The sequence below is a fragment of the Pan paniscus genome, chromosome 22 (assembly GCF_029289425.2).
Source record: "Pan paniscus chromosome 22, NHGRI_mPanPan1-v2.0_pri, whole genome shotgun sequence".
NCBI lineage: Eukaryota > Metazoa > Chordata > Mammalia > Primates > Hominidae > Pan > Pan paniscus.
In genome coordinates, this window is record NC_073271.2 from 37,442,759 (window position 1) to 37,493,765 (window position 51,007).

Genomic DNA, 51,007 nt, shown 5'->3' on the forward strand with positions numbered 1-51,007 from the left:
CTTGGGCGCAGTAGTCACATTTCAGAGCCACGCAGGTGGTACTGGATGGCACTGTCAGGGCAGAACCTTCCAGTGACTGAGCCACTCTGAGCTGCCCCCATGCCAGCCTCCCCTGGAATCTGTTAGCAATGCTGATTCTCAGGCCCAGCCCAGACCTGACAGATCAGACTCTCTGGCGGGGGTCGGGGGACAGCCGCCCCGTCTCCACAGCTCTCCCAGGATTCGGATGCAGCTGGAGTTTGAGGACCACTCTGTGAGTCATCTGGAGAGCACGCTGATAACTCAGTTTCATTTCTGTGGCCAGATCAAGTAGTTTCATTTCTCTCCCTGTTTGTTGATGACGGAGCAGGGGAGGGAGTGGTTCACATGCCACATAAAAGTGAAGTGGAGGAAAGGGAAGAGATGATTTCTCCGTCCTGAACGTGCAGCGGTAAGAGCGGGGCCGGTGCAGGGAGGGCTGCGTTGTGTCTGATGCACAGCAGATACGTGTTTAAAAAATATTTCCTGAGTGACGTGACATCTGCTTGGTGAATGTGGCTTGTGCTGGGAGGCAGGAGCCATAAAGATAAGATTCTGGTGTGAGGAGCAGAAAGGGCCCATGTTGCCACCAGCCCACAGTAGCCTTGTGCACAGACAAAGAGGCTCTGGAGGGGAAGTGGCTGGCCCTGGGGACAGGGTGGCCTCCATCCTGATCTGGCCAAAAGTCGGGTGGACACAAAGGGGTGGTTTTTAGGACAGCTTTGCTCAGTGTCCTACAAAGTCTGGGGGTTGAGTAAGGAGCTTTGTGCCCCAAAAGCCGTCTCGGAGGGTTTCAAATGTTCCTTCTTTTGTGGTATTTGTGATGCTGTGACGTAACCTTGGTGACGGTGATATGCTGGGAAATTGGCTGTCATGGGGCGGGGCAGGGCAGAGGGTGGTGCCTGATTTCTAGCTTTTGCCGATTCTCTTCCGTTCTCATGGTGTGAATGCTCCCACCGTGGCCAGTTCCCAGCCAGTAGGGGCCAACTCCAGCACTCTGGACCACTGCACCCTGGATCACCTGCACTCTGGGGGCTGAAGTCCATTTTATAATTGATATAGAACGGAAAGGAGACATGGTGGTATTGATGACGCCGTTTTTTTTCTTTTTTTCTTTTCTTTTTTTGAGAGAAGTTTTCGTTCTGTTCCCCAGGCTGGAGTGCAGTGGCGTGATCATGGCTCACTGCAGTCTCAAGCTCAAGGGATCCTCCCACCTCAGCCTCCCAAGTAGCTGGGACTACAGGTGTGCACCACCACACCTGGTTAATTTTATTTCTTTTTGTAGAGACAGGGGCTCTCTATGTTGCCCAGGCTGGTCTCAAACTCACTGGCTCAAGAAGTCCTTACGCCTCAACCTCCCAAAGCACTGGGATTACAGGCGTAAGCCACCCCATTCGGCTTTGATGACACCTTTTGAACACTGTTCTTTCTCATTTTGTGTTTAGAATGTTGTCTCTAGCTGTTTAAAAAGATCAGGATTCCAAGCTATCTTTCCTCGCACCCTCTCCTCCGTTTACTCTGCTCTACTTCCCACCCCCGCCCCACCCCCTGAAGCACTTTTGACTCCCTTCGGATGTGCAATTTTTTTTCTTTTTCTTTTTTGAGACAGGGTCTTCCTGCTCTGTTTCCCAGGCTGGAGTGCAATGGTACCATCATAGCTCACTGCAGCCTTAAACTTCCGGGCTCAAGTGATCCTCCTGCCTCGGCCTCCCAACGCATTGGGATTACAGGTGTGAGTCCCTGCGTCTGGCCAGGATGTATGTGAGCTTTATTTAGGTTTCGCCCCTGCCCTAGAATGCAAGCTCCCCCAGGGATCTTTGTCTGCCTGACTCGATATGTATCTCAAGGACTTAGTGCTCAATATATATCTTTGAGTGGGTGAAAAACAAGCGGTCTTAAAAAGAAAGGAGGTGAACCCGGGGAGATAAGGTCGCATTCAGTGCCAGTGCTTGGTCAGCCATGACCCTGCACCATGCGAGTGACATTGGGACTGGAGCAAAGGGACACAGCAGAGTGGCCCCCGGTGCCCAGGACCCAGCAGAGCTCTCGGACTGGTTGCAAGCCAGCAATAGTGGCTATGCCCGTGTGGGAGACGCAGCTTGCCTTAGACTTCAGCGGGAACCACCATGTCCGGCACAGCCATTTCCATCCTTCCCAGGGGTGTTTACGTGATCCTGGCAGTCTCAGTCAAAATTCCAAACTCAGCAGGGAATGTGTGTGCTTGTCCTCCAATCTCAACACCCTGGGGTGCAGTGTCAGGTGCAGGTCAGAGACAGCAGTGGAGACCCGATTCCCAGCCCTGGGCTGGGGCCCCCACAAGGCCTCCAGCATCTCCCCATGGCCCAGTTTCCTCATCTGCAGGACAGGCTCTCTTGAGAATTTGGGGGGATGATAGACCCAAAAGCATTCTGGAGCCAGAGGCTTCTGCCTTCGTCAGGGGCATCAGGGAGTGTCAGTCATGAATTTACCACGACTTCTGACCACCTCTGCCTGGACTCCCTCACCTCAGCGCTGCCTAAGCTGGGTAACCACCAGCTTCCTGGGCCTTCACCCCCCAGGGCCTTCCTCTCCAGTGATGCGCCTGGAAAGAGGGATTTCTCTTTGCAAAGGTCTCTGGAATTGCCAAGTTATGGCTTTAAGCATATGTAGGGAAACTCCCTCCCCTTTGCACTTTTGGAGTTTTTTTCCAGCCCTCAATAGAAATCAATACAGTGACCAGGCTGCCCTTTTCACCACACTCCCAGGCTCCTGAGGACCCTGGTGGAAGATGGACTAAGCACATCCTGGGCATTGGGGACAGGCACCGGCTCCTCAAGCGTGGACCGGGACAGGGATAGGGTGGGGCAGCGCTGCAGGAAGTGGGGCCGTGGGCTGATTTTCTTGCTGTACTACTTTCAGTCACTACGTACCTGTTATGGGTTGAACTAGGCCCCCTGTATTAGTCAGAGTTCTCTAGAGGGACAGAACTAATGGAATATAAATAAATAAATATATACATATATATGGAAGTTTACTAAGTATGAATTTACAGGATCACAAGGTCCACAATAAGCAATCTGCAGCCTGAGAAGCAAGGGGAGCCAGTGTGAGTCCCAAAAACTGAAGAACTTGGAGTCCAATGTTCGAGGGCAGGAAGCATCCAGCACGGCAGAAAGATGTAGGCTGGGAGGCTAAACCAGTCTCTCTTTTCACATTTTTCGGCCTGCTTTATATTCTAGCTTTGCTGACAGCTGATTAGATGGTGCCCACCTAGATTGAAGGTGGATCTGCCTTTCCAAGCCACTGACTCAAATGATAATCTCCTTTGGCAACACCTCACAGACACACCCAGGATCAGTACTTTGCATCCTTCAACCCAATCAAGTTGACACTCAGTATTAACCATCACACCCCTCAAATGTATATGTTCAAATCCTAACCTCAGAACCTCTGAATGTGACCTTAGTTGGAAATAGGGTCTTTGCAGATGTAATTAAAGATGAGGTTGTTTTCCAGTAGGGTGGGCCCTAATCCAATATGACTGGTATCCTTATAAAAAAGGAAAATTTGTTTGTTTGTTTGTTTAACTTCTATTTTAGGTTCAGGGGTCCATGTGCAGGTTTGTTACATGGGTAAATTGTGTCATGGGAGTTTAGTGTACACATTATTTCATCACTCAGGTAATAAGCGTAGTAGCCAATGGATAGTTTTTTGCTCCTCTCCTTCCTCCCACCCTCTACCCTTGAGTAGGCCCAGGCGTCTCTTGTTCTCTTCTTTGTGACCGTGTGTGTTTAATGTTTAGCTCCCACTAATAATTGAGAACATGTGGTATTTGGTTTTCTGTTACTAGATTAGTTTGCTTAGGATCATGGCCTCCAGTTCCATCCATGTTCCTGCAAAGGACATGATCTCATTCTTTTTGATGGTTGCATAGTATTCCATAGTGTATATGTACCACGTTTTTTTATCCAGTCTACCATTGATGGCCATTTAAGTTGATTCCATGTCTTTGCTATTGTAACGGTGCTGCCATGAACATTCGTCTGCATGTGTCTTTACGGTAGAATGATTTCTATTCCTTTGGGTACATACGCAGTAATGGGATTGCTGGGTCGAATGGTAATTCTGTTTAAGTTCTTTGAGGAGTCACCAGACTGCTTTCCACATGGCTGAACTAATTTACACTCCCACCAGCAGTGCAGAAGTGTTCCCCAAAAGGGGACATTTGGACACAGACACGCAGAAGCCCACTCCTGCCTCCTCACTCAGCCTGGATTTGTCTCAGTCGCCCCCGCTCGCCTCTCACACGTGTGCACCCTCACACTGCTTCAGCATCTGCCGGTCCTCCGGCCTTTGCTCTTAGAGCAGAGATTCTCAACCTTTCTCCATTTGGGCTTCCCTGAGTGGTTCCGTAGTTCATTTATGGTGCCCGCCACCCAAAATAAGTTCCTGGCAGTTCTATTTACTAATTAGGTAGGTCCAAACAACTCAGTAATAGTAGGCTGGGTGGTGTCCAACAGCTGCCTTTGTGTATCACTGGGAAATCTTAAAGATCCCACAGTGGCCTGTGAGTTTGCTGAAATACCCCAGGTGCACAGTTTGGGGAACATAGTCTTATAGATTTGATGAATTCCCTTTTTGCACCTGTATATCACTCACGGGGCTGATCTATGACTGGTGTGCTAGTCCATTTGTGTCACGATAGAGGTAAACCTGAGACTGAGTAACTTACAAAGAAAAGAGGTTTAGCCAGGCACAGTGGCTCACGCCTGTAATCCTAACACTTTGGGAGGCCGAGTCGGGTGGATCACCTGAGGTCAGGAGTTGGAGACCAGCCTGACCAACATGGAGAAACCTCATCTCTACTAAAAATACAAAATTAGCTGGGCGTGGTGGTGCATGCTTGTAATCCCAGCTACTGGGGCAGGCAGAGGTCCTTCTCAGATGTTTTGGGTCCTGCCATTGAAAGGGAAGAAGAGAAGTCCCTTCCCTGGGAGAGCCTCAGTGATCCCTGCACAAGACCAGCCGTCTTCCTCAGCCCCGTATTGTTCAGCCCTGGCACCCTGTGTTGTGCGTGGAGTCCCTTGTTTTTCTCTATCTTATCAGGAACCAGTTCTAGGTTCCTAACCTGGTCTGACCCCGGCACCCTGTCCTGTTACACAAGAAACCCTGATGCTGATATATATATGTCCCAACATTGCCCTTCCAGAGCCTCTCCAGCTGTGGCTCACTGTTGACATGGCAACCCCCACCCCCTGGACTCCTCGCTCAACCCACAAAGACTATCTCTTGCGTACCCTGCTCTGAGGTGTTTTCAAAAGCGCCACCATAAAACTGTAACACAAGAATGAAACCCAACAAGAATCAGGGGACAGGAACCAAGGAACATGACATCACGTGAGAACTAAGGGCCGCTCTGATTGACCATAGCATTTGGCTCTCAGCCTCCCACGGCCAAGGCTAAGGGAGGATAGGACATTGTCTCTCTCACTCTTGAACAAGAGGGAGCACCTGGATTCACCGGGAGAGTGAATTTGACTAGCTTGGACTTCTGCAAGGTAATTTGTTGTGACTGCCTATTAAGGAGACTAATCTTAACATAATTTCTTCATATTAAGGAGATTAAATAAATCCATGGATATGTTCTTGAGTGAATTTTTTTTTTTTTTTAAAGCAGAGACCTTTTCCACGGGATCACATTTTCTTTTGACACTCCTGGGAGGCAGGCAGGACCACGTTAAGTGGCTGTTTTTCAGTGAATGATTCTACGGGGAAACCTGAATAAGATGGTAATGTTATAGGAAAGTGTCTGATGCAGAACCCGGCAATGGCTAAAACTGGAAGATGCAAAGCAGCCTGCTAGTGTGGGAGCTGCAATAAACCAAATCCCTTTTTTTTCTCAGTCAGAAGGAGGGACTTTCCAAGCTTGATCCTCTAAGAAAAAAGGATCCCCTCCTATTTTCTTACCGATTTTCAATTTATCCAGAATGCATGCTTCTTAGTCTTCAGACTCCTGGCCTGGTCACCCCTTGAAAATATTTGGCAGCCCCCTGGTTTAACAGCAGCCTCGAAGTTGACAGCAACTCCAAATCCTGCGGCTCAGCAGTACAGAGCCAGCTGGCCTCACCTCTCCTCTGGGTCCACTGCATCTTATCAAGGCCTTGCTGTCCTTCCTTGGATCCGTCACCCCCGACCTGGCCCTCAGTAGCTCCCTCCTGGATTCTGACCTCACCTTGTTCCTCATCTTTGTCTTAACTCTTAACTTGGCTGTCTGCTGCACCCTGACAGCCGCCTCGTCTTCTCTTTTCTCCTCTTCTCTCACCAGCTGTCTTCTTGGTTTTTCAGTTCCTCTCTCTCAAGACTTGCACTTTCTCTTCAAGTCAAGGTCCACGGCTCCCATGCTCTGCATTTATACTGGGCTGCGGAAGCTCCCACGTGGGGACCAAGCCCTGGAGAGGAACCCACAGTACAGTGGCTCCTGAAAGCAGAGGCCTGCACCCCTAAGCCTCTTAAGCCCCCCACTTTCATTCTCTCCTACCTGTGTGCATAGCCCAAGTCCCACCTGTCCATGTGTCACCCGGCTCTTCCGTGTTGTCTCCGTGAGCCTGCAGGGGCACCCAGCCAGCCGACAGGCTCCCGAGACAGTCCACTCACACAGACACACTGTAGCCATTTCTGAAGATTGTGTAGGGGAGACAGATGGTTCACCAGGCACACACCAGACAACCCGAAACCTACATTCCTTACTCAACAGGCCCGTGTCAGAAAATCCTCCCTAAACTGCAATGGGGAGGGGGACTGAGGGACTTCTCATCCCCTACATGTCACCCCACGGCTCACTCCTGCCTCCGACCTTCATACATGTTCACCCCTTTATTTTGCAGAGCAATCTGTGTCCAGCTCCTGTCCTCTCAAACTTAATAATCAGCTCATGATATGCTTAGCAAGACCTGCCCTTCATGAAAATGAGGGTGAGGGTGAGGGTGGCGACAGTTTTAAATATGTTTTAAAAGGAACATGAAATGAAGAATATTGGGCTTCACAAAAGGAACCCTCCTTTCCCTTGTTCTTTCTTCCCATGGAGATGAAGAAGTTGAGGCTGAGTTATCACCTCCCATCAGCACTCGGTTTTGTTCCTGGACCCCTGACTTCGTCACCAAGGGCAGCTGGCTCCAGCTCTCAGCCTTTGAAGGATATTGTGGCTAGGGGTTCAGAGTCCCAGGCTCCCTCCCAGACAGATGGGTGGAGTGAGGCCACCTGAGATCTCACTTGCTAGGGTGGGTGCCACCAGGCCCACCGAGCTGCTGGGTCCTGGCCAAGCCCTCCTGTACCCCCTGAGAAAGTCTCCATAGGGCTAGGAGCTGTTTGTGCCAACTTTAGATGGACTCATCTCTCAGTGATCCCATAAAATTGCTGCCTAGCCCTTCTGGTTTCAAGGATTTCACATCAGAAAACGTTTTACGAACCCAGGGCTAGTTCTGAAAACAGGAAGTGCTTTCAGCCCCCATGGGAGGAGGGGGGTGCAGGAGGCCTGTGGACCTGGACCTCTGGGAGCCAGGCTGGAGAACAGGAGCTGAAGGCTGAGCGGCGGCGGGGCCATTCACACAACCATGGTCTTTCCTCCCAGTGAGTAGGGACCCCAGGTGGGGCTGCTGAGCCCAGGAGCCGCTGGCTCTGCTGGAAGATCCGCCCCTCTGAGGCTGCGCGGGGAGGATGCAAGACTGGGCAAGAGCTCATTAGGACACGCTGAGACAGAGGGTCCGAGTGAAGATTCCACTGCAGAGAGGGCAGTCCAGGTCATCACAGGGTGACATCTGGGGATGAGGCTGGCCGGGGCATGGGGCAGGTTTTTGAGCCCAGCAGTGTAAGCAGTCTCTGTCCCAAGGGAGGAAAGCCGCTGAGAGCTGCTGGGCCAGCAGGTGGGAGTGCTGGGCTGGCCTCAGGGTTTCTGGAAGGGGTATTCCCGAGAAGTGAGGTGCTGCTCTGGGACTCTGGTGCCCCTGGGGCCTTCCTGCAGGGCGCTCTCAGCAGCCACCTTCGGTAGAAGCCAGGGCCACCCTGCATGGGGAATGATGCCGCATCCAGCACAGAGCCTTGCAATCAGTCACTCTCCTCCCTCCACAATAGCAGGGACCTCCCTGCCCGCCGCACCCCTGCCCCCCGCCCCCGCCCCCGCTCCCGCCCCGCCGTGGCTGTGCAGCAAGCAGGGGACAGTCCCATCAGCAAAGTCGGGGAACTTCCAGGAAGCCCGCGTCCCCCTCAGCCTGCCTTTAGCCAGAAAAGATTCCAAGCTCTGCTCTCTAATTTGGAAAGCCAGTGTTTGCATATGGAGATTGTTTTGCTAGACTCGACGAGGGTAGCAAAGCAACAGGAAGTGTTCCCCAGAGCTCCGCCCACGACTTGCGTGGCCCAGAGCTGGATGGTCGTCCGTCCCACCATGGCAGGTGGATAAAGGTTCTTTTCCTGGGCTGTGTCATTCCACCCAGAGCAAGGGATAAGCCTGTGATGGCCGTAAGTAAGTCAGGAACCACCACCACGGTTAAAGACCTTCAAGTTAATTGTTGGAACCTGCGGCTCTAACACTTCCAGCAAAGCTACTTCTGCGAAAGGGGTGAAGAGCAGAGGAAATGGGACAGGAGAGGAGCTGAATCCTGCGATTGTATCGCTAGGAGCCCCCGAAGTACGATGACGGTCCTCAGGCCAGCATGGGGGTGCATTGGCACCATGTAAGGAAAGGGGCCCTCCCATGGCACCGTTGGAGTGGGGCGGTGTGGGGTTGTTCGGAGAGAAGTGGGGTTGTTCGGAGAGAAAAGTTTCCCACGAGCTCTGTTTCAGCAAACGGCGATGACCACTTCTGTGGCAACTTAACAGTCTTGCCTTCCTGCACGTGGACATTTTTCTTCATGCATATTTCTCTTGCAAATGGTTCTATTGTTTGTATAATTGTATTTCGTGAGTGGAGAAGAGTTGGAAGCAAAAATCTGTTCATGGGAAATGTAAGTATGTGGTAACACTGCCTTTAGTGAAATTGAGAGATCTAAAGGGATGTGAAAAGCATCAGGGTGGCCATATAGGAGGCAGGGTCATTTCCCCCAGACCCCGGCCATGCGGGTTGTGTTTTATGGTAGGAGTGATTATGGCAGCCTATGTGTGTCTGGGCATAAGAATACTTATTCTATGGATCTTAAGGTAATTATGTGTTGGAATTATGTGTTGGAAAATGTATGGCGTGGAATTCAGTAGGGGAATGCTCACGATTTGTGTGGTTCCTGGAGTTGGAAATGGGTGGCAGATCCAGCAAGAGGCAAGATTTCCAAATGGACTGCTGAGTCATTCTTAGGGTGGGTTAGGAGAAAACGTGTTTTGGTCTGAAGGAGGGAGGAAGAAGACAAAAACAAGTAAATTAGAAAACGTGGTTGCAGGATTGAAATCTGATCCTGAAAAAGAGAGAATAGCCATGAGTATAATGTTTAAAAATACACACAAAGAAATCCACTGTGGTGGGGAGTCATAAGAAGTTCAATCATTATCTGGTCTCGTCATCTCGAGTGAAGCTGTCCACTCCCAAAGCCGACTGCTTGGTCCATAGCTCTTAGTTTTTGCATCTGGAGGCTTTTGTGGTTAGTCTTGGTTTGAGGTCATTTGAGCTGATCCATTGGTCTGGGTTTGTTGCCTGTTTCTACTGACTCTTGAGTACTTGGGTCAACACCTTGGATCTTGACTGCCCTGGCATTTGCTAGGAGGACCTGAAATGGCTCCTTCCAAAGAGGTCTGAAAAGTTTTTGCCTTGAGGTCTCTTCCAGCGGACCCACACCAGGCTGGAGGTCCGAAAAGTCTGACCGACATTTCCTCTGGCTGGCATTTCCTTTGGGCACGAGACTTGGTGTGTGAGGCTAATCCTTGACAATGCTTAACTGCGTACATGAAATGGAGCAGAGCCAGGCCTTGCTGGAGTTACTCCTGGTCATGTACAGCATCCGGTTATGATCTCATGGGGTGCTGGACTAAGTGAGCACTCAGAGACGGTCACGCCAATAGCCTATTATATCCTCGACCTAGGAGTTAAGGAGTAATCTTCTGCTTACTCCTTAAGCAGCTCCTTAAGGAGCTGAGGCAGATAAATTGGGTGTGGCAAGGGGGGTGTCTGCCAGGCCCAGGAGCCCCGGCTGTCACCAATGCATGATGTGACTTTGGGTGGGCCACATCTTCTGCTTACAGATAGAGGCCAAGACCGCACGGCCAGTAAAGCTGGTGGCAAAACTCAAAGCCCAGAGAGATGGAGGGTTTTTTATAGTTAGGGAATTGCAGCTTCAGTGTATGATTGATTTTGTATTTTGCGAACACTGAGGGTGATTCAGACAGTGAAGTGTCTGTGTTAGAAGAAGGACCCTCCAGGACAGTAAGTCTATAATCTTTTGATAGGAAGATAGGTATTGTCCATGCTGAGAATAGAAAGTCTAGCAAGAGGTACACTTGCAATCATGAACCCATGGCTCTGAATCCTGTCTCACCTTTACAGTCTTGCCTGGGTTATATTGGTTGCAGATGAGATATGACTCTACCACTTCCTGGGCCAATTCCAGAAAATTTCCTGACCAATATGCATTGCATGTAAAACTTAATTTACCTTTTCCATGATGCAAACAATTATGGAGTAATTTAGCTAGGAAGGCTCATGGCACTCACGGGCAGGTGTTCTGAGATGACCAGATTCCATCTTTATTAAGAAACTATTTTTGAGATTGCCAATATTACTTGTCAGAAGTTTGCATCGATTATTATGAGTCAATTATAAATGGATCCAATTTTCTTTCTGAAAGTTTGGTGGATAGATGTCAGTTACTATTTTAGAACTCTTAATAGAGTATTTAAAGCTATTTTTTTAACATGAAGTCAGTAAGGACATCGCCCTTGACTTCTGGCATGGCTTCTCAACTAAAAGCTTCTACTTTAGTATCTCATACCTCCTTTGGATATTGGGTAGCTTCTAATAAGTTACTGATCCCTTACTCATTTTTGATGTGGACAATCACAGGTATCATAAATCCTCTGTGCTTCCGTAGCATCCCCAAATCATAAGCAGCTCCAAATGCCCATCTTATCTATTCTTGGTATAAATGTTTACTGTTTTATCTCTTAAAATAATGTGACTTGAAGTCAGGACTACAGCTTAGCCACTGGGAAATAGCTCACATGAAGAGATAGAACATTTTGATGGGTGCATGACAGTTTCCTACGCAGGAAATGCTTTCGCCATTTTTATTGTTTTTTCCTCCACAGCCTTTAGTAAGCTCCTACTGTATGCCAGGTACTTTGGGCTGCAGGTACAGATGTGAAAAAAAAAAAACAGGTAAAAATCCCTGCCCCCCTGGGGCCTTATTGCAGCTGGGGAGACAGGAAACAGGCAGAATCCATCAGGAAAGATATCGTGCAGATGGTGGGAATGCAGCTTTTGACTGTTGCCTCCCCCATCAGATCCTTAGCACCAAAAAAGGTGGCAGTGTCTCCCGGCTGGGTGTCCAGAGCCTGGCACACAGCAGGCACGCAATGAATGTTTACAGAGTGGATGAAGACTCCCATTGACTCAGGAACTGCGGCTCAGAGAGAGCAAGGAACCCAACCAGGGGAGCCATGGAGCTGAGGCAGATAAATTGGGTGTGGCAAGGGGGGTGTCTGCCAGGCCCAGGAGCCCCGGCTGTCACCAATGCATGATGTGACTTTGGGTGAGCCACACCCTCTCTGTGCCTTGTTGGGAGTAGGCACTGGAGAGCAGGGGTTGGAGTGGTCATTAGGATGAGGGAGTCCTGGAAGCCCATGCCTGCCAGGGCCCTCCAGGCTCCAGGCAGTCTCCAGCCCGAGGCCCTTTGGAGTTGTGTGGCTCCCCCTCCAGCTGCTCTGGCCACAGATCTTCCTGCTCTCCCCAACTCCCCTCTGCCCTTCAGCCCCACAGCCAGCCATTAGCTGACTTGTTGACCATGACTTCAAAGCATCCAGAATCCAGTCGGCTCTCACCACCCCCTTTGCCATTGTTTCCAAAAGGGTGTTGCCCCTGGGTTTGTCTTTTGGAGCCCCCCAGGAGAAGGGAGGACTTCAAAGACAGAAAGAGAGCTAGGCACCAAACCTCAAGCAGGCCTTGCTTTCCCAGACTCTCAAACTTAAAAAAAAAAAAAAAAAAGCCAGACAGAGACAGGCAGGTGTCCTCCCAGCCGGGCCTCCATGGCTGTACTGCACCCCCTCCTAAACAGCAGGCGGGAACCAGCCCTGGGACAGGCTCCACACACTCACTGAGCACGCCTCCTGCATAGCGCAGTCCCTGCTCTCAGCCTGAGCAGGCGCAGCAGCCCTGCCCTCCCAAGAAAGGGGATGGTGAGAAGCCTAGTGTCCCCTCCACAGAGACCAGCGCCACACATGACAGCCACACGTGACAGTGTTGGTACCAGCACTCTGTCTTTGAGCCACAAGTGCTTATAAGATGTAAGTAATAGTACGGAACCCTCCCACATCCTCAGGAGGAACGGTCAGCCCCATTTTCTAGATGTGAAAACTGACACCCAAAGAGATTTCAGCACATGCTCCGGGTCCCCGGGTCCCATGCACAGCCCTTGTGCTGGACGGCCCCAACCCTACTTTCTAATTCTTTATCCTAAACCCGGATTGTGGGCCTTGTCTTAGGGAGATGGTGCTGCCACCTGCCTGTGGAGGACACTCTGCCTTGGTCTAGTCCCGCCCTGCCCCTCGCCGAGTGGAGCCTCCATAGAGGCTTGTGCATGGCTTTGGGATCCCGGGCGGCAGGAGTAGGGTCTGGGCTGGTGAGCAGGGACGGGGAAGGCCCCGACAGCAGACCCCATGAGGATGACTGGGCTCCATCCTACGTGGACCTTCTAACGAGCCACATGGAAGCATGTCCATCTGAGAGGTGGGAGAAGGAGGAAGTTGTCCCCAGTTGTCCCACCTCAGGATGGGAGGTTGCCCCAGGGGCTAGCTTCCCACTTCTCCAGGCTGCCATGCTGAAAGCCGGCAGGTGTCGCAGGTAGCAGATGTGGCAGGTTGCTCGAGGGAGAAACTCTGGACGCATGAGATTCAGTTGTACAGAGCCTGAGTCCTGTGGCCTGGCCCAACTGTCCCAAAGCCCCAGCACTCTGGCTGTGTGTAAACCTTACCTCTTCTTCATGCCCTTCCTGGTCCATGGCTGTGTCCTTTATTGTACCTGGTCTCCTTATCTTCAAGGGTGCCCATCACACCACTCTCCAGCTCAGAACCCTCCAAAGGCCTCCCTCACACCCACACACAATGCAAGACCTCTGCCCACATCTTGCAAGCCTTTTTCCTCCCTCTTTTACACCAGTCACACTGACCATCTTCCTATTCCCTGAGCTCATTCTGACCTCAGGACCTTTGCACATGCATTTCCTATGTGGGAGAGGCTGGTCCCCACTTCCTCCAAGCCTTGCTCCTCTGCCCATTCCCAGGCACACCCTCCAGTGGGCACCCAAGTTACCCTCGCCCCAGAATCTCCAGCCCACCACCTGTCTTTCTCCAGACACTCCCTTGTCACCTGGAGCCTGGTTGGTTGGTATATTTGTTTTGGCATTTCCCTGCTAGGATGGTGTGCCAGGAGTGAGGGCTTGGTCTGACTTGATCACCACAATAACCACGTGGTGGAAAGTGCCTGGCACATTCAGAGTCGTACCCTTGTATGAGTCTGCTGAGGCTGCCATGGCAAAAGACCACAGACTGGGTGGCTTAGACAACACACATTGGTTCTCTCACAGCCCTGGAGGCTGGAAGTCCCAGATCAAGGTGTCGGCAGAGCTGGTTCCTTCTGGAGGCCCCAGGGGGAATCTGTGCTCTCGCCCCAGCTCCTGGTGGCTGTGGCAGAGGCCTTGGCATTCCCTGGCCTGGGCTGCAGCACTGCAGTCTCTGCCTCTGTCTTCACAGGCCCTTCTCCCTGTGTGTCTCCATGTCCCAAATCTCCCTCTGCCTGTCTCTGATAAGGACACCTGTGATGAGATTTAGGGCCCATCTAAATCCAGGATGATCTCATCTCAAAATCTTCACCTTAATTATATCTGCAAAGAGTCTTTTTCCAAAAAAAAAGTCATGTTCCCAGGTTCCAGGTGAACATAAATTTTGGGGGGACTGTGGGGACACCATTCAGCCTCCTAGATCCACCTTACTACTAGAGGAAAGGGGGATACAGTGTGATCCAGAGTGTGGGGGGCTCCTGCCTGGAGCACAGGCCCAGCTCTGAGTCCTGGCTTAGGCGTCATTGGCCCTCCCGGATGTCAGTTTCTTGACCCTGAAAATCCAGATAAGGGCCAAATGCATAGGCTTGTTGTGAAGCTTAAATGTATGTCTCAGCATGGTGCTGCCCTCATCTGAGTGCAGGCCACAGCCTGAGAACTGGGGCCCAACACCTGCTTCTCCGACACTCCCCTGGTGCCTGGCCAAGCCCAGGTGTGAGGCCAGGTCTGGCTTCCAGCAGGCCCAGGAGGTGCTGCCTGTCATCTCTGCACACCTAATGGTTCTCCTGCCTGGTGCTGAGCCACAGAGACCTGATGCCATAGATGACACAGACCATCAGAAGTGACAAAGGAGACTGGGTGTGGTGGCTCACGACTATATTCCCAGCACTTTGGGATGCTGAGGCGGACGGATTGCTTGAGCTCAGGAGTTTGAGACCAGCCTGAGCAACATGGCAAAAACCCATCTCTATAAAAAATACACACACAAAAAAAACTAGCTGGGCATGGTGGTGCATGCCTCTAGTCCCAACTACTCGGTAAGCTGAGGCAGGGGGACTGCTTGAGTCCAGGGAGGTTGAGGCTGCAGTGAGTCCTGATTGCACCACTACACTCCTCCACTGGGTGACAGAGTAAGACCCTGTCTCAACAACAACAACAACTACAAGTAGCAAAGGAACATTGAGACTCTACTGGGAATGTGGGGTCCACTGCCCCCGTTCCCCAAGCCCCGGCCGGTAGAAATCCACTTGTGCTCTGTGGCTGCCAAGAGCCCCTCCTGCAGACAGGGGCCCTGCACTGGACCCCTGGTCTCTGCATCTGTGTGTAGGGGGTAGGTTGTAGGGTGGGGTGAGGAGGGGTTGGCAAAAGTGCCACCTCAGGGAGGACTTCTGGTGACCTGTGGGCTGCTCTCCCTCTTGTGTCTTTGCAGAGCTTGTCAGGAAGATTGGAGGTGCCAAGTAGCAGAGAAAGCATCCCCCAGCTCTGACAGGGAGACAGCACATGTCTAAGGCCCACAAGCCTTGGCCCTACCGGAGGAGAAGTCAATTTTCTTCTCGAAAATACCTGAAAAAAGAAATGAATTCCTTCCAGCAACAGCCACCGCCATTCGGCACAGTGCCACCACAAATGATGTTTCCTCCAAACTGGCAGGGGGCGGAGAAGGACGCTGCTTTCCTCGCCAAGGACTTCAACTTTCTCACTTTGAACAATCAGCCACTGCCAGGAAACAGGAGCCAACCAAGGGCAAAGGTAAGCCCGGTGCAGGGACGTTCAGAAAGGGTGCATTCTGGCTGCCGGTGCAGAGGGCTGTCATGTAAGCCCACCACAATAATAGAACCAGCCAGTCTGCTCCTCCGGCACAGCTGATGTCTCCAGCTCTCCTGGTCACGCCCAACAAGTACCAGGAATGTACACAGACTCTCCTGCAGCAACGGGCTGCTGCGACGTGGGTCTGGGGCTTCTGTGTGCGGGGGTCCCCTTCCTGGAGCTTTTCTTTCAGCCTCCCCTGCAGCCATCACATTGCCAGCCCACCCACTTGCCACCCTCCCCAGCTCTGCAGCCCCCCGACCCAGAGCCTCTCCTCCCTCTGGCTGGAGTCTCTGCCTCTTGGAACTTCTTCCTGGCTCAGTGCTCCCAGCCCCTCCCCGGGAGGCACACCCTGCCCACCTGCAGCCAAATCCTCCCAGCATCTGCCCCTGTGAGGCCTCAATAGGAACAGAACAGAAGGGCCCCTGAAAGCAGCAGCACCCCTCCATCCACCTTCTCAACTCCTGTCTGCAACCCAACCTAACATCATAGCCGCACAAACTCTGCCACACATCTCCGTGACACCAGGGACCCTATCAGGGGTCAAGGCAGTGGCATCTGTTCTGCCTTCTCCAGGGGCCCGAGAACAACCTGTACAGCCAGTACGAGCAGAAGGTGCGCCCCTGCATCGACCTCATCGACTCCCTGCGGGCTCTGGGTGTGGAGCAGGACCTGGCCCTGCCAGCCATCGCCGTCATCGGGGACCAGAGCTCGGGCAAGAGCTCTGTGCTGGAGGCACTGTCAGGAGTCGCGCTTCCCAGAGGCAGCGGTAAGTTCAACGGACCACCTTCCCTCCACAGCAAGCAGCGCCACCTGTAAGCCACAAAGCTTCCCCAGGCACCAAGAGGTTTTAGAGACAGGCTGCTGGGTGAGAGAGCTGGGAAAGACAGGACGCTGGGAGGGAGGCCGCTGAGAGAGACAGGCCACTGGGAGAGACAGGCCGCTGGGAGACAGGCCTCTGGGAGACAGGCTGCTGGGAGAGACACGTTGCTGGGAGAGACAGGTCACTGGGAGAGACAGACCATTGGGAGAGACAGGCTGCTGGGAGAGATAGACTGCTGGGAGAGACAGACCACTGGGAGAGAGGCCACTGGGAGACAGACCATTGGGAGAGACAGGCTGCTGGGAGGGACAGGCCGTTGGGAGACAGGCCGCTGGGAGAGACAGATCACTAGGAGAGACAGGAAACTGGGAGAGACAGGCTGCTGGGAGAGACAGGCCGCTGGGAGGGCCCTAGGAGGGCAGCTTCTCAGGCCTGGTGGCAGGGGGCTGGATTCCCTATACATGTTTAAATAGCTTTCACTGCCCGTGTGTCAGTCAGGTGCAGGGACCTTGCCACCTCTTCCTAGTGGTCTTTGTAAGAATGTAGAAGCATTTCTTTGATAAGTTGATAAGTTTTAGGTGACAGGCGAAGCCTTCTTAAAGAATTGTCTCAATGTTTTGAAAACCTCTTATTTAGGATCATGATATGAGACACCTTTTCCTTGAACAAAAACTTTTAAAAGTCTGTTTAGAGTGAAGAAGCTGTTGTACATTTATAATTTAATAAAATAATTATAAAGGAAAATGATAAAGGCGGTACCCTCAGAGTGGGTACTGGAGAGCGTTTAGAAAGGAGTTTTTAGGTAAGCAGGGCATAGGGAAGCCAGCAAGAAGGGGGTGGGACAGGAAGGGGAGCAGCTTCCAGAACCCTAGAAGGAGCAGCATGCAGGGGCCCTGGCAGGTGCAGCGGCAGCAGAGAGCGCCCAGCTCCTTCTCCTCCCTGGCTCCCCTCTCCTGCCACTGCTGCTTACTTGTCAACCCAACCAGAATGCTGGGGTGGCCGGGAGGCATCTGATGGTTTCTCCAAGGTTGCCCAGAGCAAGGTGGGGCTGCTGGAGGGCTGTCCGGACCCTGCACAGCCCCCTGCAGCAACCGCAAAGCCACGGTGAGCCTGGGAGAGTGCCCCTCCCCTGGCCTCCCTGCTGCCACCTGCAGCCTGGTCCTTTACCCAGCGTGTCCCGTAAGATGGCCATCAGCCTGGGCACAAGGCAGGAGAGAGTAAGGGTGTGGGATGGCCAGTCCTTCTCCGTGCTCTGGGTTCAGCATTTGGGGCAGTGAGACTACGGGGTGGAGAGTCTGAATGCCAGAGGGCAGGCACAGGACCCTGGGTGAGTCCCATAGTTGGAAGACGGGACAATACCTCCCTATAGGGCACGGGACAAAGGTCGCGGGTTCATAGGGCTTCACGGCAGGAGCGTGAGGGCCCCCACCCCAAGGAACTCAGCACCGCTCCCACCTTTCCTGGGTTCAGTAGCATCGGAGGATCCTGCCTCAAAGGGCACTATCAGGATTCCCCTTGCTCCTCCTTCGGGATGTCCGGCTTCTCCTCCAGGCTTTCACCACCTTCTTCCCACTCCTTGAGAGGGGTTCCATGGCCCCTGGATGGGTCTCACTGCTCCACATTCCTGCCATCCCCCACCCCCCACACTAACCAGGGCTGCCCACCGGGACAATTACAGGGCCTGGGGCAGACACCCGACATGCTGACTCCAGCCGCAGGAAGACGGGGAGCCTGGACATGTACCGGAGCCCCAGCATCTGCCTCCATCACTTCCAGGGCAGTGTGGTGGGGGCTGTGGCTGTGGTGAGGACTGTGGCTAACCCCACTTGCTCATGTCCATCGGAGCTCAGGGTGCTTACTCCGGCAGCGAACACTTCCCAAGGACAGCAGCACCTCCCAGGGCCCTGTGCCCCTTTGCATCTGCTCAATCCAGACCCCCTCACCTACTACCAGGCCCCAGGGAGAGCCAGAAAGTGCAGACGAGGCCTTTGGGGACAGCAGGGCAGGTTCTGGGAGCGAAGGGCCCAGTGCCACTTCTTTAAAAGGAAACTGAGGATGTTTGGGGAACCTCTCGCTCAGGAATCGTAACCAGGTGTCCGCTGGTGCTGAAACTGAAAAAGCAGCCCTGTGAGGCATGGGCCGGAAGGATCAGCTACCGGAACACCGAGCTAGAGCTGCAGGACCCTGGCCAGGTGGAGAAAGAGATACACAAAGGTGGGCCCACGTCATTCTGAGTTCAGATCTGGCAGCCGCTCCTCTCACTTCCTCGGCTCCTTCTCCTCTTCCTCAAATCACCCCCACAGTGACCACTCAGCTCCTAGCCCCATGTGCTCCCGCATGGGGCTGAACCCATTGCTGTCACCTCCACCATCCCTCCAGGTCCTTGTCCAGGTCCCCTCTCATTGAGCCATCCCATGCTGAGGACCCTCTGGTGGCTTCCCTTAGCAGCCTGCAGCCCACGTGGCTGGCCTTGCCTGTCCTCTCCCCCTCCCCCCGACCCCAGGCTTTTTCTACTCCACAGGGTACTGGCCCTCTCTTCCTTCCAGGTTTCTCCCCTTCACCTGCCCAATCCCTATTCGATCTTTGGATCTCAGGTCACCTGCGCCCCCTTTGGAAATGCTGCTGCAGGACCCCTGGTCCCACCCCAGCTGTCACAACCATGGCTTGTCTTCCTGAAGTTCAGCTCTAACCCTGGCCAGCCACCCTGTGGCCACCTTTCCTCCCAGCACCCCCTCCAAATGCAGACCCAGCTCACCCAGCTGTGGAACAAGTTTCCCAATGCTTGTTCTTGGCCATGGCTGATCAGAAAAGGCTCAGTTGCTCCTGGAGTCCACACACTTCTCCCCTGAGGGGCCCTGGTGGTTACGTCCCTTGGAGTGCACAGCCCTGCCTGCCCCAGGCACTGGAGCCTCTCAACCTCCCTAAAGGCTTCTCCCCTATCCTGCCTGCACAGCCTGTCCTGGACTCAGCCAGGATAGATGGAAAAACAATCCTGAATGTACTAAGACTCCCTGCAGGGAGGAACTAAGTCCAAGGAAGGCCTTTTGCATTACTGGATAGCAAACTCAGTGTCTGAGCGAGGGCCCTTTAGACGACCCTGTGGGCTCAGCCCTTTCCCACAGAACCCCTGTCTGCCTGGATCAAATGGCTTTCTGGAGGAATCCCTTCCCAAATAGAGAGGTCTTCACCCCAATTTCAGTGTTCACCCCTCTAAAACAGAAGCTGCTGGATACCCTCAATTAGCAAGTTTCCTAACTTCAAATTGCAAAAGGTCTGCACCCCAGCTGTGCCCACCACAGCTACTGTGGTGCTCCCAGGACATCTTGCAATGTTCGTTGACATCTGTCTGGAGTCTCGCCAGCTGTGAGCTCTGTGGGGCAGGGCCAGAACAGCTGTCTCTAGCAGACCAACAGCACACCATATGTGCAGGCTTGGTCAAAGTTTTGGGTAAGAATGAATAGTTAGGGCCAGGCGCGGTAGCTCAAGCCTGTAATCCCAGCACTTTGGGAGGCCAAGGCAGGCGGATCACGAGGTCAGGAGATCAAGACCATCCTGGCTAACATGGTGAAACCCCGTCTCTTCTAAAAATACAAAAAATTAGCCGGGCGCGGTGGCAGGCACCTGTAGTCCCAGCTACTTAGGAGGCTGAGGCAGGAGAATGGCATGAACCTGAAAGGCAGAGCTTTCAGTGAGCCGAGATCGTGCCACTGCACTCTAGCCTGGGCGACACAGCGAGACTCTGTCTCAAAAAAAAAAAAAAAAAAAAAAAAAAGAATGAATAGCGAGCAAACCCAAGACAAGACATCTTTAGAATAGCATCTTGGAACCCCCTCCACTGCTGGTGGGAATGTAAGTTGGTGCAACGACTTTGGAAAACCATCTGGCAATCTTCACTAAAGCAGTTGGCAGGAGGCCATACTTCCTTACCTTATGGACTTCTCCATAGCTACTTAGTGTCCCTGTGACATGGCAGCCAGCTTCCCCTAGGGCTAGTCATCCAAAAGGAATCAAGGAGGAAGCCATGATGCATTTAGGAACTAGTCACACACCATCACCTCCACTGCATGTATTCATTAGAAACAAGCCCCTATGTCCAGCCAATAGACTGGGCGCTTTTGGAGGGAGGAATGTTGAAGGATTTGTGGACATATTTTAAAACCACCACAGCACTCACTGGAAAATGCTAAAAAGCAGGAAGAAAGAGAACAGAACCCATCCGCAGTCCCATAGCTAACATACCAGAATCTTTTCTTCTTGTCTTTTGGAAAGTGTAGGTCTGTGCACCTACATATTAAACAGCCATCTTGGTGGCTTCTGAGATCCCTCTGCAGGCTTCTCTGAAATGTTTTCTAAACACCAGGGACCTACTGAAGCTCTCATACCCTGGAAAGAAGCAGTCATTACCTTCAGGAACTGCTTCCTCACAGGGATCATTAATGAGGGCTCTGGGTTTCTCCCCTCCTGGCCTCCATAGCCCAGAACGTCATGGCCGGGAATGGCCGGGGCATCAGCCATGAGCTCATCAGCCTGGAGATCACCTCCCCTGACGTTCCAGACCTGACCATCATTGACCTTCCCGGCATCACCAGGGTGGCTGTGGACAACCAGCCCCGAGACATCGGACTGCAGGTGAGCCCTTCTGGAATTTGGGATTGGGCTCTGCTGAAGTGGGGGAAGGGTCAGAGGTCCCCAGGGTCCTGGTGTACCTCCTGGAGCCTTTACACTGAGGGATGAGGATGGAGTCTCAGGTAAGACCCACCCAGGTGGGGGCCTCATGCCCAGGTTCTGACTTGGGCTTGACAAGTCACAGAAAAAAGAGAGTTGGACTCCAGGGGACTGGCAGGCATTTGGGATAGTGTACGCCCTGCCCAGTCATTCAGGACTGTGAGCCCGGTGTGATCAGTTGTGATCAGTTGTGCTGATAGTCAAAAGCGGGCAGAAATTTGGATTTTTACATGAAATCTGTCCATTTTGGCAATATTTTTAAAAAGTGCTGATAGTCAAAAGCGGGCAGAAATTTGGATTTTTACATGAAATCTGTCCATTTTGGCAATATTTTAAAAAATGAATGTTACATAAGTCAGAACACGGACTGTGGTCCTGATCTGGGCAGGAGAGGCACAGGGGTGAGGGAGGGCGACCGGGCATTAAGGACACACATCAGCCAACAGCAGGGCTGTGGCTTCTCTGCCAACAACCTACCCATCTAAACATGAGGCCAGGCACGGTGGCGCATGCCTGTAATCCCAACACTTTGGGAGGCCAAGGCAGGAGGATCACTTGAGGCCAGAAGTTCTAGACCAGCATGGGCAACATAGTGAGACCCTGTCTCTGCAAAATATAAACAAAATTAGCCGAGTGCAGTGGTACATGCCTGGGGTTCCAGCTACTTGGGAGGCTGAGGTGCTAGGACCACCTGAGCCCAGGAGGTCAAGGCTGCAGTGAGCCATGGTTGTGCCACTGCACTCCAGCCTGAGTGACAGAGAGAGACTCTGTCTCAAAAATAAATAAATAAATAAACCTGAGGTTGCCTGAAAACATAGTCCTCACTCAGGTGCCTGAATCAAATGTGGTCCAGGAAAACTTGTGCACACCCTGTTTGGGTTAGGCCAGTCCCCGGACCAGCCCTGTCATGCTTTGGCAAGCCAGCTCATGTGGAAATGAAGGAGACAGAGTCGATGCCAGGGCAGGGGAAGGCTGGGGAGATGAGGCCCTCCTTTGCTAGAACTGAGGCCACTTTCCTGGCTCGTTTTGTGGGAGACAGTGGCAGGGTTGACAACCCAACCACAACCAAATTAAGGGGTGGCAGCCCTAAGAGCCTCCTGGGTGGGGTCTTCACTAGCTCTGCTGTTTGGGGCAAAATCTTGGTTAGTGATCTTCCTCAACATCCAAATCGCCATTCTCTGTCTCTCTAAGAGCAGGGAAATTAGCTCGTATCACTTGCTGAGTTAAGTGATGAATTCCATATTTCTTAGCCCTCCTAGGAGGGTGGCTGATTCATCCATCAAGTTATGGGATTTCCTAGAGACTGCAAAAGATCCTTGGGTGGTGATATGGTTTGGCTCTGTGTCCCCACCCAAATCTCATCTCAAATTGTAATCCCCACATGTCAAGGGAGGGACCAGGTGGGAGGTGATAGGATCATGGGGGCATTTTCCCCCATGCCGTTCTTGTGATTGAGGGAGTTCTTATGAGAGCTGGTGGCTTTAAAGTGTGGCACCTTCTTGTTCTCACACACATTCCCTCCTGCCGCCTTGTGAAGAAGGTGCCTGCTCCCCCTTGGCCCTCCCCCATGATTGTAAGTTTCCTGAGGCCTCCTAGCCATGCTTCCTGTTAAGCCCGTGGAACTGCGAGTCAGTTAAACCTCTTTCCTTTATAATTACCCAGTCTCAGGTAGTGTTCTTTATAGCTGTGTGAGAACGGACTAATACAGGTGGGATCAGAACATGCAGCTTCCTCCTGCCACTCCATCTTCTCCTCTACAGAGGATACACATGATTTGGTCTGAGACAGTTTGATCTCAAACAATTTCATCAAAAGCAAGTTGGTTGAGATGGCAAAATTTTTCCGTTGTTGTAAATATTGGGGGAAAAATGTGTGCGGTCTCTCTAAGCTTTTCATTTATGTTTCAGATTTCTAAAGGGCTTTGTTTCTCTACATTCTTTTACTTCTAATTATCAGCTCATAATTACAGCCACGTGCCCTATGGGACTGGTTAATCCCTAACAGTGAGTTATGATGCACGTTGTACAGTGTGCTCAGTTATCAAGCCTTGACCTGGTGACCAAAAAGAATTCTATCTGAAAGGGTGGCAGTATATGAAAACACTGCCAAGTGAACAAGTGTTTTATAAAAATTAATTAGGTCCCAGCTACTTGGGAGGCTGAGGCTTGAACCTGGGAGGCAGAGGTTGCAGTAAGCCAAGATCGTGCCACTGGACTCCAGCCTGGGCCACAGAGTGAGATTCTGTCTCAAAAAAAAAAAAAAAAAAAAAAAAATTAAAAAAACTAATTAGGAATAAAATGCCCTACCTTAAGTTTCTTTTGTTTCTTTAATTCTTGCTTAAATCATTACAAAGGGATTTTGTTATTGAAATTGTCAAGATAGAACAGGAAGAATAAATGTTATTTTATGCCCCATCCCTGTTAACATGGAGTATATAAACCTGCAAGTGGCCTTCTGTGAGTGTGAGTGTGAGTGTGTGTCTCCTTCCCTGTCTCACTGTCTTATCATCCATGTGTTTACTGGAGTAGCACTTCTAATTTCTTTCAAGAATTTTTCCTTTGTATTCAACACTTAGCTAACGGGTTGGCACAAGAAGCTTAGCTTTTGGCCTTTACATGCCTTTCTCACTAAACTCAATCATTTCTAGCTTTTAATTTAAAGTAAGAAACATGCAACTTTTCCTTTTAGTTGAAGGAAGGCCACTGATGGCTTGGCTGTGTCCCCACCCAAATCTCATCTTGAATTGTAGCTTCCATAATCCCCACGTGTCGTGGGAGGGACCTGGTGGGAGGTAATTGAATCATGTGGGCAGGTCTTTCCCGTGCTGTTCTCTTACTAGTGAATATGTCTCATGAGATCTAATGGTTTTATGAAGGGCAGTTCCCCTGCACACGCTCTCTTGACTGCTGCTATGTAAGACGTGCCTTTGCTCCTCCCTTCCATCATGCTTCTGAGGCCTCCCCAGCCATGTGGAACTGTAAGTCCGTTAGACCTCTTTTTCTGTACAAATTTCGCTGTCTCTGGTATGTCTTTATGAGCAGTGTGAGAACAGACTAATGCAGCCACTCTATTTAGAGGCCACTATAGAGCTATTAATTGGCCTAATTTTAATATTGTGGTGCCTCAGGGAATAGAGAGAGGGAGAGAGGCTGGGGAGCCGTCATAACACAGGCAACATTTATTAAGTTATCTATCTTATATGGGCCTGCTCCATAGCACCCCAAAACAATTATAATAAAAACATCCAAAATTGATAATCACACATCACCATAACAGATAGAATAATAATGAAAAAGTTGGAAATAGCACAAAAATTACCAGACACAGAGGCAGAAAGTGAATATATGCTGTTGCGAAAAATGGCACCAATAGGCTTGGTCAACTCAGAGCTGCCACAAACCTTTGATTTGTTAAAAAAAAAAAAAAAGAAATAAAAATAAAGATAAGGGCTGGGCACAGTGGCTCACACCTGTAATCCCAGCACTTTGAGAGGCCAAGGCGGGTAGATCACCTGAGGTCAGGAGTTTGTGCCTGTAATCCCAGGAGGCTGAGGCAGGAGAATCACTCGAACCCGGGAGGCAGAGCTTGCAGTGAGCTGAGATCGCGCCACTGCACTACAGCCTGGGTGACAGAGTAATACTCCATCTCAAAAAAAAAAAAAAAAATCTGCAAAGCACAATAAAGCGAAGCACAATAAAAGGAGGTTTGCCCGTGCACACTCTCTCCACATCTGAGCCTTCTCAGGGATAAGTGCTGCCTTCAAGAGAGAAAAAAATTTATGTTTTCTTAGAGCAAACTGCATGAGAGAACAGGGTCACAGGAGTTTAGAGGAGCAATGAAAACGGTCATTGTGGCTGTGAGAGGCTGGGAGTGTGAAGGAGTAGGGAGTAAGAACTGTTATGGCAGAGGGAGAATTCAGATCAAGACCAGTCTGGGAATCCATCCCCAAACATCTCCTTCTCCATCACCTTCCCACCCTCCTTGGCCCCCTGTAGTCTGTCCTAGACCTCTCTCCTGCAGATCGGGGCCTCCAGGTCCCACAGGCTCCCTGGAGCCCCAGGGCCCTGCCCTACCCAACCTGGCTGAGGCCTCCAGGTGGCCTGTCTGAGCACCAGGAAGCCACTGTTGGGAATTCCTCGATTCTTTGACATTGTCCTCCACGTTCCTGGGCTTGTGAAGGAACATCCTCCTCCACGTTCCTGGAACTTCAGCCCTTGCTTGGCTCAGGAGCCTGAACTCCCCAGGATGTCCAGGAGTGTCCGAAGGAGAGAATACAGTCACAGGTTCTTAGTTTCTGTTTCTGGTTGGGCCAGTAAAGCCCCTTCCTCATCCCACTTTTCCACTTACTACTAAAGACAGAAACCAAAAACCATGGCTTCAGGCTGCTAAAAACCTAAAACAAAACAGAACAACAACAACAACAAAATAAGGCAGGTTGGACAAGCTTAGTCATAGAGTCAAAGCTTCCTACACACAATCGTGTGCCTTTCTGGAGTCCCACCACGCTTTCCCTTCGTATTTTTGTGTCTCTTCTCAGATTCTTCATTGTCTTTGATTTCCAAAGGCACTGCCAAGGTCAGACTGCTGGTCATGTGTACCCTGTCTTCCTCCCCTCCTCGTCTTCCTGAGAAGTCATGGGAATCTTAGCTCCTCCAGCAAGAACACATGTGTCTTTCATTTGAAAGATTCATGCCTCTCCTCCATGTGAAAGCTGATTAATGCTCATAAGGAAGGGGGTGGGCTCTATTCTTGGCCGATTTGTCTCCCCAGACTGTCCCTGTGAAAGGTCTTTCTGTATTCACGGCCTCATTGTATGGCTCCACTTTCCCAGCAACAAGTGCTTGGCAGTGTTCACCCACCAAATGTGTTAGTTTTCAAATGCAGTTGATCACTTTCTCCTTCTTGAAAGTCTTCTTCGCTGGCATCTGGGCACATTGACCCTGGTTCTTTCTCTCCCTCCTGTTGGTCTCTCCTTAAGTGAATTCTTCCTCACTTCGCTGACCTCCAAATGTTGCAATGCCCTAGAGATCCATTCTTCCCATTGAAAACTCTCCCTGCTATGTCCCTGGACTACAGTCCAGTCTCATGACTGTAAATACCACTTCAGCGATTCCTAAATCATTATTTCAAGCCCAGCTCTGTCCCCTGAAATCCAGGCTCCTATCTCCAGCTGCTGATTCACCAGTGCCCTTTGAGCATCTAATCAGTACACAAACTCAGTGGGTCCAAGCAACACCCGATCTTCCCCCCAGTATCTGCTGGCCCCATGGACATCCCCATCTCAGACAGTGGCACCTCCACCCTCCCAGTGGCTCAGGCCATGACCACTGGGGTCAGCCCTCCCTTTTCTCCTCCTCTCACACGACACATCCAGTCCACCTACAAAGTCTGCTGGCTCTGCTCCAAATAACACACCCAGGCCCACGTCTCCTCCCACTTCCACCAGCACCCTCACCCAAGCTGCTGCTATCGTGGACCTAGGTTACCGCCTCTGCCGGCCTCCTGCTGGGTTTCTCTGCCTCTGCCCTTCCCGGCAGCACCCATCCCAAGAATGTTTCCCACACAGCTCTTGTGATTTAAGGCACAAGTCAGATGCTATCATCCTTAAAGTTCCCCAGCGGCTCCCATGTCAATCAGTGTAAAATTCCAAGGTCCCATGTGATCCAATCCCCCTACTTCATGGACCACATTTCCTGTCACTGCGCCTTGGCCCCTCGCTCCACCCTACCACATCCGGGTTCTGCGGCCCTTGGTCCCTCTGGCCCACTTTTGCCTGGACTCTTGCGTGTGCACGCACGCTTCCCACTGCCCAGTGCTCTGCCCGCATGGCTCTCCGCAGAGGGCATCCTTCATTCCTCGCGGGTTTCTGCTGCAGGGCTGCCCTACCTGGGCTGCCTTGCCTGACACACTGTTCCCCGTGCCTGGCCCTTTCGATTCCACTTGCCCTCCCTGATATGTCTCCATTGTGTTTATTGCCTGTCTTCCCTCCTGGGCTGTAAGGCTCTGGGGGCGTATGCTCAATGCCGAGTCTCTGAACCCCAGGATGGGCCCCACACCTGGTGGGCACTGCTAATGTTTGCTGCATGCACATAACGTGCTCTTTATGGTCACCCCCTCTCCAGGCAAACTGTTCTGGGGAGCATTTTCACTCTCTGATATCCTACATGAATGCACATGAGTGAGTGTGCATTAAATACGGTGATTCCCAGCCCAAAGCTTTTGTACCCCCAGGGGACACTGGCAATGTCGGGACATCTTTTTGCTTGTCATAACTCAGGTAAGGGGTAGGGTTTGCTAGTGGTTTGGATGCTACTGGTATCCAGTGGGTAAAGGCCACAGAGTCTGCTGGACAGCTTACAATGCCTAGGATGGCCCCCATGGCAGAGTCATCCTTCTGAATTGTCAACAGTGCTGGAAGGAGAGCTGGAGAACCCTGGGCTGTGTGGTCTGTTTGCCTGCAGACATCAGCAGGACAGCCCCATGGGTGTAGCAAAGGGAATAAGCACACAAGCAAGAAGAGAGTTTTCAACTATAGGACGATCAACGTTAAAACTTGTTCAGAAGTATAACATCTATTATTCAATGATTAGTAAAGCAGAAAATAAAGTCAAAAAAAAAACAAAACTTGTTCAGAAAGGTTGCTTAAGGCCAGGTGCTGTGGCTCATGCCTGTAATCCCAGCACTTCGGGAGGCCGAGGTGAGCAGATTACTTGAGGCCAGGAGTTCAAGACCAACCTGGGCAAGGTAGCAAGACCCTGTCTCTACAAAAATTAAAAATTAAAAAATTAACCAGGCATGGTGGTGCATGCCTGTAGTCCCAGCTACTCGGGAGGCTGAAGTGGGAAAAACACTTGAGTCCAGGAGTTTAAGATTGGGGTGAGCCGTGATTGTACCACTGCACTCCAGCCTGAGCAGCAGAGCAAGACCGTGTCTCAGTAAGTACATACATACATACATACATACATACATACATACATATATACATACATAAAAATTAAGATTGCTTATAACTTTAGCCAGTTAAGTTTTCTCCTGGCCAAGGCTTCATTGGGCCTGTTTGTATTTGATGATTTTATTTGACTCCAATGCTCAATTTCTTCTGTGTTGTCAGCTCGGGCTAATGGGACACAGAATGGCTCATTTTTGGCTGTGCAGTTTTCTGTCTTCTGTGCACAACTTAAAATAATTATATGGGGCATTGTCTGAGCACAACTATATGTAAATTGTCCCAAAATATAAGGAACTATGTCCCAAGGTGCCAGCTTTTTCCTTGTCTGTTTGTATTGTTGTTGAGAAAAATAATATTAAAAGTTGGCATTTTAAGGCATATGTTGCCTACATCTCCATTTTGCCTACACATTCTAATAAATTTTATTAGATTTCTCTTATTTGATTGAACTAGACCCCTTCCAAGAACAAATCGCAGGTAAAAAGTCACTAATATTAGAAATAAACACGTGGAGATATTCTCCATGGGAAGCATCTGAGGTCCCTGCCTCTGGGGAACTGTGTGGGGAGCAGGCATTGCTCGCTGAGCACCTGCTGCCTGGGCTCCGTGCTGGACTCTGCATGGGGACACCAGGACAGAGAAGATGTCACCGCTGGCCGCAAAGGCATCTCTGGGCTTCTGAGTCAGATACAACATACACACAAGTCACTCCAATAGAAGGCAGGATCTCCAAGGCATCTCGGGCGAGATCTAGAGGGGAGGGAGGGGTTGTACTTGGTTGCAGGAATCAGGGGGTCTTCAGGAAAGAAGACACGCCAGCCATGGGCTTTGAAGGACAAGTGGGAGGTCATCAGAGACCAGGGCAGGGCCGCCGGGGCAGGCGTTCCCAGGACGGGGCTCGGCCCAGCAAAGCCCAGAGTCACGCTGTGGGACAATGTTGCCTTTGCGCCATCATGCCTGCCTGCCTGGCCGTGCTGCTGGGTGACCAGAAGTGAGACGTGTGCTCTTTCTTTGTGTGATTCTTTGGCATCAGATCAAGGCTCTCATCAAGAGGTACATCCAGAGGCAGCAGACGATCAACTTGGTGGTGGTTCCCTGTAACGTGGACATTGCCACCACGGAGGCGCTGAGCATGGCCCATGAGGTGGACCCGGAAGGGGACAGGACCATCGGTAAGAGGAAAGAACCAAGTGGCCGGGTGCGGTGGCTCAAGCCTGTAATCCCAGCACTTTGGGAGGCCAAGACGGGCGGATCACGAGGTCAGGAGATTGAGACCATCCTGGCTAATCCGGTGAAACCTCGTCTCCACTAAAAATACAAAAAAATTAGTCGGGCGTGATGGCTGGTGCCTGTAGTCCCAGCTACTCGGGAGGCTGAGGCAGGAGAATGGCGTGAACCCAGGAGGCGGAGCTTGCAGTGAGCCGAGATCATGCCACTGCACTCCAGCCTGGGCGACAGAGCAAGACTCCATCTCAAAAAAAAAAAAAAAAAGAACCAAGCTTCTAGGGCATCCAGGGCATGGGAAGGGAGGGAGGGATGCCGCACGTCTTTGGAAGATCCTGGAACGTATCATATGCCAGTGTGTCCTGCACTGAATACAAGTGCTATTGTGCTTGTTCCTTAGGAATGGCTTATTGAGGACTGAAATAGGTAATATCATCTGCCCAGTAGATGGACCTGAGCATGTCAACAAAGTTAACACTGAAGAAAAGAAAGGAAAGGAAAAAAGTTTTCTAAAAAAAAAAGGATCTATTTGAATATTAACATCTCCAAGGAAACTTAGTACTGCTTTTTAATAGTCAGTTTTCTGGTCCTCTCATCGCCATAAACTCAGATAATCAACAGTTATCAATAAATATTAGCTTTTTTTCTTTTTTTGAGACAGAGTTTCGCTCTATCCCCCAGGCTGAAGTGCAGTGGCATGATCTAGGCTCACTGTAACCTCTGCCTCCTGGATTCAATTCTCCTGCCTCAGCCTCCCAAGTAGCTGAGACTACATGCGCATGCCATCACGCCTGGCTAATTTTTGTATTTTCAGTAGAGACGGGGTTTCACTGTGTTGGCCAGGCAGGGGTCAAACTCCCAATCTCAGGTGATCCACCCGCCTCAGCCTCTCAAAGTGCTGGGATTACAGGTGTGAACCACAGCTCCCAGCCAGCTATTATTATTATAAATTCAGTCAATCAATAGTCATGGGATATACACGTTCTGCTCTTAGTATAGCCCAAAACAATATTGTAAAATAAATGCACGTTTTCTTTTTCTTTTTTTTTTTTTAACTTGGGATATTTTATTTTATTGTTAACTTTTGTTTTAGGTTCAGGGGTACATGTGCAGGATGTGCAGGTTTGTTACATAGGTAAACTTGTATCATGGGGGTTTGTTGCACAGATGATTTCATCACCCAGGTATCAAGCCTAGTACCTATTATTTATTTTTTCTGATCCTCTCCCTCCTCCACCTTCTGACAGACCCTAGTGTCTGTCGTTCCCCTCTACGTGTTCATGTGTTCTCATCCCTAGCTCCCGCTTATAAGTGAGAACATGTGGCATTTGGTTTTCTGTTCCTGGGTTAGTTTACTAAGGATAATGGCCTCCAGATCCATCCCACAGAAATGCAAATTTTCTATGCATTCTAGGTCAAGTATAGAAATAGAGAAAAGTGTGCTAGGCTTAAAAGAGAAACACACCCATGTCCATAGCAGCATTATCCACAATAGCCCAAAGGTGGGAGCAGCCCAAGCGTTTACAGATGGTTGGATGGATAAATAAAACGTGGCATATACGTAAAACAATATTATTTAGCCTCAAAAAGGAGGGAAATTCTGAAGCACACAACAACATGAGTGAACTTCAAGGACATTATGCTAAGTGAAATTCCAGTAAGAAAAGGACAAACACTGGGTGATTCTACCTTATTTGAGGTCCCTAGAGTAGTCGGACTCATACAGACAAAGTAGAATGGTGGTTGCCCAAGACTGGAGGGTGGGGAAGTGGGAAATTGTTGTTCAATGGGTGAAGAGCTTTAGTTTGGGAAGATGAAAAAGTTCTGGAGATGGACGGTAGTGATGGTTACACAACAAGGTAAATGTACTTAATTACAGCGAACTATAAACTGGCTAAAATAGGAAAATTCACTTTGTGTACACTTTATTACCATTTTTGTAAAGAAATATTTTTTTTAAAAAACAAGGTAGCTAAAGACAGAGCAGGGGGGAGCATCCTATTTTTATGAGTTGAATTATTCCCTTGCAGACTTGAGTTACGTGTATTTTACAATTCTTTTAAAAAGGAAATTGAGGCCGGGCATGTTGGCTCATGCCTGCAATCCCAGCACTTTGGGGGGCCAAGGCGGGTGGATCACCTGAGGTCAGGAGTTCGAGACCACCCTGGCCAACACGATGAAACCCTGTCTCTACTAAAAATACAAAAAATTAGCCGGGCGTGGTGGCACGGGCCTGTAATCCTAGCTACTTGGGAGGCTGAGGCACGAGAATCGCTTGAACCTGAGACGAAGTTTGCAGTGAGCCGAGATTGCACCACTGCACTCCAGCCTGGTGACAGAGTGAGATTCTGTCTCAAAAAAGCGAAAAAAAAAAAAGAAAGAAAAGAAAAAAAAAGAAAATTGAATGACTACACAATACTTCCAAAGGATGAGAATAGAGCAAATTTGATTATAACAGTGGCTTAGAGAATATCAAGTTTCAAAAAGAACAGTGGGTCAATATTTTCAGGCCCTCACTAAGCTGGTTCCCCACCTGTCCATTGCTAAATGGACATTGTCTACTCCCTTGGCTTCAGCCGAGCTCCTGTGCCCTCTTAAGACAGAGACTGCTCCTCTTGAGGTCACCCACACCCTCTGCACTGAGGAGCACATGGTCACGTCTCTGTCCTTGCCTCTCCTTTCTCAGCAGCAGTCACCCCAGTTGCCCACTCCCTGCTTCCTGAACCTCCCTCCTTCCTGAACCTCCCTCCTTCCTTCACCATTCTCTCTCTCGGGTCGCTTCCGTCACTGGCCAGCTGGAAGTCACATTCTTAGACTCCTTGTCTCCATGCCTCTTCAATTCTCAGGCCTCTAAGTATGGAAAACTTGGTTCTGGGCTCTCCTTCTATCAACGCATCATCACATTAAGTGATCTTATCCGGCTGTGGTTTGTAATCCCATCTACATGCCAGTGACTCCCAAATCTGTATCTCTAACCTTGACCTTGCTTAACTGGACAACTCCATTTGGCTGTCTGGCCAATGTCTCCAGTTAAACGTGACCAAAACAGAACTTTTGGTTTCGTACTCCATCCTGATTCTCCTCCTCTCCAAGGCTTCCCCACCTCATTCACAGAACCCATCCACCCACCCAGTTCTAAAGCCAAATCAAAGAGTCCCACTTGAGTCCTCCCTCCCCTTGCCTCCAAGTCTAATGCATCTGAAGTCCTGGTGACTCTGCCTCCAAAACGGGTGCCAAATCCATCCACTGCTCTCCATCCCCACTGTCACTGCCTAGACCAAGCCACCATGGTCTCCTGCCTGGACTGCTCAAACATTCTCCTGCTGTTTGAGCACTCACCTTGCCCATGGCAGTGCCCTCTCCACTGGCCTCCAGACATGTCAATCGGGTCACACCCCTCTCTGTTTACATTCTCTCCTGCTGCCATCTCACATGCATATAAACCCCGGACTCCTTTATCTAGAAAGCAGAGCCCCAGGTGACCTGGCCCTGCCTGCCTCTCTGATCTCAGTTCCTACCGCCCTCTGCCTTGCTCATGACCCTCCAATATGGCTCTGCCATCCCTGCTCCCTCTCAACCAGGGTCTGGAGTGCTCCTTCTCCATCCCCACTAGGCTGACTCCTCCCTTCATTCAGATGTCAGTCCAAATGTTGCCTTCTGAGAGAGGCCCTCCCTGTCCACCCAACTTGAGACTACATCACGCACCTCTGCCCACAGTCATTTGCCAGCACATCACTTTATGTTAACTCTCTGCATAGCCCTTATCAATATCCATTCTTCTTTATTTCTTGTATATTACTAGATTAATTTATCTGGAAAGAGAGGTTCAAGAATAGTAGACCAGATAGCCAGACTTACCCACAAATTAAAACGAAGGACAAAATAGCGGAAGATAAGGCCAGGCACGGTGGCTCATGCCTGTAATCCCAACACTTTGGGAGGCTGAGGTGGGTGGATCATGAGGTCAGGAGTTTGAGACCAGCCTGGCCAACATGGTGAAACCTCATCTCTACTAAAAATACAAAAATTAGCTGGGCGTGGTAGCACACGCCTGTAGTCCCCGCTACTCAGGAGGCTGAGGCAGGAGAATCGCTTGAACCGGGGAGGCGGAGGTTGAAGTGAGCCACTGCACTCCAGCCTGGGCAACAGAGTGAGACTCCATCTCAAAAAAGAAAGAGAGAGAGAGAGAAAGGAAGGGAGGAAGGAAAGAAGGAAGGAAGGAAGGAAGCAAGGAAGGAAGGAAAGAAGGAAGAAAGAAAAGTGCTTTTCAACGTACACAAACAAGAAATGCAGTGGCAATTTGACACTCAAGCAACGTAAACAAAAAAGAGCACTTGGAATTCAAAGTTTTCAATCCAGTGCAAGCAGGAAGGAGTGGGGACAGAGGAGGGGGAGAGGAAAGTGGGAAGGAGGAGATCAGAGGAAGTGCCCACAAGAGGGAGCAGAGTGAGTCTGTTCAGGAGACACTAGAGAGGGACTCCCCTCAGTAGGGAACAAGGCATTCTTGGAAACACGGTGCATGGAGCCAGTCCATTCTAACCATGCATGCTGCCTTAGTGCTGGGCACCCAGTAGGCATCCAAGAAATATTTGTTAAGTCAACTATCCAGGACACTGAATGAACTGAGTGAGAGGGTGAGATAGCGAGCCAATAGAAATGCAAAGAAGAGGGGCAATGAGGGAATGAGGATGGAATGAGGCACTGGAGGATCAAGACTGCAGAAGACCTTGTTGGCCAAAAAAGGAGCCCATAGTCCAGTAGGAGTCAAACCTGTTTGAGGGGATCACTGACCTTTCCATTTCCCCTCTTTAACCATCTCACAGGTATCCTGACCAAACCAGATCTAATGGACAGGGGCACTGAGAAAAGCGTCATGAATGTGGTGCGGAACCTCACGTACCCCCTCAAGAAGGGCTACATGATCGTGAAGTGCCGGGGCCAGCAGGAGATCACAAACAGGCTGAGCTTGGCAGAGGCAACCAAGAAAGAAATTACATTCTTTCAAACACATCCATATTTCAGGTGAGACTCTTCAGGAAAGCCCTGGAATTAGACTCCATGAAAGCCAGCCCATCTGCAAGAGTTGGCCCAGATCATGACCAAAGTGTATGCACAAATTACACAAGGTAGTATAACCTAGCCTCACCTGATTTTTGTGCTAGATTTCTTGGCTTATTTAGATAAATTATTGTTTCTTAGATTCTAATGATGGTGCTGATTAAAAACTGGAATGTGTCATGACATAAAGCGTAGAACTCTTTGGTTTCCCAAAATGTTTTCACTTCCTTTCTGATTTGAGTCCTTATATTAAGAGATACATAAGGCAGGTGAAGTTTCTCCCATTTCCATGGATAAGAATAATGAGGTCAAACAAATAGTGAGTGTGAACAGGACTGAACACAGAGCACCTAACTTCCAGAAACCCGTGTGTACCACCGTAAACGGCACACAGGAAAACCTACTCGATGGAACTCTCCGTGTTTTTAGAGCCTCCAGTGCCCACAGTCATTTGCCAGCATATCACTTGTTTTTATTAAATAGAAATTTAATAATAACTGGCTTTATTAAATAGAAATTATCCTATAGAGACTCTGTAGTTTGTAGGACGCTGGGATTGTTCCCATTGAATGGAGCACCTTTCCCCTTCGTTCTGGAACTTGTTGTTCCTGAATGATCCAGGAGCACAGAGGTCACTCCTGCTTGAAGGAGAGCTAATGGGAAAACAGTGAATTTGGGCCGAGTAGGTCTACGGCTTGCTAACTATGTGATCTTACAATATGGGCCACCTTCTCTGAATTTTGGCTTTCCCATCTTCTCCAGGGGATCCTCCTACTGCCTCACAAGATTGTGGTTAGGATTACATAACACGACATACACAAAGGTCTTGAGCGCCAACAGCCAGCACTCAGTAAACACCACCCGGTTCCTTCTTTCTTCCTCTCTGCTCCTGCTCTGAGTGGATGAAACATACTGTTTTCAATAGCACTGGAGGACATGAGGAGAAGAAAACTCTCCTCCTTGAGCTGGGAGAAGATTTCAAAATAATCAGGCCCATGGTTCTCCATGCTGAGTGAGCAGCAGACTCTCTGGAGAGTTCCTTAAAATTGTGCTAGCTCTGTCCTGCTCTGCCCTGAGGCCTGGGGAGGTGCCCAAGACTTCCTGCTTCTAACAGGTTCCTCCTGGTTGAGGCTGATGTTGCCAGTCCAGGGACCTCCCTTTGCAAACCGCTTCTCAAGGTCTTTGGGAAATCTGAAATCCTTGCATGCCTGCTTGCTGGGAGCCGGCCCTTGCAGTAAGAGGCACTGGCAGTGCTGGGGAATAATCCTGTGTGCTTCATCCTAAATTCCTGCTGTTGGCAAACATGCTGCAGCCACGCTGCCTGCTGTGTGGCTGCAGCGAGCAAATGCAGCAAGCTGCTTAACCTTTCTGTGTCTCAGCCTTTCTTGCTCTAAAGTGGGTTGTTAAATGACTAAATGTGTTAATATTTATAAAGCCCTTAGATTGGTGCCTGGCACTTAGTAAGCACCGTATATACTTTTGTGATGAGAAATAAAATACTAATCTGGGCAACTCACTTAATCTCCATGAGGCTGGGTTTGTTTTCCTGTAGCTAAGATGACCTACCTCATGAGTTTGTGGGGATGATAGAAAGGGAGGAGGGAAGGAAGCTTCCTGGCCCACGGTTGCCTGGGTGCAGGCTGGTGGCAAGTGTCTTTCTCATGCACCACTTGGCTTTTCTGATGGCACGTGTTGCCCCGGGGAGCTGGGCTCACCTACCACGCACAAAGTCCGGTACTAGCAAGATGGTACACAAGTCCTTCCTGAATGCATGAATGTCTGTCTCATTTCAGAGTTCTCCTGGAGGAGGGGTCAGCCACGGTTCCCCGACTGGCAGAAAGACTTACCACTGAACTCATCGTGCACATCCAAGTGAGCCACGTGGGCTGGGTGACAAGTCATCAATACAGCATGCCCAAGTCACTCTCTTGGTCTGGAGTTGGCTAAGATGCCCCACTGATCTGTCCAAACAAGCAAACAAGTACCCTCTGAACATTGTCTCACTCACTGTCACAGGCTCACTGGAAGAACTTCCAAATTGGGGAAGCAACAAGTACATAGTATTACAACAAATGTTTGAATTGGTCAACAGGGGGGACAAAAAGAGAAGGAAACAGTTTAGCAATATAAAAAGGAGTGACCACTGAGAGAGCAAGTTTTCTTTTTTCAATATGTTGTTAATACTTCCTGGTATAAAAAATTTTTCTTGCCAGGCATGGTGGCTCATGCCTGTAATCCCAGCACTTTGGGAGGCTAAAGCCAGTGGATCACCTGAGGTCAAGAGTTCGAGACCAGCCTGACCAACATGGAGAAACTCCATCTCTACTAAAAATACAAAATTAGCTGGCCATGGTGGCACATGCCTGTAATCCCAGTTACTGGGGAGGCTGAGGCAGGAGAATCGCTTGAACTCGGAAGGTGGAGGTTGTGGTGAGCCAAGATCATGCCATTGCACTCCAGCCTGGGCAACAACAGCAAAATTCCATCTAAAAAAAAAAAAATTTCTTCTAGCCTCAAACTTCTAAGAAATAACTGGCTTGTAAGAAATAAGTCCATTTTTATGGATTCTCAAAAGCAGACAACTACAGACAAGGGCCTCATGACATCATCTATTATAGAAAAACTTTGGTTTGGCGGTTATTGAGAAATCGAATATTTTTAGTGCTTGCCTAAACCTTCACAAATGAGGCCAAGCAACATGGGAAGATTTAAGTGTACCCTTAGAGCAAAGATGATTCCAGATCCTAGGACTTGGCCCATGCTAAATTGTATATCAGACAAAAGCCATGACTTACTTGAGCCAGGAAGCACATACTCAAAGAAAATTTGGTTAGAAGGAGCCAGTGGTTCTCCAACTTTAAGGCACACAAGAATTACCTGGAAAGTTTGTTACAATTAGATTCCACCAGTCAAGGTGGCCTACACATGTAATCCCAGCACTTTGGGAGGCTGGGGCAGGTGGGTCAAAAATTCCAGATCTTCCTGAATGCTTTAAAGGGCTCCTACTCATATACCAAAGAAATCAGTTGGCCAATCTCTTAAGCCGCAGTTTGATTGTTTGCAATTGTTTTGTTTAGAAATCGCTCCCGTTGTTAGAAGAACAAATAAGGGAGAGCCACCAGAAGGCGACCGAGGAGCTGCGGCGTTGCGGGGCTGACATCCCCAGCCAGGAGGCCGACAAGATGTTCTTTCTAATTGAGGTGAGGATTTCCGCAGGACTCCACGTGACACTGCATCCTTCCCTGGTGGCCCCGCAGCTGCCCTTCCCCTTCTTCACCCATGAGATGAGGTGGGCGGGTGGACATCTCCTTGCAATGCCGGTCCCAGTTCTTTCATATGATTTCCGCAAAGACTATTGACTTTATATCATTTTCAGAAAATCAAGATGTTTAATCAGGACATCGAAAAGTTAGTAGAAGGAGAAGAAGTTGTAAGGGAGAATGAGACCCGTTTATACAACAAAATCAGAGAGGATTTTAAAAACTGGGTAGGCATACTTGCAACTAATACCCAAAAAGGTAAGTTCTGGGCAGGGCTCCCTGCAAAACAGGGTGGTATTTACCCAGACCAGAGGCTACGTCCAGCACATGATAAGTGTGCCAAGAGTGGAACACGCCCATCCAAGACCGTGGAACCCTTGGTAATCAGCAACTGTCTCTCAACGAACAAAACCCAGAAATATGGGGCATTGACCTCAGAAACTCAACACAGGGCAATTCCACTGCCTCTGATGTCCTCGTGTCTTGATTTTGTTTTGTTTTGTTGAGACAGGGTCTCCCTCTGTTGCCCAGGCTGGAGTGTAGTGGCGCAATCATGACTCACTGCAGCCTCAACCTCCCAGGCTCAAGTGATCCTCCCACCTCAGCCTCCTGAGTAGTTGGGACCACAGGCATGAACCACCATACCCAGATAATTTTTGTACTTTTTTGTAGAGATAGGTTTTCACCACCATTGCTCAGGCTGCTCTTGAACTCCTAGGCTCAAGCAATCCACCTGCCTCAGCCTCCCAAAGTGCTGGGATTATAGATGTGAGCCACTGTGCCTGGCCTTGCTTCTTGGTTTTGAGGCTAAATGGCATTCCATGCCCACCTGAGGAATTCGCAGAGCAGCCCAGGGTACCTCAGGGCCGCTATCCTGAGTGCCTGGAGGGAAGCCTGTGCCCAAAGCAGGGGTCCAGATGACTCTGGGGGCCAGCCCCACATGAAGGCTCTCCAGCCACTGTTGAATTGAGTGCACAGCTGCCAGCTGGCCATGGTGCCTGTTGTGGACACACCAGGCACGGAGCCTTCATTAGTAGCAGCTAAACATCAGCTTGGTAGAAAAAGTGACCTGGGATACTTATTTATTTTGGTGGCATTGAGACAGAGCTCAGCATGGGTGCCAGGGGACCAGGGGAGGGGGGAATCCACATGAAATCGTTTACCATCTCCCCCTCTGGAAGGTCTGGGGTGTGATGATCTGGTTTTAGCAATAAGTAAAGACTAGATGAAGTAGCAGTTTTTTAACTGCTAAAATGTGCCCAGGTCACCCAAACAATTCCACTCATCCCAATCCCCCTTCTCTTTGCCCCTAATTCAAGATCAGAGAGATTCTTGGTTTGACAAGAGCCTGCTGGCTTCACCTGGCAAAGTTCTGATTCCCATGTGCTCCAGCCCAGGTTCCAGTAGGGCGTGTGTGTGTGTATGTGTGTGTCCATTTTCACACAGCTATAAAAAACTACCTGAGACTGGGTAATTTATAAAGAAAGGAGGTTTAATGGACTCACAGTTGCACATGGCTAGGGAGGCCTCAGAAAACTTACAATCATAGCAGAAAGCAAAGGAGAAGCAAGCACCTTCTTTCCAAGGTGGCAGGAGAAAGAGCAAGGAAGAGCTGCCAAACACTTTATTTATTTATTTATTTTGAGACGGAGTTTCACTCTTGTTGCCCAGGCTGGAGTGCAGTGGTGTGATCTCGGCTCACTGCAACCTCAGCCTCCCAGGTTCAAGCAATTCTCCTGCCTCAGTCTTCCAAGTAGCTGGGATTACGGTTGTGTGCCACCACACCCAGCTGATTTTTGTACTTTTAGTAGAGATGGGGTTTTGCCACGTTGACCAGGCTGGTCTCGAACTCCTGACCTCAGGTGATCTGCCCTCCTCTGCCTCCCAAAATGCTGGGATTACAGGCATGAGCCACTGCTCCCAGCCCCTAAACACTTTTAAACTATCAGATCCTGTGAGAACTCACTTACCATCATGAGAGCAGCATGAGAAAAACCACCCCCATGACCTAATCACCTCCCACAAGGTTGCTCTCTTGACACATGGGGATTACAATTTGAGATGAGATTTGGATGGGGACACAGAGCCAAACACAATTGGAGATGAGATTTGGTTGGGGACACAGAGCCAAACACAATTTCAGATGAGATTTGGTTGGGGACACAGAGCCAAACACAATTTGAGATGAGATTTGGTTGGGGACACAGAGCCAAACCATCTCATTGTGTGTGTGCTGTTGTGTTTTTGTTCTGGCACTTGGAGAAAACAGCACTGTTTACCTCCGTGGAAAGATCCCTCCAACTGTAAACTGTGGCTGTATGCTTGGGAGGTAAGGGGTACAAGATTAAGTTTCCATATTCATTTAACTGATCAGATTTTTGTGTTTAGTTTTGTTTTTGTTTTTCAGAGACAGGCTCTTGCTGTCAGCCAGGCTGGAGCACAGTGGTGTGATCACTCCCAGATAGCTGGGACTAAAGGCACATACCACCATGCCTGGCTCATCTTTTTTTTTATTTTTATAGAGACAGGATCTTGTTATGTTGCCCAGGCTGGTCTCGGACTCCTGGCCTCAAGTGATCCTCCCACCTTGACCTCCCAAAGTGATGATATTACAGGTGTGAGCCACCACACCTAGTTTCTAAACAGGTTTTTTTTTTTTTTTTTTTTTTTCCTACCAGTTAGAAACAATAGCTTCTCTCTTGGGGTGATGACTTTCAATTGAAACACATTTTCATAGAATAAGATTTTTTCCCCCAAAAGTCAGTATTTCTTAAACTCCTGTTATTAGACCATGAATATTTTTCTCATTGTGAACAAAACTCCACTTTGCAACATTGCCTCTGCGTACAGTGGGGAGCAAGACTTTAAAAAACTGTTGCTAGCTTTACGACGTCTGCAGAATTATCAGAATTCACCATGGAGGTCTGTTTGATGTTGCAGTTAAAAATATTATCCACGAAGAAGTTGAAAAATATGAAAAGCAGTATCGAGGCAAGGAGCTTCTGGGATTTGTCAACTACAAGACATTTGAGATCATCGTGCATCAGTACATCCAGCAGCTGGTGGAGCCCGCCCTTAGCATGCTCCAGAAAGCCATGGGTGAGGACTTTCAAGCAGGACTCCCAAACCATCACTCTCATACCTTCCATAGACCCCAGTGCCTTGGAGGGAGAGATTGGAATGGAGTTACCAAACACAGCCTGCAGACACGCTCACTGGTGTGCTAGATTGCTACTCTGTGTGGTCTGTGAGCCAGCAGCACTGGCAAGGCCTGGGAGCTGGTCAGAGCTACAGATTCTGCCCTTCTGCCTGAGAACTCGTACTGAGGTTTCCAGGAGATGGGGAAGCACACTGAGTGCCATAGGCGCTTTCCATCACTGTCCTTCAAACACGTGGAGGAGGCGGGGAAGATGGTTTCTCTTGTCTTTGGGGGGCAGGCAGAGGGTGCACACGTACTTCATCTGTATCACACACAGCCCCCAACACAGCCGCGTAAGGCAGCGGTCCCCAGTCTTTATGGCACCAGAGACTGCTTTCATGGAAGACAATTTTTCCACAGACCAGTGAGGGGTAAGAAGGATGGCTCTGGGATGAGTCAACTGCATTGCATTTATTGTGCCCTTTATTTCTATTATTATTACATTGTAATATATAATGAAATAATTACACAGCTCACCATAATGTAGAATCCTCATTATGGTGAGAGCCCTCAGCTTGTCTTCCTGTAACTAGACTGTCCCACTGGGGGTGATGGGAGACAGTGACAGATCGTCAGGCATTAGATTCTCATAAGGAACACGCAACCTAGATCCCTCGCATGTGCAGTTCACAACAGGGTTTGTGCTCCTGTGAGAATCTAGTGCCACCGCAGATCTGAAAAGAGGTGGGGCTCAGGCAGCAGTGCTCACTAGCTCACTGCACACCTCCTGCCGGACACGGACTGGAACTGGTCCAGCCTGGGAGTTGGGGACCCCTGATGTAAGGAATAGTCAGAGGCTAACATGCACACAGGCACGGGAAATGGACAGGACCTGCCCAGGCTGCATGAGGGCTGGATTGTATGTCCCTGGAATGATGTCCCACCCTCTCCTATCGCGGTTTGCAGGTCTAGGGAACTCAGTCTCCTGGAATGGGTCAGTGTATCATCAGTCATCCTCCCTGTGTCTTTAACCAGTTTTATTTCTGCTTGCATTTTACTGATGTTTTCTTCTTCTTCTTCTCTTTTTTTTTTTTTTTTGGTCAGAAATTATCCAGCAAGCTTTCATTAACGTGGCCAAAAAACATTTTGGCGAATTTTTCAACCTTAACCAAACTGTTCAGGTAAGCACCCAGAGTTCACTTGCTAGTCACCTGGACCACTGGCTGTTTAACCTTGAGAGAAGTTGGATATTCACTGTCATTTGGAACCATGAGGCCAGTGATGTAATGGCAGGCTGGCGAGGCTGGCAGGGCTGGCGGGGCTGGTGGAGCTGGTGACTCCAGGAGCACCTGCCTGCCTGGCTTCTGCTCAGGAGGCGGCTTCACTCCCCAGGAGAAATGAAATGCGGCCCGTGCCCTGCCATCTGTTCTGCACGACCTTACGCAGGACGTGGGGCTCCACCGAGGACTGGCTGGTAGGCTGAATCTTTTTCAAGCATAAAGCACGGCATTGTTTACTAGTCCTACTCCCAAATTGGTATGTTTGACTCAAAGATGTTGCCGTAGCTCTGTGGGTTTCTACTTAGCAACTCTTCCCCCGAGTTACCTTCAGCAAAGGCAAGAGAGGGCATGTGGCACTTGGGCTGTAGATAAAATTCCTCTTCTGCCCAGGCCTGGGCTGCTGGATTGAAATCTCATTCCATAGTGCAGGCAAGCAAGAAGGACAATTTCTGTGATTTTTCCGTCATATAAATTAATTTCTTCTTTCACCCTTTTGGCCTGTTGGTGAAAATTAAATCCCAGTTCTGACTCCCGCCCACTGTCTCAGGGGCTGTGTCTGAGTCCCGGGTGCCTGCTCATGGGGATGGGTGACCTGCCTGGTCCCCAGTCACCAAGATGTCCATTGTCCTTCCCGGACCTTGGCCCCCTTGGTCCCTGAGCTCCTGCCCAGCCCCGCCGGGACACAGGAAGCACTCGGCTGCAGGCCCAACTGCTCTGGGCCATGGGAACTCTGGCATCCACCAAGGGCCTTCACCTCTTTTGTGCTGCCCTTGGATAGACACAGCCTTGCAGCAGCTCCCGGCTCCTCACCAGGGACTGCGGGGCTCTCCAAGGCCATGGCCTGCACACTGCCCTCAGCCACAACAGAGCCTGGGGGGCTTGCTGCCTCCCGTGTCACAAATCTTGAGGAGTGCGGCACAGGCCACTTCTGCTCCCAGAGGGTCTACTGTCCTTTGTTGTGTAGACCGAAAGTGACTGAGGCAGATCTGCCTCGCGCCGAGATTTATTTTGCCCAGGTCGAGGATGTACCTGGGAAAAAGAAATACAAGTTCCAGTGCTATCTGTGACCTGTGCTTTTCCTAAGAGGGTTTAGGGGAACTTCAGTATTTAAAAAGGAAAGAGCAAGCAGGTGGGGAAGAAAGAAGGAAGGAGGGTAGGCACCTGAGGCAATGAGGCAATGAGGCAGAGGTCACCCTCGTGTAAGGCTCTGACCAGCACTCAGTGAATCTATGTGTTAAATGTGAAAAGAAAGGCGTGGAGAGAAAGTCAATCATGCATTCATCTCGCGCTCAGTAAATCTACATTTTACATCAGATAAAGTGCTCATGTGAAATCACAGCTTCTGTTTGGGAACAAAAGAAAGGCAGTTAACTTTCCCTTTAGTATAGTAAGTTTGGGGTCCCAAGAATCTATTTTTCTTTCACAGTTGTCACATATACTCAAAAAAAAAAAAAGAAAAAGAAAAAAAAAAGAGAAAGAACAAACAAACCAGCACCTGTGAAACTTCACCTCTGAAACTCACTCTGTCACTCTCAAGCCACTGCTTCTGCCTTCAGTTTTAAAAAGTCTATTTGAAGCTCAAAAGCCTAGGCCAGGTGTGGTAGCTCACGCCTGTAATCCTAGCACTTTGGGAGGCCGAGGCGGGCAGATCCCTTAACGTCAGGAGTTCGAGACCAGCCTGGCCAACCCGGTGAAACCCTTGTCTCTACTAAAAATACAAAAATTAGCCAGAAATCACTTGAACCTGGGAGGCGGAGGTTGTAGTGAGTCAAGATTGTGCCACTGCACTGCAGCCTGGGCAACAAAGAGAGACTCCATCTCAAAAAGAAAAAAAAAAAGAAAAAGAAACTCAAAGTCAGGACATGACAGTCTTAGTTCAAGCTTCTATCACAAAGTCCCACAGGCTGGATGTGTCTTATTAACAATAAAAATTTGTTTCTCATGGTTCTGGAGGCTGGGAGCCTGAGATCAGTGTGTGGGCATGGTCAGGTGGCAGTGAGGGCTCTCTTTCAGGTTGCGGATGGCCACCACCTTCTTGTGTATCCTCACACGGTGGAAAGAGTGCTCTCTGGGGTTCCTTTATAAGGGCCTCAGTCACATTCGTGAGGCTCTACCCTCATGACTAATTGCCTCCCACTTCCCAATACCATTACCTTCCTACTTTGGTTTCAACATGTAAATTGGGGGGCGGGGGACACAAATGTTCAGTCCGTGGCAGTGACCCTGTGACCCCCCTTCTCTGCTACATCACCTCTTTCTTTCCTTTTTTTTTTTTTTTTTTTTTTTTTGAGATGGAGTCTCACTCTGTCGCCCAGGCTGGAGTGCAATGGTGCCATCTCGGCTCACCGCAACATCTGCCTCCTAGGTTCAAGTGATTCTCCTGCCTCAGCCTCCCATGTAGCTGGGATTACAAGCATCTGCCACCACACCTGGCTAATTTGTGTATTTTTAGTGAGATGGGGGTTTCGTCATGTTGGCCAAGCTGGTCTCGAACTCCTGACCTCAGGTGACCCACCTGCCTCACCTCCCAAAGTGCTGGGATTACAGGAATGAGCCATCGCGCCCAGCCTTTTTGAGATGGAGTTTCACTCTTGTCGTCCAGACTGGAGTGCAATGGCATGATAGCTCACTGCAACCTCTGCCTCCCAGGTTCAAGCCATTCTCCTGCCTCAGCCTCCCAAGTAGCTGGGATTACAGGCGTGTGCCACCACGCCCAGCTAATTTTGTATTTTTAGTAGAGATGAGGTTTCACAATGTTGGCCGGGTTGGTCTCGAGCTCCTGAGCTCAAGTGATCCACCCTCCTTGGCCTCCCAAAGTGCTGGGATTATAGGCATGAGCCACCATGCCCAGCCAACCTCTTTCTTCCTTGACTGCATGGGTGATGTAGGAGTCCTGGGATTCCTGGGAAACAGGTATATCACACTATTATCCCAGTGTTCGTCAGCACTGGAACCATTCTAGCAGAAGTAGCACCCCAGGAATGACTGACACCGTCCCAACAGTATGGACTAAGCCTGTTCCTGATGAAGGAGCAGAAAGCTGGTGGTGTAGGAGGGACTGGGGATGGCCAGAGAGGAAGAAAGGGCAGGAGAGAAGGTATGTCGCAAGTGGGGAGTGAGGAAACCGGGTTCATAAGGACAGAAAGGGCGAAGTGGGACTTTCTAAAAATCATCATTTCAAGTCTCAGGACTTCTTTGACTATGGATTCGTTTTATTTCTGAGTTCAACATAATAGTACTTCCAAATTTGTTTAAGCCAACAGGAAAGAAGAAAAAGAAGTAATGTGTTTGTCTTTTTTATCTAACCAGAGCAAGATTGAAGACATAAAAGTGAAACACACAGCAAAGGCAGAAAACATGATCCAACTTCAGTTCAGAATGGAGCAGATGGTTTTTTGTCAAGATCAGATTTACAGTGTTGTTCTGAAGAAAGTCCGAGAAGAGATTTTTAACCCTCTGGGGATGCCTTCACAGAATATGAAGTTGAACTCTCATTTTCCCAATAATGAGTCTTCAGTTTCCTCCTTTACTGAAATAGGCATCCACCTGAATGCCTACTTCTTGGTGAGTTCCCGGCGGGGCAGGAGCCGTGCTCTCTGGCATTTGCAGAGCTGAGTAGGGGCTATGCTAACCTAGAGAGGCTTTGCTGAGGGAAGGAGGGAGGGGCCACTACAATGTATTAAGCCCTTCTGTACTATGATAAACTACTTATATATTTTCTCATTTATAATTTTACATGAACCCTATGAAGGCATTTTTAATTAATTTGCCCACAATCAATTTTTAAAGTGGCAGAGCGTGTACTCAAAATGAATTCTGACCCCAAAATTCCTTATATTTCTTATGCGGTCCATGAATTACAAAATTACTATGATCAGAATACAGCAAAATACAACAAACGTCAACGATAGTGACTATAAACTAGCTTTCCTTGGTGTTCAGAAGGCACTAACATGCCACACTTGCCAGCCCCACAAGATAGGAATGAAATTTCCTTTCCCTAGATTTTGTGACCCAGTGAACTTTTTGGCCTCTGACTGTCTATCCAATATGCAAGTATCACTGTTCCCAGGAAGAAAAAATAGCTTTTCAACTGCAAAGACACCCACCTCCCGAAGCCCTTTCTCAATCAGAATAGAGTGGTTTCCCAGCCATGGGCACCTGGCTGCCAGGCATACTGGCTGTGCCTATGAAGAAGGAATGAGGGGAGGATTCGAAACGGCCCTGGTGCATACCCAGAAGGGGGCCAGGGGAGTCCTGGGCTGGGGGAGTTTCTCCAGCAGGGAGGAGCTGTGGGGATGCCCAGAGGTGATATGGGCTTGCTAGCCTACCAGGGGGCTTCTTAGTGCTAGAGGGGATGCCTGGAAGTAAAGAGGGGTCAGCACAAATAGAACCTTCATGGGGCTTGATGCTGACCACTGGAGTGGAGGTGGGCGAGACCACCAGGGCTTCGCCAGGCAACCATGTGCGCATCCAGGAACTCCATGCCTTCTCTCTGCAACCACAGGCCTTGGGCTGAGACCACTCCAGCAAACCCTTCTTTCTCCCTCTTCCAGGAAACCAGCAAACGTCTCGCCAACCAGATCCCATTTATAATTCAGTATTTTATGCTCCGAGAGAATGGTGACTCCTTGCAGAAAGCCATGATGCAGATACTACAGGAAAAAAATCGCTATTCCTGGCTGCTTCAAGAGCAGAGTGAGACCGCTACCAAGAGAAGAATCCTTAAGGAGAGAATTTACCGGCTCACTCAGGCACGACACGCACTCTGTCAATTCTCCAGCAAAGAGATCCATTGAAGGGCGGCGATGCCTGTGGTTGTTTTCTTGTGCGTACTCATTCATTCTAAGGGGAGTCGGTGCAGGATGCCGCTTCTGCTTTGGGGCCAAACTCTTCTGTCACTATCAGTGTCCATCTCTACTGTACTCCCTCAGCATCAGAGCATGCATCAGGGGTCCACACAGGCTCAGCTCTCTCCACCACCCAGCTCTTCCCTGACCTTCACGAAGGGATGGCTCTCCAGTCCTTGGGTCCTGTAGCACACAGTTACAGTGTCCTAAGATACTGCTATCATTCTTCGCTAATTTGTATTTGTATTCCCTTCCCCCTACAAGATTATGAGACCCCAGAGGGGGAAGGTCTGGGTCAAATTCTTCTTTTGTATGTCCAGTCTCTTGCACAGCACCTGCAGCATTGTAACTGCTTAATAAATGACATCTCACTGAACGAATGAGTGCTGTGTAAGTGATGGAGATACCTGAGGCTATTGTTCAAGCCCAGGCCTTGGACATTTAGTGACTGTTAGCTGGTCCCTTTCAGATCCAGTGGCCATGCCCCCTGCTTCCCATGGTTCACTGTCATTGTGTTTCCCAGCCTCTCCACTCCCCCGCCAGAAAGGAGCCTGAGTGATTCTCTTTTCTTCTTGTTTCCCTGATTATGATGAGCTTCCATTGCTCTGTTAAGTCTTGAAGAGGAATTTAATAAAGCAAAGAAACTTTGTAAAAATGTAGCCAGGTTCAGTGACTCATACCTGTAATCCCAGTGACTCTGGAGACTGAAGCAGAAGGATCACTTGAGCCCAGGAGTTCAAGACCAGACTGGGCAACACAGGGAGACCCTGTCTCTAAAAAAATTTGTTTGTAAGTAGCCAGACATGGTGGTGCACACCTGTATCCCAGCCACTCAGGTGGCTGGAGCAGGAGGATCCCTTGAGCCCAGGATTTTGAGGCTGCAGTGAGCCATGACTGCACCATGCACTACAGCCTGGGTGACAGAGTGAGAGTGAGACTCTGTCTCTGAATACACACACACACACACACACACACACACACACACACACAGAGAGAGAGAGAGAACTTCACACCAGTGATCATCATTATGGGTAATTTTCTTTTCTTCTTCATGTTTTCCTGTATGTTTCAAATGATGAACATATAGATTCCTTAATAAAAAGACAATAGAATAAATATCATTGCTGATTTGTTTTAAAACCCAAGTTTGAGATGGAAAGAGTGCCTCAAAAACATTCAGCTTTGTTCAGGGGTACAGACGAGAAAGATTACATGAATTTCTTTCTTCATTTGCTGTAAAAGATGTTGGAAAAGAAAGTTCAAGTCAAAAATCACAGCTTGACCAGCATCCCCAAGAGCTCTCTTGCAGAGGTCTCTTTGATTTGTGTTCAAATGCTAGTGTATTCGTCTGCTATAGCTGCCATAACAAATATCACATGCTGGGTGGCTTAAGCTACAGAAATTTATTTCCTCCCACCTCCAGAGGCTGGAAGTGTCTGAGATCAAAGTGTTGCTAGTTTGGTTTCTCCTGAGGTTTCTCTCCTTGGCTTGCAGACTGCCACCTTCTCACCAGGCCTATGCTTGGCCTCTCTCTTTTCTCTTACAAGGATCCCAGTCCTCTTGAATCAGGTCCCCACCCTTAGGGCTTCATTTAAGCTTGATCACCTCTTTAAAGACCCTACCTCCAAATGCAGTCACATTGGGAGTTAAGGCATCAGCATATGAATTTGAGGGTGGGGGCATAATTTGTTCCATTACAGCAAGTAAGAAAATAGACATGTGCATTCTGAACACAAAACTCGAGCAATGACCAAAAACTTGGAAAAAGGTATCTCTAATTCAAAAGGCAGCAGATCTGGCCTGAAGCAAACCAAATGATCATGGAAAGGCTGACATTGATCGATTGCTTGCAATCCTCCAAACGTGGAATTTGGGAATATGTTCCAGTTATCTATTGCTGTGTAACAATCACCCCAAAACTTAATGGCTTAAAACAGCAGATGTATTCTTTCTCTGGATTCTGTGGGAAGTCTGTGTTGTTCCTCTGTGTGTCTCACCTGGGCTAACCCATGCATCACAGTCACACAGAAGCTAGACAAGGCTGGGAGGTCCAAGGGAGCCTCACTCTTCAAACTACATTTCCATAAGGAACACTTGGGTTTCATTAGCACTGATTTCCAAAAGTAAGAATGTCAACCTAAAAGGAAGAAGCTGGCTATTTTTTTTTTTCCCAGAGGGAAAATGGTGGGTAAGAGGCAGGACTAATGTGCAGTTTCCACTTGGATGGACAGAACAGCATGTGGAGACTCACATTGTGAGCTTTTTCTCCAAGAACCACCACAGGAACATACCAGGAAAACCAAAAGAATTCACAGACCCTTTGAACAAAGTGGCTTGTCACTGCAAACACTGTGAGACAGCCGAAAAACTGTGAGCACCCGAAATGTAAGAGGGGAAAGCATCTCCAAACACACATCCTCACTGGGGAACCCAAAAATCCAGATCATAGGGGAAGGATTTAACAGTATCTAGAGCTGAAATAAATTTAGAGAGCCGAGTGAAATATAAAAGTAGTAGAAGCAGTGGGAAGAGCCCTGCAGGCACTCCTGGTCCCCAGGGAAACCCAGGGAAGCCATTTCTGACTTTAATCTCACAGGGGTCCCTGGGGAGGGCAGCCAGTGGAAGTGGGGAAGGGCCACAGGGAGGAGACTTCCAGCTGAACTTTGTAATAATGCTGACTGATCGTGAATTTTCCAGGACAGCATCCAGGGCAGGGAGAAGGGGAAATGGGAAGTGCAGGTAGGAGCACAGAAGCCATGACCGGGGGTGGCGGGGGGGCATGGCCTGAAAGCCCTGCTTGCTTTCTCAACAGGGAGGCTTGTAACCTGCGGCAAGATCTCAGTCCTGTGCACTACAGGCATGGATATAAAATCGGCTCTGTTGGATGTTGGGGGAGCATGGTGGGAGTGAGACTGGCCTTCTTGGCTGCGTGGAAGCTGGATGAGACCTGTCACTGCCAGCTTTCCCTCACCTTCCTGGTGTCCTGTATGACACAGCAGACGCAGACATAATCCCCCTGGGAATGTATCTCCATAAGCCTGAGAAGCACACCCCATCACTCACAGCAGCCATAACAAGCTCTGCCCAAGGAGAATCTGAGCTCAGACATGCTTAACCCTGCCCCACCTGATGGTCTTTCTCTACCTGCCCTGGTATTCAAAGACAAAAGACATAATCTCGTGGGAGCTCTACGGCCCCACCCATCACTTAAGAAACAGAAATACTTACCCAGGCAACCTTAGGGCAAGCTTGTATCCTCCCTATACTGTGGCAGCTATTGCCCTCTTTGTAGCGCCACCTCTTGGCTGGAGGCCAACCCACTCAAGCCATTACAGCAACTCATAACAGAACAACCCTGCCCCAAGAGAAAAAGAAAACAACAGCTAATTCCACTGCCTGTAATATCCTGGCTAGCCAGAGGTCCCGAATCTGTCCACGTGACAACTTCACTGCTAGCATAACCAGCATTTGAGAAAACCAGCACACTAAACAAAATTACAAGCAAGGACACTCACAGAGCCCACTTCACTCCCCTGCTACCTCCACCAGGGCAGGTGCTGGTATCTGTGGCTGAGAGGCCTAAAGACGTATCACATCACAGGGCTTTTTTCAGACACTCTCAGTACCAGCTCAGAGCCTGGTAGCTCCACTGGGTGGCTAGACCTTGAAGAGCAGTAACAATCACTGCTGTCCAGCTCTCAGGAAGTCCCATTCCTAGGAGAAGGGGGAGAGTGCCACATCAAAGGATCACCCTGTGGGACAAAAGAATCTAAACAGCAGCCCTTGAGTCCCAGATCTTTCCTCTGACATAGTCTGCCCAAATGAGAAGGAACCAGAAAAACAATTCTGGTAATATGACAAAACAAGGTTCTTTAACACCCTCAAAAGATCACACCAGCTTACCAGCAATGGATCCAAACCAAGAATAAATCTCTGAATTCCTAGAAAAAGAATTTAGAAGGTTGATTATTAAGCTACTCAAGGAGGCACGAGAAAGGTAAATACTAACTAAAAGAAATTTACAAAATAATACAGAATATGAATGAAAAAATCTCCAGAGAACTAGATAGCATAAATAAAAAACAATCACAACTTCTGAAAATTGAAGACACACTTAAAGAGAAATGGAAAACACACTGGAAAAAGTTTCA

The 51,007-nt window shown here is 49.5% G+C and overlaps 1 protein-coding gene across 8 annotated transcripts; it reads left to right on the top strand.

The window, feature by feature from the left end:
* The first annotated feature begins 313 nt into the window (after positions 1 to 313).
* On the top strand, positions 314 to 47,972 carry MX2 (MX dynamin like GTPase 2). Of its 8 annotated transcripts, XM_063601290.1 has the most exons (16): positions 405 to 430; positions 1,628 to 1,748; positions 5,207 to 5,555; positions 15,172 to 15,491; positions 16,125 to 16,317; positions 18,451 to 18,585; positions 20,846 to 21,000; positions 29,079 to 29,217; positions 34,093 to 34,291; positions 36,121 to 36,199; positions 37,405 to 37,527; positions 37,704 to 37,845; positions 40,528 to 40,686; positions 41,831 to 41,907; positions 45,316 to 45,570; positions 46,563 to 47,972. In XM_063601290.1, exons 4-16 carry the CDS (start codon positions 15,243 to 15,245, stop codon positions 46,803 to 46,805), a joined length of 2,148 nt encoding a protein of 715 aa, XP_063457360.1. In that variant the 5' UTR covers positions 405 to 430; positions 1,628 to 1,748; positions 5,207 to 5,555; positions 15,172 to 15,242; the 3' UTR covers positions 46,806 to 47,972. The 8 variants fall into 8 exon arrangements, with proteins under 8 accessions (XP_003823954.1, XP_063457361.1, XP_054961121.1 ...); XM_055105146.2 differs by lacking the exon at positions 5,207 to 5,555 and having other exon boundaries at positions 365 to 430; XM_055105147.2 differs by lacking the exon at positions 1,628 to 1,748 and having other exon boundaries at positions 382 to 430.
* The last annotated feature ends 3,035 nt before the right edge of the window (positions 47,973 to 51,007 follow it).

Bases quoted from the DNA above. Each gene is read 5' to 3' on its own strand.
- MX2 (XM_003823906.4), top strand. From the start codon at position 15,243: ATGTCTAAGGCCCACAAGCCTTGGCCCTACCGGAGGAGAAGTCAATTT. The intron at 18,586-20,845 runs GTGGGCCCACGT...TGGCCTCCATAG, and splicing joins GGAGAAAGAGATACACAAAG to CCCAGAACGTCATGGCCGGG. The intron at 37,528-37,703 runs GTGAGGATTTCC...TATCATTTTCAG, and splicing joins AGATGTTCTTTCTAATTGAG to AAAATCAAGATGTTTAATCA.